Source organism: Somniosus microcephalus, chromosome 5, assembly GCF_052327205.1.
Source record: "Somniosus microcephalus isolate GS21.2 chromosome 5, FLI_Smic_1.0, whole genome shotgun sequence".
Classification (NCBI taxonomy): domain Eukaryota; kingdom Metazoa; phylum Chordata; class Chondrichthyes; order Squaliformes; family Somniosidae; genus Somniosus; species Somniosus microcephalus.
In genome coordinates, this window is record NC_140991.1 from 114,115,750 (window position 1) to 114,187,838 (window position 72,089).

Here is a 72,089-nt window from a genome sequence, read left to right on the forward strand (position 1 = left end):
CCGGGTGGCCCTTAATTGGCCTGCTGAGCCCGATGGGTGGGCTCAACAAGGTCAATCAAGTTAAAATCGTGTGGATTGGCCGCATCTCGATGGAGGCGGGACTACAGCCCCAAAAGTTGTAGTCCCGCCTCCTACCCGACTCCTGAGTTAAAATCCTGCCCATAGTGCCTGTAGTCTAGTGAAACCTCCTGCACTGGATCTAGACTCTTCAGTCCTGGGAGGACATATTTGACAGGAAGCTAGCAGTTGTTTAAATGTATTTGATAAACATTCATGGTGGCACCTTTAACTTGATAATCCTTTCAATGTTAGTTCACCTCAAACGGCTCACAGTTTTCCACATGCAGCATCACCAATTTTCGCAACTATCTGGAAAACCATTCCAGCTACTGTTCATTGTTTCTGTGAAGAAGTACAGTCTCCACCGCTTGTAGCGAACGCATTGGTATTAATGCAATTTGTCCGCTATATGCATTGGCCCATGTAACCTGATGGCTCAAATCCTGGAGGTGGCGAGCAAAGTGGTGTGGGACAACAAGAAGTTTAGCTGTACTGAAAGCACGGAGGGAATCTTCATCCTTCGTCTCTCCATTTACTGTCTAAATGCCCCAGTGCCGTTACTCAAGGCCTCGTGTACCCAGACTCTACATTCTCTATAAGACTTGGGAACATTTAAGAGGCGGTCAGACTTTTCTGGGGATGGATGGAAGGTGAGTTGAGCGGGCCGGGCTCACTCTTTCACTCTCTCACTTTGTCACTAGTAACAGAAAATGTAGTAATACGTTCATTTTAAACCGTAGCCAGAATATGTCCCAGTAAAGAATGCTGTGAATGGGACTAAAGAAAGAGAGGAGTGAACAGCTGCTTGAACTGCCCAAAATATTTGGTGTGCTTAATAGGGATTATGGGGCATGTATAGTAATGGCAAATGGTTAACACCATTTGCCTAATAGAGGAGGCTGTCCGTGATAAGTGGGAATGGTATAGGTGATGGGGGACTGCAGTTCCTGATATCAGCCCTGCCATTGCCTTTTACCAGTTTATAATTACGTCCCCTTGTCCTGCAATCATGGTTTAACATTAACTCCAGGTGGATTCCCCGCTCAGGCATGAGTTAAAATTACAGTCGGGTCTCAATGATGTCATTGGGCCGCAACATGCTTATGTAAAGAAGGACCCTGTTGGCTCCGGGCGCGTGTCCTTGCTGCCTGCTCAGGAGAGCAGGTTAAAATTACAGATGTTGTGATCATGACGAATTTCGGACAAGTAAGAGGCAGGGCAATTTTAACTGCCTGCCCGTTAGGTTTCTGCTGAGTGAGTAGGATTAAAATCGTCCCAGTCTGTACAATCCCCTCTGCTTTGTTTTCTTTCAAGGTTTTAGAGTCTGAGGGCTAGATTTTGTCAATGGGGAGCTTTTGGAGGCGGGACTCCCACTTGTCGGGTTTTAGTCCCGCCTCCATCAACTTCTGGCCAACCCAAGCTATTTTCCCTTGATTGACCTTGTCAAGCCCGCCCAGCGGGCTTAGCAGGCCAATTAAGGGAAAGCCGGCTACTGGTGACATCAGCGATTGACATTTCATCTGTCAAGAGCTTTTTACAGATGAAATGTCAATGTTTGACAGTTCTGAATTAGAAAGTCTTCCTGAGCAGAAAGCAAAAGGCTGCAGCTTTTGACAGTTCAGCGGCCATTCTGCTTACTGTGCCGGTGAGCTGAGAGACTCCCGAGACCTGAAGGGAGGAAGCCTGCAGGAAGAAGTAAAGGTAAGTATAAGTTATTAAAACACTTTACACACACCTCACACACTTACCTCTGCACACATACACCCATCACTCACCTGAACACCGGACATCTCGGCCCCTCCGACCCCTGCAGATCGACGGCCTGCCTCGCTGACCCAGGCGAGGTTCGGAGCCATCGGGAAGCCCACACTTCAGGGCTCAAAATAGGGATTAATCAAAAAACTGCCTGTTAACTACCTGTTAATAGGCAGTTAATTGGCACTAACCCCTTTCCCACCTCGAGGAGACGGGACCTGGTGCGGGTCGGGTGCCCGCCTCCTGGGAAGATGGCATGGAGGTGGGTTGGGGGCCCACATTCTGCCATTTTCCCAGCAGTCCCACCTCCAAACCCATCTCCCCAGAGCTGGCAAAATCGCCCCCTGAGGTTTTCTAACCTCATAATTCAGTCCTCTGACACTAGGCATCAGTTCCGAGGACTGTCTCTAAACTTCTTCCAGGGCTTGTTTGTTCCCTTTTCACCTCAGAAATGAACAGTTTTCAAAGTGGTACCTGACCAGCGGACTCTACAGCTTCAGCATGATGCCCTTTGACTTTACTTCACCCATTTGACAATCGAGCTCAGCATCACTTTGGGTTATTTGCTTCTCTACAATAATTGGACATGGCCTATGTAGAATCTCCTATTACTGCTAGCTGCTATTTAATTTTCTGACATGCACCCTGTGATCTTCCACAGGTTTTAGATTCTGCTGGATGAGATCAGCTCCAGGGAGTCTTTGTTATACTAAAGTCACTATCAGATTTGTGTTGACATTCATCCCAAAATTGTGCAGAAATTTATGTTTGCTATCAATTTATGAAAGCAATGGTAACTCATTATTTTTGTAATTTGTAACAAGTCTGTATTGAGCGTATCGTCTAATTTCTGGCTCTAGCTGGTAGCGTATTATATATTTTCTAGATGTATCATACCTGACCTTTTATGTTTCAGAACATTTAGAATCACGCCACTTTTTTGAATGTTTTTATGGTAAGATATTGGAGGATAGGTCAACATAATGACGATTTGGCTATATCCTTGAATCAGAAATGTTAGCATTACTTTTGAGTATACTATCTCTCCAGATTTCTGTCAGCCTCTTCCTTAGCCACTTCAACCCCATTTGTTGAGCATGTGTGGCCCATTTTATCTTCCAATGTGCATCATCTTGTACTTATCTGCCATAATTCTGTCAATTTTGTCTAGGTGCATCTGTTGTTCCTTGTTCTACCAAAAGTTAGAATAATTTGTCTTGTTGATAAATTCCACATTTAATGCAGAATTGACAGTTGGCCTGATAGTTATTACATGCTTTGCTAAATGTTGCACATTTAATTATTTAACTGCTTTTAGGGTGGATTCCAGGAGACCATAGTCCATGATCCAGGATCCAGCCTTTATATTACTAATTCCAGCTTCCTTGTCGGGCAGGAGTGCGGGAAAGGCGGAGCGAGGCGAGAGCAGACCCCATTGTGATGGCGCCGATGAAGATGGCTGCCGTTCTTGCGGGCTCCGTGCGTACCAGGCAGCTAAGTGACCTTTGCTGATTGGTGCGCTCGGCTCGTTAAGGAAAAAGCATTTCACTGACTGGATTTCACTTGTTGTATTTGGTTATGTGACAAATAAAATTGAAATTGAAAATTACTCCAGTGGCAGAATTGTAGTCCCAGCTCTTCCCAAAATCTGATTTAAGCAAGCACCTCCATAAGAGTGGCTTTAGATTGCTGGCAGGTCCAGGGAAATGACTGTTTACTTTGACCAGCTAGATCTGTAAGCTTTTAGCTCATGAACTGTAGCACTGAAAGAAACTAATAAAGCTGTTCAGTATCAGGATTAATTTCTTAATTGTGATATTAACTGCAAAAATAAACACTTTGGGGGAAAAATTCGTGGCCGCGGTGAGAGTTGCTGGTGTCACTGGCAACTTGTGATAACGGCCACTGAAAATGGACGAAGTGTTACCAGGGAAAAATTCATGCTGGGGGCTAAAGATTTTTCGCCCAAGGCTAACTTACTGTGTAATGCCCTCCTGGTGGCGTTAGTGCAGGCATGGAAGTCAAAGTTCTCATCCTGAAGTGGCGTTCCAGATTCTAACAGTCTCAGGGAGCGAGGCTATGGATTTTGCAAGGAATTGTGGGTAATTAAAAGGGCTATAAATTAAACAGGCAATGCCTTCAGAAGTAATAAAAATTAAAATGAAGTGAAAAAATGCAGTTTTCAGCCCTTACTGCCTTTTAAAAAATTTAACATTAAAAAGATGTCCCAAATGGGAGTCTTCAGCTCTTGAAGCGGAATTCCCTTCTGAACCTCAAAACATGGGAAAAGTGCCTCAGCACTAAAACAAATGGCTAAGCAAGCCAGGGAAGGAACACCCAGAGTCTCTCACGCAGCGCTCCTGCTTTGTGCAAGGGGTCAACACTGCAGGAGCGGTCATCTACCTACAGGGGCCAAGAGGCCCTCCAGAAAGAACAATGTGCGACCACATCACTGAGGCCGTCACTGCCAGCAGTGTCACCGCCACCACCTGGCTCCAGTGCCCAAAGACGCTTCATGACCTCTAACCACGGGTCAAGGTCAGTGAATGCATCTTCAAAAGTCTTCTCCTAGTAACTGCACCACTAGCCTCACACACTGCTTAATGCATGACTCCCCCCCTTCCAGTCTTTCACCTACCAACCATCTGTACCAATCACGAGGCATATCTCCCATTCCTAGCTTCACTTCACCCCCTTGGAGGAGACGGTGCAGGCCATTGTCGGCAGGGGCATGGCTGTGCCCTTGGCCAGCAATGGAGCAGAAAGGATACAAGATGCTGGTATCCTCATATGTTATCCCCCGTCTGACATGTACCTCTTGCTTTCCTGCCCTCCCCTCACCACAACTCCTAACTTGTGCCTTCCTCAATTCACACACCCAAAAAATGTAGCCTGCCCAGCCAGTGGTTGGCCAAGAAGAGGGAGAGGAGAGTGAAGAAGAAGAAGAAAAAACACCATCAGTCGATTTGACACTCCCAGCCACCAGCTCCTCGAGGTTGTCCAGCAAGACCATCTGCAATGTCCCCCATTGAAAGTCAGCAGCCTTCCACCAGCCATGCTGCAGACACTGGGGTAGCACTGCGTCGCATCAGTAGCCAAGGCAAAGGCACACACAAGGCATTCACTAAGAGAATACATAAGGGTGATGAATTGAATTCTTGATATCATATTGGATATATAGATGTATAACATTGGATTTGAAAATTTGCTCTTTGGTGGCTTTTATTTCAGCATCGTGGTTAAGAGGACACTGTGATGGTCAGTAACAGAGGGAAGGTAAGGTATGGGACTAATGTTGAAAGGGGAATTGGGGTTGTGGTCACTGGGACTGCAGGCGGATGATTCCATCCTGGATATCCCGGCCAGAAGGGGCTGTCTGGGATGCATCCTTCCTTCTGCTTCTTCCTCTTCTGCGTCTTCCTCTTCCCTCTGCGAGCGGATGCTGTAAATCTGAAATGACAGCATAAAATGCTGGAAATAATCAGCAGGTCAGGCAGCATCTTGAACTGAGACGTGAACTCTGTTTCTCTCTCCACAGATATTGCCTGACCTGCAGCTTTTTCTGTCTTCTCAGAGGCCTTCCTTTACCATCCGAGGCCTTGCAAGCATCCGGCAGAAACCCCTACACACTTAAAAATCTTTTAACTTCCTTTGGAGAAATAAGGTATGAAAAATGTGGAAAAGGTAGCAAAAAACGAAGGGGGAAAAATTGCATCGCGCCCCCTCTGGGGTGCTAACTTCACCGGGGCGCTACTTCCCAAAAATGTTAGCCCCCCTGTGCCATAAATTGAGTGGTAGCACCCCAAGCAGGAGGCGAGGTGCTGCTGGATGCGCTCCCCCTCCCTCTTGGGGCGTTACCATTCAATATCGCGCTGCCATGTGCAACAACGCCACGCGCATCGGCACATAGTACTGCGGTATTACAGGCCTCCCTCCCCTGATTAAAGGGGAAGGGCCTAGCACAGCGCGCACCGGAGCCCTGCTGGACCACCAGGGAGCGGGTGCCGGGATAAGAGCCCGGCACTCAAAAGGAGTGCCGGGCTGACCAATCGCAACTGGCGCCCCGCATGAGGAGACGAAAGGGAGCAGGTGCTGGCAGGCAGCCAAAACAAAATGGCCACCCGGCACCTGAACTTTAATTAGCACCGCCGCGGCCGCAAAAACTGCAGCCTGACCCTGTCGGACATATTGTCTGGTGGTAGGTCAGGAGCGCAACCAAAGTTTGTGGCGGGGCACAGCGCATGGCGATGAAGTCATCGCTGGAGGCGCAGTGCTGTGGGATGCTACCGGCTACTGCTGCTGCTAACCTCCCGCTGAATTTCACAGAGCTTTTTGCACCGTTAGCAGCAAAGCAACCCAATTTTTCCCCCTAAAGCTTAAAAGTAAGACCAATAAAGAAAGGAAAAGAAATTGGCGAAAAATGGCAACAGGACGAACAGAATTTTAAGGGCTAAAAATTCTTTTAACTTCTATCACAGCAAACACTGCTTCAGAATTTTTTTTTAAAACAGTCCAAAAGCTTAAATGCAAATTTACCTGAAAGATGTGTGTGTCTCTTTAAGAGGTACTGACAGCGCCTCTGTCTGTCTGCTGCATGCTGGGTTTACAAAGTGTGCTTAGGACCCAGCGCAAAAAAGTTTTTACTTACTTCCTTCTTCCCGAATGCCACCACCCATTTTGTAAGTGGAAACAACTTTTTTTTTAAGAAGAGGGCCAGGAATTCATTATAGCCCAGGAATGGTTGGTATAATAAGAATTTTTATAGGCGCTAATGCTTTAGACTACATGCAAAATTCGTGCTCACTGCTCAAAGAAATAATTGGAGTCCTAATTCAAGTGGCCCTAGAAATAGTAGATGCATTGCTGGTCATCTTCCAGAACTCGATAGACTCTGGAACAGTACCCATGGATTGGAGGGTAGCTAATGTTACCCCACTATTCAAAAAAGGTGGTGGAGAAAAAGCGGGGAATTATAGACCGGTAAGCCTGACATCGGTAGTGGGGAAAATGCTAGAATCTATTATAAAAGATGTTGTAGCGGTTCGTGTAGATCGCCACGAAATAAGAGAGTTTGACTTCGACGAACTATAAATAAGTTGTTTATTTACAGGAACAGGCTAATTACAGCAGGTAAGATGGCTGACTGTAGGAGCACCGTGGTGTAGGTCTTGTCCCAGCGGGGACACCACGAGGACTGAGTTCGCAGTCCTGTGGGGAGCGTGATGACGTCATCGCGTTTGTGTTGTGACGTCATCACGTTGCTCGCGTTTCCCGCGCTTAGGGCGTCACATGATGCGCGTCGTTGCGTCGCTGGCCGTTGAGGCCGAGGTCGCGAGGCTGGGCTGTGCCGGTGCTTGCCGCGGGAGCGGAAGACCGCGTCGCTCCCATCAGCTGGCCGTTGAGGCCGAAGACGCTAGGCCGGGCTGTGCCGGTGCTTGCCGCGGGAGCGGAAGATCGCGTCGTTCCCGTCGGCTGGCCGTTGAGGCCGAAGACGCTAGGCTGGGCTGTGCCGGCGCACGCACATCACGTTGTACGTGACGTGACGTCAGCGCGCTAGGGCGCGTCTTAAAGGGGCAATGGCCCCAACAGGTAAGTTAAAAGGGCAACGGCCCCAAAAGGTAAGTCAAACATACAGTAAGGTAAGTTAAAGGGAATTATGTGTCTCAATGTAAGGGACAACCAGTGGTACCGCCACAATGTAATAGCAGAGCACTTGGTAAGCAGTGACAGGATCGGACAAAGTCAACATGGATTTACAAAAGGTAAATCATGCTTGACTAATCTACTGGAATTTTTTGAGGATGTAACTGGTAAAATAGATAAGGGAGAACCAGTGGATGTGGTGTATTTGGACTTTCAGAAGGCTTTCGATAAGGTCCCACATAAGAGATTAGCGTGCAAAATTAAGGCACATGGGATTGGGGCCAAGGTATTGACTTGGATAGAGAACTGGTTGGCGGACAGAAAGCAAAGAGTTGGAATAAACGGGTCATTTTCCGAGTGGCAGGCAGTGACTAGTGGGGTACCGCAAGGATCGGTCCTAGGACCCCAGCTGTTCACAATATATATTAATGATCTGGACGAGGGAATTGGATGTAACACCTCCAAACTTGCAGATGACACAAAGCTGGGTGGGAGGGTAAGCTGTGAGGAGGATGTCGTGAAACTCCAGTACGATTTGGACAGGTTGGGTGATTGGGCAGAAACATGGCAAATGCACGATAATGTGGATAAATGTGAGGTTATCCACTTTGGTGGCAAAAACAGGAAGGCAGATTATTATTTGAATGGCAATAGATTGGGAGAAGGGGAAGTGCAAAGAGACCTGGGTGTCCTTGTGCACCAGTCGCTGAAGGTAAGCATGCAGGTGCAGCAGGCGGTTAAGAAGGCAAATGGTATGTTGGCCTTTGTAGCAAGAGGGTTTGAGTACAGGAACAAGGATGTCTTGCTACAGTTGTACAGGGCCTTGGTGAGACCGCACCTTGAGAATTGTGTGCAGTTTTGGTCGCCTTACCTGAGGAAGGACGTTCTTGCCATGGAAGGAGTGCAGCAAAGATTCACCAGGCTGATACCTGGGATGGCAGGAATGACGTATGAGGAGAGATTGTGTCGATTGGGCTTATGCTCACTGGAGTTTAGAAGATTGAGAGGGGATCTCATCGAAACCTATAAAATTCTGTCAGGCCTGGACAGACTAGATGCAGGAAGGATGTTTATGATGGCCGGGGAGTCCAGAACCAGGGGTCATAGTCTAAGGATAAGGGGTAAGCCATTTAGGACTGAAATGAGGAGGAATTTCTTCACCCAGTGAGTGGTGAACCTGTGGAATTCTCTGCCACAGAGGGCGGTGGAGGCCAGTTCATTAAGTATATTCAAGAAGGAGTTGGATATATTTCTTAAGGCTAAAGGGATCAAGGGATATGGGGAGAAGGCAGGGACAGGGTACTGAATTTGGATGATCAGCCATGATCTCATTGAATGGCGGAGCAGGCTCGAAGGGCCGAATGGCCTGCTCCTGCTCCTATCTTCTATGTTTCTATGTTTCTTTAAGCCCAAGCTCATTAGCGTTATACTCAAAGGGTGGACCAATATCAGGTGCATTCTAATCTCAAGTCATGATCGCCACAGGCTTTTTCCAGTTCTTAAAGGGGAGGTTCATTGATGCTGCAGAACCTCATTCTCAGCATTGCTGGCTGTGCAGTTGCCTCAGCAAGTAGCAACAGGTCAAGGAGAAGGAGCCGGAGGACTGAAGCAGCTGTACTCATGACAGAGCCACGCCCCATGGAGAGAGCCCGCAGAATCTGCGATCAAGTATTGGAGGCATTGGTGTTTGCTGTGGAGAGATGGAGGGCGGTGCTCTACCCGGCAAATGGCAGGAGGCCCTCGCCGCAAGTCTTCAGCACCACATGGAGAGAAGTAGCACAGCATGTCTTGGGCAGCACTGTGGTCCTCAGGATCCACACACAGTGCAGGAAGAAACTTAACGACCTCACTCGGGTGGTCAGGGTGAGTGAATGCTTCAACAAATGCTACATACCACCATCTGAACCACAGTCTCCACACACTGCCCAAAGCACCATAGCCCCAACACTCACCCACCAACAATCTATATCTACCAACACTCACACCCACATCTCACACCTTGCACACAATGACAGCTATTCAACTATGGCAGGCACACCAATCAAACACATTGCTCCACACTCACTCACACACTTTCTTTTCTCTTGCAGGCCAATGTGGCTTACAACAGGAGGTAGCAGGAGCGCACAGGCAGGGAACAAGCTGACACCCAATCACTGTCTGCGCTGGAGAATAGAGTGCTGCAAATCACTGGGCGCCAGGTGGTGGACGCCGTGGCCACCGGCGATGTTGAGCCCCTTGGGGACAACAATGGTATGTTCATCCCCACTCCTTCTTCTCACATCCCACTTCCCCCTCACACCACAAGTGTTTTGCATTTTCCAGCTAATCATGCTGTATGCATGCATTTCTTCCTTCCTGCCCGCACCACCACCACCCCCCGCCCCCCCCTCCACACCTTAAACTGACTCTTGTGCCTTTATGCTTTCAGATAATGAGCAAGCAGCTGAGCAGCTTGTCCCTGAGGGTACAATGGAGAGTGAGGCGGGAGAAGAGGAGTAGGAAGAACATATCGCGTCACTGCATGTCTCACCCACGGGCATCAGCTCAGACACTGGAATTACGCGTTCTTTAGAGGCTAGTATAGTAGTGGGATCTGCACAGGTTGATGCTCTGGGAATGAGCGGGCTAAAGCAAGGCTAGTGGGAAAGGGTAGCTCAGGGGCCAGCTCTGAAGAGGGTGAGTTCATACTTGAGTTCTGCTGCACAGGACTCAGATGAGGACCTCAATGGGGAGGCATTTAGAAGAAGGGTGATGGGCATGCACACAGAGAATATCGATGCAATGGCAAGGGTGCCCGAGAGCCTCTCTGCAATGATAAGGAGCGTGGAGGAGTCTGGCTCCAACATTGCACAAGGCTCTGCGCACACCATGGAGCCATAATTCCCAGTCTGCAAAGGAAGGTAGCCTCTCTGAGAGACCGTGGCAACCCGGACCTAATGCCACGTGTGATGGGCAATCTGGCAGCTTCCATTGCAGCACAGGCGGAAGCGACGCAACGTCTTAGTGCTGTAATGCAATCTATGCTTGGTGGCATCCAATCTCAGACTGCTCTCCTGCAATCTAAGCTTGATGCCACGCAAGTTTTGACTGCTGCCATCATGGCTGGGTCTACCACCATCGACCGCGGCTTTCACGGTTTCACAGCAGGCCAGCAATCTGTGCTCCAACAGATTGCTAGGGATGCTGAGGTGCTGCCCCAGGGGAGTGGCAGTGGGTCAATGGAGCAGGAACCTGCTGTCCTCTCTCAGGATGACAGCATTCCTGCTCCCACCACTGCCATTTCGCCATTGCCTTTGTCGCTGCCTGTCATCCAGCCAGCCCAGACTGCTGCCGCCCATGCTGAGGTGGAGCAGTCTACAGCCCAGCCTTCCAAGCCCAGAGCTGGTCGAGGGAGTACTGCAAGGCCATCTGAAGTCTCCCGCATGGGCACTCAACAGCCTTCCACCAGCCGTGCTGCAAAGTCTGGGCCAACACTTCGTAGGAGCACTAGAGTAGGCAAAGGCACAGTAATGAGAGGCACTAAGGGATTGTACAAGGATGAATAGTTAATATTTTTGTTGTAAATATACTTTCACTGATTATTGATAAATTTATTAATTCAGTTTGGATTCTTTTGTGGTGTCTCTCATTTCAGCTTTGCACTGTAATATGGCCTGCGACAGGGATGGAATGATGGGGATGTGGTGAGCAATGGGGATCTGGGGTTTAATTTATTCGAGCCACAGTCTGATTAGGCGGTCATGGACCACCCTTCTGAAAGGCCAATTGAGTGGCGGCCTCCTCCCTCGCTCCTGTTCCTCCTTCTCCTCCTCGTCCTCCTCATTATAGGGTTATAAAAATTCCCACATCCCCCAAAAGTCATGGATTAAGGGACCCTGTATGGACAAGTTGTTAAAAAGGGTATCCAAAATGGCTTCTGCAACCTCGTGACCAAAAGCACAGGATTTTAAAAGCAAGGCCCTGCAAACAGGCAGGCACTTTTTCAAAGCCTGAAATGAAACCTAAAATGCATAAATCTGTGAAGAGACTTTGTGGAGCCAGACAGCTAAAGAAAACACAGAATATGCATTCATTCACCTTGAAACAGATCAGGTTAGAATGGGCCTAAATTGAGGCCATTAGGTTTCTGCATATTTAATCGGTAACAGCTCACAGTAGCCATCAAGCCAGGATGAGGACAATTAAGTTTCATAAATGACAAACAGCCAGGACATCAAAGCCATTAAACACGGAGACAACCACTCCAGAAGTCGTTAAAGTAAATGGCTGTAATCATTTTAAACGAGCCCGCCAAAAGTTAGACAAAGGACTGACCTGATTTGGCGCGCAGATAAGGAATAAAGAATCGGGTATAATTGTAGGCCCATCGGTAGTGATTGCTCTCTCTTGCTCTTGCCTCTTATCGTTTGGCCTTTGGCCTGCTGCCTCTCGTTCTCGTGCCCTGGCCTTGTGGCGGGCTCTCTTCTCGCTCCCCGCACCGCTCAACACCAAGGACGCTCATTACTTCACTGAGGGCCCAACACAGGAGGGGAACGAGACCCGAATTCGAAAACACACAGGCCACAAACGGGCAGACGAGACGAAGAATACGGTAAACCGATAAAGGCAGAGAAGGGCAGCGGAAAGACACATTGGGGGCCAAATGCCTAGTTATAAACTGGCGTTTGAAGAATAGACTGGCGTTTCAAGCATGGATAGCAGCGTCCATGACGAATAAACTGGTGTTCAAAGAATGGGTAGTAAAATCAGTTTAACAATATTAACCGCCAACTGAGCCCCAACCGTTTTAAAAACTCGCCAGCAACTAAACCGCCCGAGGAAGAAGAAGAAGACGAAGGCGCGACTCGACGACGACATTAGCTGAGGAAAAGGAGGGTGATTTGCATAAACAGCTCCACCGCCGCGCTCTGTGACCACGTGGCGACGAGACACCCCAAAGGACAGCAAGAACAGACCCCAAAGTCACAACCGCTAAAAGTCAACAGGTTTTGAATTGGTGAGCATAAATCCCTGGCCACTCATAGCTTAATCTAGTTAGGTATAGGGGGTGGGATAAGGATAAGGGGATTTTAATGTATTTGTTTCCCTCGATGTGCCGTGTGTTCCCCATTCCCATATAAGTGTATTATTATTATATGCCTGTAATCAGCTTAGTAATTCTCAGTATTGTGTTTTATTCTGTCTTTAATAAAAATTACAGTTTTCTTGCACCGAACCACTTGTCTACACGTTTTTCTGTATCGCTGCCTGTACCTAAGTCCGGTGTCTAGAACCCAGGGGTGTGGGAGCGATTCGAACCGCTCAGAGACAGTCAGAGGCGAAGCTGACTGGGCACACGCCACCCCCTACATCATCTACCTCTTCCTCCTCATCCTCCTCCTCTACCTATTCCTCCTCCTGAGGTGGTCCCACAATCCCAGGTGGCAAGGGCTGGGCACTCAAGATGGCCAAGTTGTGGAGCATGCAGCAGACCACCACGAAATGGGACACCCGCTCAGCCGACTACTGGGGGGTTCCTCCTGAGCAGTCAAAAAAAAAGTCTTACATTTATATAGCGCCTTTCATGACCACCGGACGTCTCAAAGCACTTTACAACCAATGAAGTACTTTTTTGGAGTGTAGTCACTGCTGTAAGGCACTGTCAAGGCACCGGAACTGTTGCTTAAGCACTCCGATGGTCTGCTTGATGATGTTCCTATTGGCAGCATGGCTCTCATTGTATGAGTGCTGGCCACGAGTGTTGGGGTTGCAGAGGGGAGTCATGAGCCAGGTGCAGAGTGGATAGCTCCTGGCATACAGGTCTGGCGCAGGATGAAGGATAGCGGGCATTGACATTGAGGATTTGCTGTCTATTGTCGCACACCAACTGCATATTAAGTGACTGGCAGCCTTTGCAGTTACGGAATACCTCAGGATTGTTATGTGGTGCCGGCAGAGCGATGTGGGTGCAGTCAAAGGCGCCTGCACCATGGGGAATCCCGCTATCCTGGCAAAGCCACATGCACGCTCGTCCTGCTTCTCTCTGGTGATGGGAAAGGAAATGTAGTCCCTTCTTCTGTAGAGAGCCTCTGTGACCTCGCGGATGCAGCATGGATGGCCAACTGCGAGATGTTTGCGTAGAAATTGAGGGCAACGGTGACCTTGACTGCCACTGAGAGAGCCGTGGTGCTCCTGATGTGAGGCTCAAGGTCTGGCTGCAGGAGGTGGCAGAGCTCTGTGACCATGTTCTTGGTGAAGCAGAGCTTTCTAAGACACTGTTCCTCAGTGAAATTGATGTAGGAGAAATGCTGCCGGAATACCCTGTGAGGTTATGGCCTTCTGTCGAGAGCCCCGTTGGCCCTCTTCCCTCTGGCCACATTTTGCAATCTCTCTGCCTTCGCTGCCTCTGACGTTGATGCTGGAGGGCGAGGTCCAGTGCCGGTACAGCCCCCATTGAAGTATGGAAATGTTGCACTTTCAAATCTCACCTAAATGAATGTGAATAATTTTTCTGAGCCAGAAGACTCCTTCAACTGAAAAATGCTGAAATCGCTCAAAACGTCTGTTTGCCTACGTGAAACTGACAAGGCAGCAGTCTTTGCTGACTAAAAATAAACCGTATGTTGATGCCGTTATATGGCGCTCCTCCAGCGCTCATCCAACCGCATACCACCTTTTCAACCTGTTGTTGCTAACGGCAGGTGCTCAGGCAGGGGGCAAGAGTAAATTTCTGAGCCGGGGCGCTACCAGGGCGCTACGCAGCCGGATGACGTCGCAATCCCTGGCCGCAGGAGAGCATGGCGCTAGTGGGTACCGCCGTCGCAAACCAGCACTTTAATTTTGCAGGCATTGGTACTATCGCCGTGCCCAGTCACTAAGCCGCTAGCACCCCATTATGTAAGGTTCGCAAAATTCTACAGATTCCCCCAAACGAAGAAAAGAAGAGATATTGGACTGTTTTAAAGAATATTGGGCCAAAAGGGACTTAAAATCAAAACCCCAGGATTTTTGGCTATTTTAAAAGGCATGCCCAGGCCTGTGGAAAAGCTAACCAAAGGAACTGGGTTGGGCACTATGGGACAGACAGTTTGAGTATTGGAAAAGGCCAAATTGTCTGAGAATGTTCTGGGCCGTCCCAGTCATTCTACATAAAGACAATAGGCCCACGGAAGGACAGTTCCCGCCGAAACCTACAGGGCCATCAAGAACATGAATAATAGAATACTAACCAACAAAAGAGACCCTGGCCCCAGCAGGAGAAGACAATCAAACAACAGTTTAAAACCACTCAGAAAGATTTCCAAAACCGTTTTGCACACTTAAACTGATTTTGAAGCAATCCCGAAACTAATTAAAAGTCAATTAAAAATAGATGGGAACAGCCCCGAAACTTGATAAGAGTTTTAATGAGCTAACCAAAATTAACAATGGACTGGAGGAGATTTGGTGGTCAGATAAGCCAGGCCTCAAAACAGTATAATTGAGGACTGCTTTTACATGGTTTTTACACTCTCGAAGTTGAGGAGTTGAGAAGTTCAGAGCAGGAGATCAGTTCAGAAAGTACGGTTCAGATGGATCATCATCATCACCACACACAGTCGGAGAATCGGAGACTTGAGGAAAGAAGAACGAAATGAAAGGAGAAAGGAATCGTGGCAACAAAAGGCCTCAAGAAACCAACAACTAACAATATTACCACCAACTAGGTAATATTGGGCCACCGCGATCAACAAGAAACCAACCTGGAAGAAATTGAAAATTTGCAAACTTGTTTCCACTCTACAAGCTAGCCTGACTTACCCCTGGGTAAGATTTAACACAAAAGACTCTAAAAACTATACCTAACCAAAGGAAATTGGGTATTTACCTGATAAATCCAAATACGCACCCGACGGCATCAGCGGACTTGCGAAGGCTGAAAACCCAACACAGGTGCAGTCTTCCACCACGTCCGGGGTATGGCAGGCCCCAACCGCCACAACTAAAGAGAACTCCAAAATCGCGTGCCTCTACAACTGTCAAGAAAGTCGTTTGGTGAGCATTTTCTGGTCCTCTGGAATTCAACCTAATTAGTATAGTGGGATTGGGAGGGGTAAGGTATTTTGTCTATTGTCATTCTCCCTCGCATAGTCTGAAGTGTTCCCCCTTTTAGAGTATAAGATTATTGTATTGTATATTTTCCTGTCTCAAAAATAAAATCTCAATTCTTTTGACCAACTCAGTTGTCTGTTGCAATTTCAATACAACCCCCAAATAAGTTCAAAGTCTAGAACCAAGGGAGTGAGAGCAATTCAAACAGCTCAGAGAGTCAGTGGCAAAGCTGACCACGCACACCACCCCTTTCAGAAAATGGCGACCGCAGCAGGACTTTGGCAAAAGGGATGTAATGCAATAGACACTGGCCTAGAAATTCAGTGGGCTTTGCGCCCAGTTACCGCCCAAATAGGGTTTCTGCGCCAGTGTAAGAGGGTGCGCTGATATTCAGCGCTGCGGTAATGGCGGCGGTAGCCGGTAGCGCTGCGCCGACACCGATGACGTCATCGGTGTGCGCAGTGCCCCGGTTCCGCCCCGCTTCCGGCCCAAACCCCATATTTAGTTGCGGCCACCTCTTCTGCAGCGGCCGCAAACAGCGCTGGAAAAACGGGGCCGAACTGCTGCGCTACTGGGGCGCTTTAAGGTGGAGGTGCGGCCGGCCGCTTTTTTGGCGGCCGCCTGCCCGCACCTCCTTCCACGGCCTCCTCCACCCCCCCCCGCGGCATTGCCGGCTGCTTTCCGCGAGCCCGGCACTTCTCCGTGGTGCCGGGCTCATTTGCCGGCACAATCCAGCGGCGATCTCGCTGTTGCAGGCACCTCCCCCTTAAGAGAAGGAGGAGGCCTGCAGTACCGAAGCCTGCCGCTCTGCAGCGGGTGGCGCTGCGGCACCTAGCGCGCCGATATTCAGTTTCAGCGCCCCAAGCGGGGGCGCCGAAACCCTTGAATAGCAGCCGCCTTCGAGTTGGGGCGCTGAAACTGAATTTCCGGCGGGCGCAAGTGGCTCCGCGCGCCGCGCTAACTTTTGGGCGTTAGCCTGCTGGCGGGCCTTAACTGAATTTCTAGGCCACTGTGTTTGATGAAAGAACGAAGATGGAAGAGAAGATTTCCTCTTACGTTTTTGAGAAGGTGAATATCACCAAGAAATGGGTGACCAGTCTGTTGCACGCTGGGCATCCCATGGACGCTGCAGCCAAATGGACTGAGACCAAGGGTCATAAGAAGTCGATGGAGAAGGCCATCTGGTTGGTCTGCGCCTTACGACAGATCCTACTTTTAGATCAGCACATTAAAGCGTTGACAGCAGAGCTGCAGGAGGCAGCCAAGCTGTCCCAAGCAAGAGCTATAGTAGGGGAAGTATTATTGCAGGAATTACAGGCCCAAAGTCAGGAAAAGTTACAGCTAGTGGAGAAACACTGGAACAGGCATGAGTATTTTCGGTGTCAAGTCACTGAGGCAAAAGGCAATGAGTTAGTACTGAAAGAGGAGAACGCTCGCCTAACCAGACAGTTAAAAGAACAGGAGGAAAAGTTCAGAGACGTGTAGGCAGCTTATAAAGTAACAAGTACTAGGGACTTTGAAGCGGGAGATCACGGCTCCTGTCAAAAGCAGATTGACAGTTTAAAACTTGCTCTGCCCAGAGCAAAAGGCATGGTATGCCTAGTGAGCCCAGGTGCAGCCCGGGTAGACCTGGAAGCAGGAGGGACAAGCAATCTGTAGGGAGGACAGGGAGGAGTGCACACCACCACCACCTGTGGCGCCGGGTTTTGACTCGTTTTGGCAGCAGGCAGAAGTGGGCAAACAAATGCAGGAAAGGTCGGAGCCGGGGCCGATGTGCCCGGCTCAGCAGCAGAAGTTTGGCCCACCCGGGGGTGGTGTGGGCTAGGGGCCCCTTGAAAGCCAATTAGTGATTCCCCATGCAACCGAACAGCTTAGGGCTATGGTAAGCCACCTGAGCAAGCTCACCCACAAGGGAGACCCCTCAGTCCAATTTATGGAAGTGGAACAAGCAGCAGGCATTAATGAGTGCGACGACTCAGAAATGGCCAAGAGGCTTCTGTTCGCCTTAGATGGCAAGCTGTACCAGTCCCTCTCTGCTAAGTGCGAGAAGGGACAGGGCGGGTACGCTGCCATCCGGGATCAAGTTCTGGAGGCAATGGGGATGAACGATGGTAGTCCTTTCTCCCGGGTGGAGAAGACTAACCAGTTAGCAGGAGAGACCCCACAGGCTTTCGCAGACAGGCTGTGGCCTGTGTACAGGAGTGCCTGCAATGGGGATCTCGACTGGACTAACTTGAACCAGGACAAGCTGGATCACTGCCTCCGAAGTCTGGTGGCAAACAGCTTGCCACGGATCAGAGCCACGGCCGAGCTGTGGTTCGACCCAAAGGGCCCCCAAGTCACCGAGGAGGCAGTGGTCAGACAACTGACTCTGGCTTACTGCAATGGTAGAGGGGTGGAAGAACTGTAGAATTCGCAAAATTGAACATTGTCCTATAAGGGTCTATTGGCAGAAAAGGCCTTAATTCTAAAGACTGTTTTAAAAGATGCCCAGTAAAAGGGACACACAAAATGGCCACCAGACCCTGTGACCAGCTTTTGGGACATTTTTAAATGGTTCCTGCAGTCCCCAAACAGCTTTTGTAGATTCAGCCCACAGTAAGTTCTGGAAGGCAGTTTCAGGGAAAATGAAACCAGACAGAGCCCCATACATACAGATTGGATGCAGATCCGATCAGATCGGCCTGTAGATAAAGGCCATCTAAATGTTTACCCAGACAAAGGGGAACAGATTCAAGTTCGAAGAGGGACATTAAAGACAATACAAGGTCATTCCAGACCAGAGATGGCAGTTACCGGCCATCCCGAAGATACTTTAAAAACAAAGACTACCCCGCTGTGCTACAAGCCCGCCAAAAGTTAAACAAAGACTAACCTTGATTTGGCGGGAAATAAGGGCCTCCATGGAAAAGTATAACTGGAGTCCTGGGGTAGCGTTGGAAAAAGATTTGGATCGGAGACCATCGGGTTTCAGTAGCCATTGAGGAGCATCAGCATCGGGAGAGACAAGTACAGATCATTTTCGAGAGATTGCTCGGGGGTCTGAAGAAGGCCTTTTCGGACTCGGAAGAAGAAGACGAGACCCGGGGTAGTTATCGGGCGATCATCGACAAAACCCCCGGGCCGTTGACAAGACGAGAAGACAGTCGGTGAAGAGGAAGAAAACAAAACGCCTTACAGAACGGATAGCCACCAGCGTCGTGTGCAGGAGCACGGAGAAATCGAGACTTTGACCACCATCATTGTATGCAGGAGCACCGAGAAGACTGCCGGTGGGTGAAAGGAGGGACGGCGAGTCCTGCTGAATTAAGGTGGCCGAGACGCCATTAGCCTGGGCAGCCCGCCGCGCCTACAGCCCAATGATCACATGATGATGGCAGGCCTGAGAGAGAGAGCACCAAGTAAAGAACCCCAACCCAACCGCAATTTTGGATTGGTGAGCATGTTTCTGGCCACTCATAATCTAATCTAGCTAGGTTTACGGGGTGGGCATTTTAGGGGATAATTAACAATGAGTTGTTGCCCCTCGATGTTCCGTGTGCTTCCCTATTTCATGATGAACCTTGTAAAGCGTAATATGCCTGTAGATATGTTGGTTAGTACTGTATTATGATTTGTTTTCCCCTCCCATGTACCTTATTGGCTTACATTCAATTTTTCCTTTGTGCAATAAAATTTCATTTTGTTTCATTAAACTTGGTCTATAGAGTATTCTCTGCATTGTAGTTCCTGCCTCAAAGTCCAGTGTATAGAACCTAAGGGGTGAGTGGGTCGAACCACTCGGTGAATTACTGTGCAAGAGAGAGAGGCCTCTAGAGAGAGAGAGAGAGACCTCGTCGATCGAAAACCCCTTACAGAAAATAGCGACCGCGTCAGGACACTGGCAGCAGGATTGCAATGTATTAGACCCAGGTTTAAATGGACAAAATGTTATGGATGAGAGGATAGCGGATTATGTTTTTGGTAAGGTAAATCTCACTAGGCAGTGGATTTCCGATCTCTTACTGGATGGGCGTCCGTTAGATGCAGCCGTCAGGTGGACAGAGAGTAAAGAACATAAAAAGTCAGTAGAGAAGGCAGTGTGGCTGATGTGCTACAAAAGACAAGTCCAGATTTTGGACAGAGTCGTTGCAGCGCAGGCAGCCAAGATCAAAACCCAGGCTTCAGAAATAGAGGAAAAGGCCATGGGTGGGGAAAAGCTGATCGCAGCGCTTCACGCGCTGAATTAGGAACGCCAAACTGTAGCCAGCCAACATCAGGCTAAGGTAGAGTACCTGGAATGCCAGGTTACTGAGGCAAAGATTCACGAAGCGAGAGTACAGGATAAAAGCGCCCGCCTCGCACAATAGCTAAAAGCGCAGGAAGAGAGAGTAGTAGAGGTCAAGGCAGCTTACAAGCTGGCCATTGAGAACGGGTTTGAGGGCGCAGACCACAGCCCCTGCCAGAAGGTGTTAGAAGATCTAAGAATGGCCCTGACGAAGGCAAAAGGCATGGTATGCCTCGTAAGCCCAAAAGCGAGTCAAATAGACTTCCTGAAGGAATCCAAAAGACCAATTCCACACGAAGTAGTTGTGGCACCAGCCACTGAACCCTCAGCACCGCCGAGCTCTAGTGAGGTTTGGCCCAAAGGGGGGTGGTAGAAGGGGAGGAAGCCAAGGTAGAACCGGAGGAAGAACAACCCCCGGTAGTGAAGCAGGGGCCGGCACCAATGTGTCCTACTCGGCACCAGAGGTACGGTCCCGTCAACGCAAATGGCGCTGACGGACCCCTCCTGAACCAGATCGTGTTGCCCCATGGTGCCCAACAACTCAGAGCGATGGTGAGCCACCTTCCAAAACTCTCTGAGAAAGGAGATCCCTCAGTCCATTTCAGGGAGATAGAGCAGACAGCCGCCGTCGATGACTGTGACGGTCCAGAACAGGCTAAGATGTTGCTATTGTCCCTGGATAGTACAATCCTTCAGTGCCTCTCAGACGGGAGTAAGAGGGGGCAGAGAGGGTATGAGGAGCTCCGGGACGAGGTCCTGGAGGTTATGGGAGTGGATGATGGCAACCCGTTCCTCAGTGTGGAAGGGACTGTGCAGCTAACTGGAGAACCCCCACGGGTTTTCGCAGAAAGGCTGTGGCCAGTGTATCGGCGCAGCTGTCCGGGCATGCCTGAACGGGCCACAATGAACAATGTCCAGCAGGTTCATTGGCTCCACTGCCTGGTTGCCAACAGCTCACCGCAGATACAGGCCCAAGCAAAATCTTGGTTTGACGCCCAAGGTCCCGGGATCACGGAGGAGACAGTGCTCCGAAAGCTCACCATTGCATATAAGAATTGCAGGAGTCAGGAGACACCTACCTCAAAGGGAAAAGTGCATGAGGCAAAACCCACAGCCCCAAGTAAAAAGGAGTGGCATCAGGAGGGGAATCGCCGTCCCCAAGCCAAGCTCAATTGCTACGGGTGTGGGAAGGATGGACATTGGCGCAGGGACTGTAAAAATCTGTGGAAGGATAATAAGGGAAGATCTCCCGCAGCCCAAGCCCAGACCGCCGCCCCAGCACGAGTCCAGGTCCAAGCCGCAGCCCCTGTCCCAGAAAAGGGAACCGGTGCAGCTATGGATCCCGCTGCGATAGAATCAATTTTAGAGACAATGCGGTCTCTTATGATCTCACAGGGGAAGATAGCAGTCACCACCGGTCCCGTCGTTCCCGCGGCCCCGACCGCTTCACCCCAATGACTAGAGCCAGCGCAGCCCATTGACAAGGCTAGACGGGAACCAGTGCAAGACCCACCGGTCCCCACCACCTACGCAGTGAAGTTGCCCCGACGCACTAAATGGTTTCACGTAAATCAGTGCAAACTATTTAAGCCGGGTGCAAAAGAGACAACCGTAGCCAGGTCTGAGGGTAAAAATCCTCAGCCTGAGGCGTGCAAAAGGTTACAGACCACACAGGCTGGAACCGCAGCCTGCTTGAGGGGCGGAGCTATCCCGCTTAACTGGGAGGTTTCCACATTGGCCTGGGACTCGGACGGGGAAGAGCCCAAACAGCTAGGCCCCGCCCTTGACACGATTCTGGAGGAGGTGGAGTCGGAGGACAGAGGTCCCGCCCTCGGCTCAAGCTTAGGGGAGGTAGAACTTGGGGGCGGAGATTCTCCACCTGTAGGGACAGATAGGGAGGAGTCGTCCGCCACAGACCCAAATCCCAAAGGGGCGGAGTCTGAGGAAAGGGAGCCGAAGCCGACAGTTGTGGAGAAGCCACGGGCTGTGAGGGCTAAAGTCCCAACCAAAGGTCCACTCGCAAAGGGAGCCTCGCCCGAAGTACCCCCTCGCAGGTCGTCTGACCCGAGCACAGTTAGGGGGGAGACCAAACAGTTAGGCCCCGCCCTTGACACGATTCTGGAGGAAGTGGAGTCGGAGGATGGAGGTCCCGCCCTCGGCTCAAGCTTAGGGGAGGTAGAACTTGGGGGCGGAGTTTCTCCACCTGTAGGGACAGGTAGGGAGGAGTCGTCCGCCACAGGCCCAAATCCCAAAGGGGCGGAGCCTGAGGGAAGGGAGCCGAAGCCAGCAGTCGTGGTGGAGCCATGGGCTGTGAGGGCTAAAGTCCCAACCAAAGGTCCACTCACTAAGGGAGCCTCGCCCAAGGCACCCCCTCGCAGGTCATCTCGAACGCCTCAGCCAGTAAAGCCCTGGCCTGATTCCCCCTGGTGTGGAGATGCCGGAGTTGGACTGGGGTGGACAAATGTAAGAAGTCACACAACACCAGGTTATAGTCCAATAGCAAATAAAGCTGTTGGACTATAACCTGGTGTTGTGTGACTTCTTACATGATTCCCCCTACTTCAGCAGACACCGATTTGGGAAATCCCTAGAAAGACGCAGTCCCCAATTGGCAGCAAAAGGCTGCGGGGGACTCAAGCTACAGGTCAGTGCGGCCCCGCCACAGGGAGCGGTGAGCTGGAGTCCGAACAGGGATTAGGTAGGCCGCCCGGGGACGGGCGGCGCTGTACATAAGTTTAGTTAAGTTTAAGTTTGGTTAAGTATAAGGTGTGTAAATTTTTAAGGTGATGGGTGTTATAAGGAATAGTTTTAGAATCTGCCCAGCATGTGTGTTTGTTTTGGATCGAGGTCGAAAGACCCGATCATGCCTTCACCTAGGCCAGAATCTCTCGGGAGCCTGGCTGTATCATGCAATCTGTTGCAGGAACCAAAGGCACTATGGAAAGGATTCTCATCGTGTTCGCGGTGATCGGGTGTAGCTTGGCCTATCGGGGCTACACCAAGGACTCCATCGTGTATGGATGCTCCGGGGACACAGCCCCCATCGCGACTGATGGGACAGGAGAACGGGACATTGAGGAAACAGCTACCTACTTCCACGAAGGGAGGTGGCCAGGATGGCTGGGGCCGAACTCTACAGAATACTCCAGCCAGTCCGGGTTTGCATACAGAGAGACTTCTCTAATGTGTCCCAGGGTGAGGATCATCGCGCCCAGAGTCAGCGTCACCGTCGGAAGGAAGATTTGTTTGATATGTAATGGACATGTTCCTTTGGACAGATGGTGGTGGCTTCGGAAGCTGTGTAAGACCATGAAGAACTCCACGGTCGAGTGGGAGCGACTGGGTAACAATACCCATCGGACTATTACGGGGACTCATGGGGGATTGAGTGTCTGTTGGGACAAATGGTGGGAACCAGATGAGGGGATTTACATCTGTATGTGGGTTCAGAACGCGTCTGCCCCACAGGCGTCTCCATCTTTTTCCAAAGACAGTGGCAAGATGCTGGGAAAGGGATGAGGTGGGACGTCAGCACACGGGCGTGCGGAGTCCCATACTCTCAGATCCCGGTGAATGCCACTGAGCTCAACACCCACCCCCGCAAGCCCCTGCCCACGATTCCGGTAGCCAAAGCCTGCAAGGAAGGGTGCCCCACCACTACCAAGGGACCCGGGAACGGACTGGTATTGGTACCCACAGGTCAGGTGCTGTACCAAGGGGTGCACTATGCGGTGGCCTCGGTGATTTTAAACCTCACCGAGGTGTGATTGCCAGAGTGGTGCCCCAAGGAAATGGAGCAATTGTACCAGGTCCTGTTAACAAATATGTTCAGACAATTTTATGAGTTCGACTTTGCCGATGTCAAAAGAGCCGGATTGTACACCACACCACATGAGGTCTTGGACAGGGTAGGGAGACAAAGAAAGGGTACAGTCAATAATATTTTTACCGCCTTTAACACAGGGACTTCCGTCATCAACACTCTGGATGACGTGGAGCTGCAGACCCAGATCAATGGTTTAAAAGCGCGGTTAAGAAAGATACTAACGGACGGGAATACGGTCGTGGGTTCTGAGTTACATGAGGACCAGGCCATGACACTACACTTAAAAGAAATCATAGCTGAGCTGGAGAATCACGCTAAAACGGTAAATGCTCTCATCAGAGAGGATCGGAATGCGTCAGATCAGGCTGCGCAGAACGAAGCGTGCGTGCTGTACGGGGCGTGGTTACTGGGCGAGGGCCGCAGTAATCTGGAGGACTTAAAACAAGGTTTGGTCCCCTCCTGGATCAGCAATAAGCACCTCGCAGCCCTCCACCCTTTTGAGAATGCATTAAGTCCGTGCCAGCTCTGACTAGCTTCAGAAGCCTACCCAGTCCCAGTGGACTGTGGGCGGTCTAATCACACCATTATGGGTATAGTGGTAAGAATGCTGGTTATGGGAAAGACAGCTAAACCCGCCCCGGTATACAGGGTGGAGAACATTGGAGTCATTCAAGGGGGTGCACACATTCGCTATACAGCGGTCCCACCGTATGTCATTCGATGGGAGCATGCAATGATGGGTACCGACCTCTCGGGGAGCCGGAGCCAGGGAGCACACATCATCCTGTGTCCCCAGCACTTGAATGCCTATTCGAAACCACAGTGCGGGTTCAGAACTGCTGGCGCGAAGCCTATAAATTGCACCATGGAGGCAATGGCACAAGGCCATGTGCCCCCGCAGGTGGCATATATAGGAGGTGGGACATACTGTGTCACCACTGCAGCGCCCCGCTACCAACATGGACAGCACGGCTGGTGTCCGGTCAGTGACAGCAGTTTCTGCTGCAAACCCAAGGCAGAAGTTCAAATGGCCCAAGAGCGAATTGTCCCTATTCCTAAACCTTCCACTGTTCACCTCACTATCAAGGAAAATTTCACCGATCTGCAATGATTCGTTGCACATTTTGCCTATATCATTCCCCCTCTCCCTGAACACCTCACCAAGATACTAAAAGCCGTTGCCGTTTCACAGAAACATTTTTACATGCTAGAGCAGAAGACATTAGAAATAGGGGCAGACATATTAGATATAGTGACCCCACAGTGGTGGGACCTGTTCACTAATATAGAAGTCCCTTCTTGGATTAGGATAGCCTCCCACATCCTCGTAGTATGTCAGATTTTTATTGTGATTTATTTACTTTTTGTCCATTGTAAGAGGGACAAACGTTTCCAGAAGTATGAGAAAAGGGGAGAGTGGAGGGAATATTATGTGTGAGTAGACAAGGAGACACCCGTTCGAATTTTTGCTGCTATGTATAGAGTTAAAGTTTCCCTCCCTCCTCTATTTTTGATAGTATTCACATGTGATTTTTTGTGTATTTTCTTTCTTTATTATTTTTATTGAAGTTTATTATGTGTGTTGTTATTAATAAAAATAATATGTATGAACCAGGTGGTGTAGGGGTATTAGGCCCCCTCCATGCCTGGAAATGTGTGTGTCAGATTTTTATTCCAATGTATTGCCATCTATAGATGCTTAATGTACACTGTGGGTTTTTCTGAAATGGGAAATGCATGTGTCGTGGGGTCATAGATAGGTAAATACAGGGGATGGTTTGAATATGGAGAGTCAGAAAATTTTGCTCACCCAGAATTATGATACTTCAAGCAAGTTATAGTATCATCAGGGGGGACTGTAGAATTTGCAAAATTGAACATTGTCCTATAAGGGTCTATTGGCAGAAAAGGCCTTAATTTTAAAGACTGTTTTAAAAGAAGCCCAGAAAAAGGGACACACAAAATGGCCACCAGACCCCGTGACCAGCTTTTGGGACATTTTAAAATGGTTCCTGCAGTCCCCAGACAGCTTTTGTGGATTCAGCCCACAGTAAGTTCTGGAAGGCAGTTTCAGGGAAAACGAAACCAGACAGAGCCCCATACATACAGATTGGATGCAGATCCGATCAGATCGGCCTGTAGATAAAGGCCATCTAAATGTTTACCCAGACAAAGGGGAACAGATTCAAGTTTGAAGAGGGACATTAAAGACAATACAAGGTCATTCCAGACCAGAGATGGCAGTTACCGGCCATCCCGAAGATACTTTAAAAACAAAGACTACCCCGCTGTGCTACAAGCTCGCCAAAAGTTAAACAAAGACTAACCTTGATTTGGCGGGAGATAAGGGCCTCCATGGAAAAGTATAACTGGAGTCCTGGGGTAGCGTTGGAAAAAGATTTCAATCAGAGACCATCGGGTTTCAGTAGCCATTGAGGAGCATCAGCATCGGGAGAGATCAGTGCAAATCATTTTCGAGAGATTGTTCGGGGGTCCGAAGAAGGCCTTTTCAGTCTCGGAAGAAGAAGATGAGACCCAGGGTAGTTATCGGGAGATCATCAACAAAACCCCCGGGCCATTGACAAGACGAGAAGACAGTCGGTGAAGAGGAAGAAAATGAAATGCCTTACAGAACGAGTAGCCACCAGCGTCGTGTGCAGGAGCACGGAGAAATCGAGACTTTGACCACCATCGTTGTATGCAGGAGCACCGAGAAGACTGCCGGTGGGTGAAAGGAGGGACGGCGAGTCCTGCTGAATTAAGGTGGCCGAGACGCCATTAGCCTGGGCAGCCCGCCGCGCTTACAGCCCAACGATCACGTGACGATGGCAGGCCCGAGAGAGAGAGCACCAAGTAAAGAACCCCAACCCAACCGCAGTTTTGGATTGGTGTGCATGTTTCTGGCCCCTCAAAACCCAATCTAGCTAGGTTTAGGGGGTGGGCATTTTAGGGGATAATTAACAATGAGTTGTTGCCCCTCGATGTTCCGTGTGCTTCCCTATTTCATGATGAACCTTGTAAAGCGTAATATGCCTGTAGATATGTTGGTTAGTACTGTATTATGATTTGTTTTCCCCTCCCATGTACCTTATTGGCTTACATTCAATTTTTCCTTTGTGCAATAAAATTTCATTTTGTTTCATTAAACTTGGTCTATAGAGCATTCTCTGTATTGTAGTTCCTGCCTCAAAGTCTAGTGTATAGAACCTAAGGGGTGAGTGGGTCCAACCACTCAGTGAATTACTGTGCAAGAGAGAGAGGCCTCTAGAGAGAGAGAGAGAGACCTCGTCGATCGAAAACCCCTTACAGAACCACACACTAAGGGAAAGGTTCACGAGTTGAAACCCAGCCAGGGTAAGAAGGAATGGCACCAGGAAGGGGGTAACCCTTCCGATATGAGGCGTAACTGCATCGGGTGTGGGAAAAGTGGGCATTGGAGAAGGGACTGTAGAAATCCTTGGAAGGTTAGTGCAGGAAAGAATTCCCCAGCTCCTGCCCCAAAGACAGAAACACCAATCTCCCCCCCGACATTTGATTCATTAGTAGCTGCACTTCGAGTTTTGTTGGCTGGCCCAGGGAGGGTAGCCACAGCCATGGGTGTTTTAACTCCATCTGCCCCCCCAGTTAACACAGACTTATGACTAGAGCCAGTGCAGCCTGTCTATCTGTGTCACGTTGAGTATGATGTATAGAAAAAACCGCTTGTTAAGATGGAGGTTGAAAAGGTGAAAGGGACCTATCTGTTGGACACGGGAGCTTCGAGCACCATAGTCTATTCAGATAACCTCGCCACCTCGCCTCTGTCTAATGGGGTCCCGTACAGCTTAGTGGGGTTCACAGGTAACGAGCAGGTTGGCTCGTTCTCTATCCCGCTGTCCATTCATTTAGGAGCACTCCACACCAAGTGGACTTGTGTTTTAATGAAGTGGGAGCAGGAAGGGAAACGGATCCTGGGGGCTGATTTTATTATAGGCCACAGGATTCTAGTGGATCTTAGGAACCACTGTCTGTGGGGAGCATGCACCTGTTGTGTCTGTGTGTTGATAGAGACACTGATGACTGGAGATTGGTTCATAGGTGTTTACTAAACAAAGTCTGGAGGGGAACTAACGGATACAACACAATATCCAGGCTTATATAGCCTGAGTGGCCATTACCGGCATTACAGTACACATGGGGCTCTTAAAGGCACATACACTACAATTCCTCCCCTTTTAGCTAACCAGTACATAATATTTTAAGTAATTATTAATTACATGTTATAAGAAAAATAATATACACATTGCTGCAGTTAATTAATTATAAGTCAGTCGCTCTGGAGGCTTCCTGGCTCGGTCCGGATAACGCCTCGGTGGTGTAGTAGCTTCTGGTGGTGTAGTAGGTTCTTTTGGCAAGGCTGATTCGGCTTGAATGCCAGTGTCGGGTTCATCGGGTTCCAGTATCACCGGATCGGAGGTAGATATGGGTATCTCTACTTCATCGTTAGACGTATAGAGTTGTGGTGTAGGTTGTCCCTTTTCGGATGACTCTATGATTTGGTCAGCATGGCGCCTTATTATGCTTTCTCCGATGTCCACGGTATACATCAGCGGTCCTAGTCGTGTGCAGATAGTTCCAGGCTGCCATTTCTCGGTACGGTAGTCCCGGGCCAAAACGTGTTGACCTATCTGGAAGGTTCTAGTTGGCCTTTCATTCATGCCTTGAAATTGCCGGTTCTCCACGTCCCTTCTGATGTTGGGCTTGATCAAATCCAGCCGGCATCTTAGGCTTCTATTGAAGAACATCATGGCGGGAGTTTGGTTTGTAACCATATGTGTTGCATTCCTGTATGCGAACAAGAAGTTATCCACTTTGTGCTGAAGTTTTATGTCTTCATTACCCATGGCCTTTATGGCCTTCTTGAAGGTCTGGACAAACCTTTCAGCCAATCCATTGGTGGCGGGATGGTATGGGGCGGACGTGTACTGCTTAACCCCATTGTTTTTTAAGAACTTCCTGAATTCTTCGGACACAAATTGCGGTCCATTATCAGAACAGATCTGTTCAGGCAGCCCATTCCTGGCAAATATGGTCCTTAATACTGTGATGGTTTTTTCCGTGGTGGTGGAGGACATCTTTAATACCTCCGGCCACTTGGAGTGTGCATCAACCGCGATTAAGAACATTGAGTCCATAAATGGACCAGCAAAGTCAATGTCTACCCTTTGCCAGGGAGATGAGGGCCACTCCCATGGATGTAGAGGGGCTTGGGGTGGAGTGTTTTGGACCTTCTGGCATCCTAGGCAGCTCTTGGTCATTTCTTCTATGTCTCCATCGATACCTGGCCACCATACAAACGCTCTGGCTAGGTACTTCATTTTCACTCCACCCAGATGCCCCTTGTGAAGCTCCTTTAGCACTTTATCCTGGAGTTTGGGTGGAATCACCACTCTGGATCCACACATCAAGGTTCCTCGGCATACTGACAGCTGTTCTCTTCTTTGCGAGAATGCTGGCAACAGTGGTTCGCCATGTGCTGGCCATCCCTTCGCCGTTAAGTCGTAGACTCGTGAGAGAGTCGGGTCATTTCTCGTTTCCTTTTCAATGGCAGAATTTGTAACTGGTAGACATTCCACGATGGTTGAGTGGAACATCTCCACTGGGTCTACTGTAGGTGCCTCTTCTACCGTTGGCAATGGTAGGCGCGATAACGCGTCAGCATTCCCATGCTGTTTTGATCCTTTGTATTCTATGTTTTATTGGTGTGCCCCTAGAAAAAGGGACCACCTCTGTAGCCTTTGCGCTGTCATAATGGGAACACCCTTTTTAGGGTTGAATATGGAGATGAGGGGTTGATGGTCAGTCAACAAGGTACATTGTTGTCCGTGTAGGTAATGGTTGAATTTCTTCACTCCCAATATCAGGCTGAGTGCTTCCCTGTCGATTTGGGCATAGTTACGCTCAGCTGAGTTCAATGAGCGTGACGCAAAAGCTATTGGCCATTCCGAGCCATCAGGGAATTTATGCGATAATACTGCTCCTATGCCATAAGGGGATGCATCGCATGCCAGTCTGATTGGCAGTGATGCGTTGTAATGAGCCAAAACTTCTTTGGACGTGATTAAGTCTTTGCATTTATGGAAGGCACGTTTACAGTCTTCGCTCCATTTCCAAATTATTCCTGTTTGTAGCAGTTCATTAAGAGGGTGTAGAAGAGTTGATAAGTTCGGTAAAAATTTATGATAGTAATTTATTAATCCCAGGAACGACCTTAATTGTGAAACATTTTCAGGTGCTGGGGCTTTTATGACCGCTTCAATTTTTTCAGGTGACTTATGCAACCCTTCCTTATTAATTATGTGGCCACAATATGATATTTGATTTTGGAAAAATTCGCACTTGGGGCGATTTGCTTGTAGGCCCCGTTCTCTCAGCCTAGTGAGCACCTGCTCCAAATTGACAAGGTGCTCGTTTTCGTTTTCTCCTGTTACAAGGATGTCGTCGAGGTAGCATTGAGTCCCCGGAATCCCTTGGAGGACTTGCTCCATAGCTCTTTGCCAGATAGCTGGAGCGGATGCTACTCCGAAAACCAGTCGATTGTACTGGTACAGACCTTTGTGTGTATTTATCGTGAGATATTTTTAGAGGCCTCTTCAACCTCCATCTGTAGATATGCCTGTGCCAAGTCAATTTTGGTGAAACGTTTCCCTCCGGATAGTGAGGCGAAAATATCTTCTATCCTCGGAAGAGGATATTGTACCGTGTGAAGGACCGGGTTTACCGTCACCTTGAAGTCTCCACAGATGCGAATTTTTCGCTGTTCTTCAGATTTATCATTATTCAATGCTTTCTTCATGACTGGAATGATGGGTGTTGCCCACTCGCTCCAATCTATTTTGGATAATACGCCTGCATTTTCCAAATTCTCTAGCTCTGCCTCGACTGCTGGACGAATTGCGTATGGTACCGGTCTTGCTTTAAAAAACTTGGGAATTGCTGCATCTTCCACTTTTATTGAGGCGGTGATGCCTTTCAAGGTTCCTAGTTTCTCTTGAAACACTTCTTTGGCGTTGGCCAAGATGTCTTTTAATCGTTCAGGTATGACGTCATCATCGTTTTTTTTCTTACTGGTCACCGTCAGTGCCTGAATGGAGTGCCAGTCTAAACGTATTTTCCTGATCCATTCACGCCCCAACAGCGGTGGGCCACCATCTTGTAGAATGTATAAATACAACTTTTGTATTTCCTTGCCGTTGTATACAACAGGCACCCTTATTTTTCCTTTGGGGTATACTTTCTGCCCCGTATATGTTTTCAAGACAATGGATGTGTCTTTTAAAGGTATATGCGGAAATAGTCGCTCGTAATCCCATCGATTTATGACGGTCAGAGGTGATCCTGTATCTAGCTCCATTTTAACTGGGGACCCTGCTATCGTGAGGGTAAACCAAATGGTCTGGTAATCATCTTTGGCAAGTACATTATGTATTTTGAGACAGCTTAGTCTCTTGTTTTCGGGGTCGCTATCGCTCTTCTGGTCTTCGGAGCTACTGTCCGTCATCATTTGTACCTTTCTGTACTTTTCTTTATTGATTTTTTTTTTCCTGTCTGTGGATTTATTTTGTCCAGATCGGCATACCCGTGCAATGTGTCCAATCTTTCCGCATTGCCTGCATGCTTTGTCCTTGAACCAGCAGTCCCTCTGGTTATGGGTGGAGCTGCCGCAGCGATAACATCTCTCAAAACCCTGTGTCATCTCATGGGTGTCGAAGTCCTGTGTCTTTTGTTGTATCTCTGCAGCTCCTTTTGCGGCTGCTTCGTATGATACAGCCACACTGAAAGCCTTGTCCAGTGTTAAATCTTTTTCAGAAAGCAGCCTTTTCTGTGTTCCTTCACTTAAGAGACCGCAGACGAATTTGTCTCGAAGATAATCTGCTAGTCCTGCCCCGAATTGGCAGTGTTTTGATAGCTTTCTTAATTCGGTGAGGTAATCAGCGTTACTTTCATTCTTGTGTTGATTTCTCTTGAAGAATTTGAATTGTTCCGCTATCAGCAGCGGTGTTGGGTTTCAGTGCTCCTGTAGGGTATCAACAATTTCTTTAAAATTCTTGTCCTTTGGTTTGGTTGAAGTAATTAAATTTCGTAACAGCCCGTATGTCTTTGCGCCCATTAGATTTAGCAGTACTGAAGCTTTTTTTTCATCTTCTATTCCATTTGCAGTGCAATATACCTCCACTCTTTCCACATATGTGGTCCAATCCTCTATCTCGTTATCAAAAGCATCAATATTGCCAGACTTAGGTATCTTAGAAAAGATATGGCACTTCCCGCGCTTTTCTTTCTTTTCTGCAGAAAAGATATGGCACTTCCCGCGCTTTCCCGCCGCTGCTGCCGATGGCAATACTGTTTCCCGCGGTTTCCGTTCTTTTTATTTATTTATTTATTTACAGTTGGAGATTCGTTCCTGCCGGACTTTCTCTCTAGGTCTGAATGCCGACCTGCTTGCAGCGCCGGCCGTCTCCCGAGTGCTCCCTGCTCCCGAGTCTGTTACTGCTTGCCTCCGATTTCGCTGCTTGTCCCAGCTGTAGAGCCAGCCGCTGGAGCCCCAGTTTGAAGCCCAGGAAGGATTAGCGCAGTACGTACCACCAGCTTGGCCAGCTGGTGAAACCACAGCTTATTTCACTTTCTTGATTCTTCTGGACGGCAGAGGAATCGATGTACTTGAGGTGCTGCCGAATTGCAGGTAAGTCCGTTTCCACTTCGTCGCCACTGTTGTGTCTGTGTGTTGATAGAGACTCTGAAAACAGGAGTTTGGTTCATAGGTGTTTACTAAACAAAGTCTGGAGGGGAACTAACGGATACAACACAATATACAGGCTTATATAGCCCGAGTGGCCATTACCGGCATTACAGTACACATGGGGCTCTTAAAGGCACATACACTATGTAATGATATCAGCAAATAGTGATGGTATTTGCCTGTTTGATTAGTTATGCCTTACCAGCATATTTGCCTGATTGATTATTTATGCCTGACCAGCAGAGGGCATGTGAGAGACAAGCAGTTTAGTTTTAGTTTCGTTTTAGATGGATCTCTAAGATGGTGTCTCCTGTAATGCTGTTAACAGAGTTGAACATACTTTAGATAAAAAGTCATTCTCTTTCATGAATGTGTCGTCATTGAACCCACATACAAATCGATACATGGTGTCAGAAGTGATTGAAAGAGATGAAGAGGAAAAATCTGAAGTTAAATCAGCTCTCCACATATTAGCAAGCCAAAAGAGAACATCGTTACTTACCATTGGAGAATAGCTAACGAAGTGAAAAATGGAAGGTTTACACCCACCAGCGAAGCTTCAGTTGACAGGTAATGTGGCTGAAAATTGGAGGAGGTTCAAACAACGCTTGGAGTTGTATTTAGCGGCAATCGGAGCTGACGAGAAAAGTGATAAAATGAAAGCGTCAGTGTTCTTACATGTCGTGGGTGATGAAGCGCTGGAGGTGTATAATAACTTCACATTCGCTGCTGATGGAGACAAAATGAAGTTGGATAAAATAATGGAACAGTTTGAGGCCTACTGCATACCTAAACATAACGTGACGTTTGAGAGGCACAGATTTTTCACATGTGTACAGAAAACGGGAGAGACTATTGATCAGTATGTGACTGAACTGAGAAACAGAAGCAAAACATGTGAATTTGGGGGACTGACAGACTCGCTGATAAAAGACAGACTGGTGTGTGGTATTCCAGATAATGGTCTAAGGGAAAGACTGTTAAGAGAGCAAGATCTAGACCTGGGAAAAGCCATAGCACTGTGTAGGGCTACAGAGACTGTGAAGTCGCAGGCAAAGGAGCTGTTCAGTGACAGTAGCTGCAACGTGGATGCAGTGAGAAAGAACGGACACAAACCGTTTAACAAAAAGAGCGCCAATGTGAAAAAAGAGGCGTGGCCAGCAAACAAAAATGAAAGGGGCAATCGAAAGTCATGTAGTCGATGTGGTACACAGCATCCACCAAAAAAGTGTCCAGCATATGGTAAAACATGCAATAGTTGCAACAAAAACAACCATTATGGCCGTTGCTGTAAGAACCAAGCGCAACATAGCAAGGTCCATGCAGTAGATGAAAGCGAGATAGAGGAGTTCTATGTGGATGTCGTGTCTGAAAACAAAAAAGAAAAAAGAGACTGGATGTTGACACTAAAAGTGAATGACATACACATTCCATTTAAATTGGATACTGGAGCACAAGTTAATGTGATATCAGAGACTGATTTTAAGAAAATTAGACCCAGACCAAAGATACATGGAATAAAAGTGAAAGTGACAGGATACTCAGATACTGATATACCAGTGAAAGGAAGATGCATTGTCAAAGTGACACACAAGGACAGAGAGCACACGCTAGCATTAATCGTGGTGCCAAAGGATGTGCAAGCCATACTAGGTTTAAAAGCCTGTGAGAGACTGAACCTGGTAAAGAGAGTCCTCGTTGTGGAAAGCAAAGGAGAGACAGTCTATGATGAACTCATGAAAGAGTACAACGACCTATTTAAGGGTCTAGGCTGCCTTTCAGGAGAACACACGATCAGAGTAGATAAAAGTATGCCAACGGTCATACATCCATGCAGAAAAGTTCCGTTTGCTCTTCAAAAGCAACTGAAGGCAGAGTTGGACAGGATGGAAAGCCTGAACATGATTCAGAAGATAGATGAGCCAACTGAGTGGGTGAGTTCCCTCGTCATTGTGGACAAAAAGAATGGAAAGCTCAGAATTTGCCTGGATCCAAGAGATCTAAACAGAGCAATAAAGAGAGAGCACTTCAAGCTTCCTACACGTGAGGAAATCATGTCACAGTTTGCAAATGCAAAGTATTTCAGCAAGTTAGATGCATCATCAGGATTTTGGCAGATGAAATTGGACGAGGCAAGTTCAAGACTGTGCACGTTCAACAGTCCATTTGGCAGATACAGATTCCTAAGGTTACCATTTGACATTGCCTCAGCTCCTGAAGTGTATCACAAAACTATCCACATGATCTATGAGCACCTGGAGGGAGTTGATACATCAATGGATGACATCATGGTATGGGGAACCATGAGAACTGAGCATGACGGGAAACTGAAAAAAGTGCTGGAAGCAACAAGGAAAACAAACCTGAAGCTGAATAGAGAGAAATGCCAGCTCGGGGTGACAGAACTGACATTCGTGGGAGATATCCTTAGCGGTGAGGGCATCAGACCAGATCCCAGAAAGGTGTCCGCCATTGAGACTATGCCAAAGCCACAATGCAAAAAGGACATGCAGAGGTTTAATGGAATGATCAACTACATGGGTAAATTCATATCCAACCTCTCAGAAAAGATGGCGCCACTGAGAAGACTAACTGAAAAGAACATAGAATGGGAATGGAATCATGAGCATGAGAAGTCATGGAGCGATCTAAAGAAACTGCTCACAGAGGAACCAGTTCTGAGGTTTTATGACCCAGCGAGACCCATCAAGATATCATCAGATGCATCACAGAGTGGGCTCGGTGCCGTTCTTCTGCAAAAATATGACTACTGGCAACCTATTGCATATGCATCGCGCTCAATGACAGACACGGAGACGCAATATGCTCAAATAGAAAAGGAGCTGCTCAGCATCACATACGCCTGTGAAAGATTTCACCAGCTTGTGGCAGGACAAGCAATCAGTGTAGAGACTGACCATAAGCCCTTGATTGCATTGTTCCAAAAGCCACTAAATAGCTGTCCGCTTAGAATACAAAGAATGATGATCAGGCTGCAACGCTATACACTGAATGTTGCGTACACACCGGGTAAGCTGATGTATACAGCAGACATGTTGTCCAGAGCTGTTGACCCAAGTGAGCCCGCAAACACCAAAATGGATGAAAAAGTGAACGTCTACGTGGACATGATCACAAGTGCACTGCCCATAGCAGATGCAAAAATGGAGCTCATAAAGACGGAGACAAACAAAGATGAAACAATGAGATGACTGAGGAAAAGCATCTTGGATGGATGGCCCAATATGAAGCAAGACGGCTCACCTGACATGGCAGAGTACTGGAACTGCAGGGTGGAACTATCAGTGGTCGAAGACATCATCTACAAAGGAAGTAAAATAGTTATCCCAAAGAGTCTCAGAAAAGAGATGCTAAAAAGGATCCATGGAGGACATCTGGGAATCGAAAAGTGTAAGAAAAGGGCATGAGAGGTGATGTACTGGCCACGAATCAACCAAGATGTGACAAATGAGGTGTCAAACTGCACAATATGCCTGAAATATCGAGCAAGCAATCCAGTAGAACCACTAAAGCCACACCCAGCGCCAGACAGACCTTACCAGAAGGTAGGCGCTGACCTATTCGTATGTCAAGGGAAGGACTATCTTGTAGTCACAGACTATTACTCCCTGTATCCAGAGGTTTGTAGACTGTACATCACCACTGCAGATGCTGTGATAACATGTATGAAAGCCATATTCTCCAGACATGGCATGGCAAGCGAGGTCTTCACAGACAATGGACCCCAGTTTTACAATGCAAGTTTCCGACACTTTGCCAAAGAGTGGGACTTTGTCCACACAATGTCAAGTCCTCACTTTCCACAGTCCAATGGACTAGTGGAAAAATCGGTCCAGACAGTGAAAAGACTGATGTACAAGGCAAAATTCAGTGGAACTGACTTCTACCAGAGCATGCTTGTATACCGCACAACGCCACTCGAGTGTGGTATGTCACCAGCCCAACTCGTTATGGGATGTCTGCTAAGGTCAAACCTGATATACCTTTCAATTCATTCCATGAAAAGCGACGAGTTAAGATAGTAACTATAGGTTTTTATTGGCTAAATAACAGAGCCCACCCTCGTGGGCGATCGGTTCCAACAAGGGAGAATACTAGCCAAGCGGTCACCTTTATACCTGGGCAAGCAGGCGGAGCCATGGGCGGAGTCAGCTGAGGTAAGCCCAGGTATAGCAGTGTGCGTGGCAAGAGGTAACCTTGTGTAGCGATAACAACAGTGTAACAATAGTGAACGGTTGTGAACGGTAACAGTGGTTTACCACATTCACCCCTTGTTTAAAATTGAGTCCGGCGGGGTGAAGTGTACTACCAGTGTGTGTATGTCAGTCTCTCAGGAGGCCTCGTAAGCCTTTCTGATCGGCGCAGCAGCGGCGGCAGTGGTGCAGTATCCGATGGTAATGCTGGTGTCTGCGTGGTCGACGAAGGCTCCTGGGGTTCCGGCATGCCGTCTACAGGAGCTGGATTTGGGGGAGTGGTGGGGGGTAACGGTGGTATCTCGGGGGTGCCCGAGGGTGCGAGGTCTCACAAGGAGACAGTGTCCTCCCGCCCGTCTGGGTATGCCACATCGGCGTACTGGGGGTTGGCGTGCAGGAGGTCCACCCTCTCGACCAGGGGGTCCATTTTATGGGCCCTCATGTACTTCCGCAGCAAGACGGGCCCCGGAGAAGTCAGCCATGTTGGTAGCGAGGTTCCCGTAGTCGACTTCCTGGGGAAAACAAACATTCGTTCATGGGGGGTGGCATTAATGGCAGTGCAAAGCAGTGACCGGATGGAATGGAGTGCTGCCGGGAGGACCTCCTGCCAGCGAGAGATTCCCCTCGCACTGCCGCCCCTGGGACCCACCACGGCGTCGGTGTCCCGGAATCGATCGGGACCGCCACCCCCAGGACCCGCTGTGGCAGCAGACCTCCGCGATCGGGCCGCCAGCTGCTTCTTCTGTGGCCAGGCGAAACATCAAAGGGCGCGCTGCCCTGCAAGGAACGCGACCTGCTCCGGCTGCAAAAAGAAAGGCCACTTTGTAAACGCCTGCAGGGTGAAAGCCACAGACGCCAGCATTGCCTCATGTGAGTTGTGGGGGCGGCCATCTTTGATCAAGGCCACAGACGCCAGCATTGCCTCAGGTGGGTCGTGAGGGCAGCCATCTTTGATCAAGGTCCCACAGACGCCAGCAGTGCCTCATGTGAGTTGTGGGGGCGGCCATCTTCTCTGCCATTTTGTCCAACTTCGTGGGGACCCGCGTCATGGGCGCCGCCATTTTGTTCGCCGCACTCGGCCGCCGTTTTGTCTCCAGACCCGACCACCGCCTCGCCTGCAGACTACAGCAGCTCGCTCAGCCATACACTGGCCTCCGTCACGCTTGACCAAGCTCTCCCTCACTGTCCGGCCAGCGCGCCATCGGATCTCGATGGCGGCGAAGTCCCATTCAACAGACATTAGCGGCTACTGTGTAGTGGCCCTGTTGGTTAGGGGCACGGAATATAAAAATTTTAAACTTCTCGTCCTGCCCCAGCTCTGCGCTGCCGTCCTACTAGGGCTGGATTTCCAATGCCACCTTCAAAGTGTCACTTTGGCTTACGGTGGACCCCTCCCCCCACTCACAGTCTACAACCAGCAAATTTTAAACCGCCCACCGCGTACCACCTGCGGCCTCTCCACCCTCAAAGTCCCGCCCCCCTCCTTGTTCGCTAACCTCACCCGTGACTGTAAACCCGTCGCCACCAAGAGCAGGCGGTACAGCGCCGGGGACAGAGCTTTTATTAGCTCTGAGGTGCAGCGACTCCTGAAGGAGGGCATCATCGAGGGGAGCACCAGCCCCTGGCGTGCCCAGGTCGTAGTCGTTAAGACCGGCGATAAACACCGCCTGGTCATCGACTACAGCCAAACCATAAACCGGTACACCCAGCTGGACGCATACCCCCTTCCCCGCATATCTGATATGGTCAACCAGATTGCACAGTACCGGGTATTCTCCACCATCGACCTCAAGTCAGCCTATCACCAACTCCCTATCCACCCTGAGGACCGCCAGTATACCGCCTTCGAGGCGAACGGCCGCCTCTACCACTTCCTTAGGGTTCCCTTCGGCGTCACCAACGGAGTCTCGGCCTTCCAAAGGGAGATGGGACTCGGGCCCGACTCCGGCCGCAATACCCCTCGCACTGCCGCCCCTGGGGCCTACAACAGCGTCGGTGTCCCGGAACCGATCGGGACCGCCACCCCCGGTACCGGCTGCGACATCGGAGCCCCGCGATCGGGCCGCCGGCTGCTTCTTCTGTGGCCAGGCGAAACACCCGAGGGCGCGCTGCCCTGCAAGAAACGCGACCTGCTCCGACTGCCACAAGAAAGGCCACTTCGCGAAGGCCTGCAGGGGGAAAGCCACAGACGCCAGCAGTGCCTCATGCGAGTTGTGGGGGCGGCCATCTTTCATCAAGGCCACAGATGCCAGCATCACCTCGTGTGAGTCGTGGGGGTGGCCATCTTTGATCAAGGCCACCAACGCCGGCAGTGCCTCATGTGAGTTGTGGGGGCGGCCATCTTCTCCGCCATTTTGTTCAACGTCGCGCGCGCCGCCATTTTGTTCACCACACTCGACCGCCACCTTGTCTCCAGACCCGACCACCGCCTCACCCGCAGACTACAGAAGCTCGCTCAGCCATACACTAGCCTCCGTCACACTTGACCAAGCTCGCCCGCATCACCTGTCCAAGTCCATGATGGACATCAAAGTAAACGGCCACGCCACGACCTGCCTGTTCGAGAGCGGAAGCACGGAGAGTTTCATCCATCCAGACACGGTGAGCCGCTACTCCCTCACTGTCCGGTCAACGCGCAATCGGATCTCGATGGCGTCGAGGTCCCATTCAACAGACATCAGCGGCTACTGTGTTGTGACCCTGTCGGTTAGGGCCACGGAGTATAAAAATTTTAAACTTCTCGTCCTGCCCCAGCTCTGCGCTGCCGTCCTACTAGGGCTGGATTTCCAATGCCACCTCCAAGGTGAAAGCCATATTCTCCAGACATGGCGTGGCAAGCGAGGTCTTCACAGACAACGGACCCCAGTTTTACAATGCAAGTTTCCGACACTTTGCCAAAGAGTGGGACTTTGTCCACACAACGTCAAGTCCTCACTTTCCACAGTCCAATGGACTAGTGGAAAAATCGGTCCAGACAGTGAAAAGACTGATGTACAAGGCAAAAGTCAGTGGAACTGACTTCTACCAGAGCATGCTTGTATACCGCACAACGCCGCTCGAGTGTGGTATGTCACCAGCCCAACTCCTTATGGGACGTCTGCTAAGGTCAAACCTACCCATCCCGGAGAACCTCCTGAAAACAAAAGAGGGGGAGAAAGTGAGGAAGTTCAAAGAACAACAGAAAGAAAAGCAAAAGTACTACTATGACAGAGGAACACAAAACCTACCTGAACTCCACACTGGTGACCAAGTAAGGTTCAAAGACAAAACAAACATATGGGCCTAGAAATTCATTATAGCCACTTTTGGAGCGGTAAAGTTGGGCGGCCACTAAAGTTTGCGCCCGGCGCAAATTCGAGGCCACTTCGCCGATATTCATTAGCTTCGCCTTAAGAGTTTGCTCGAGCGCTAAAACTGGTGATGCACGGCTCTCTTTAGGTGCTAAGCCGGAGGTGCTGAGCGATACCGCCGAGGCCGGGCTCAGCGCAGGTGCGGCCATTTCTTGATTGACAGCAGACACCCTGGCGCCGGCCAGCTCTTAAGGGGGAAGGGTCGACTTGGTCTGCTGCCACGCCCTGCACACTGGAGCCCTCCAGCTAGGCCTGAACACTGCTGCTGGACCCATATAGCGCCTCAAAGTATGGAGAAGGCCCGTGAACGAGCGCAGCGCTTCTCAGAGCTTGATCTGAGGGTGCTGGTTAGCGCTGTGGAGAAGAGACGCCATATTTTGTTCCCAGACAATGGGAGGAAGCCGCCGGCCCGCGTCTACCGGAGAGCCTGGAGGCATGTCGCCACCAGGGTGACATCGAACAGTGAGGTCCCCAGGAGCGCGGTACAATGCCGCAAGAAACTAAATGACCTCGCCAGGATTGTCAGGGTGAGTACCCTTTCCAGTGTCCTCCTCATCCTTGCATGTGCACCTCACATTATGGGCAAAGGGACCTGAAAGCCCTAATGGCCAGCCCTCATGCAGCAGCTATGGGTCAGTCATGAACATCAATTGCACATTGTACACTTAACATACTGGCCAGGCTATTCGACCATGGGAGGCAGTGCACACAAGATCAGGGCTACACACTGGCCAGGCTATTCGACCATGGGAGGCAGTGCACACAAGATCAGGGCTACACACTGTGCTTAGAGGCCGTCCTTTCTCTTGCAGGCCAAGCTGGCCAATAATAAGAGGAGCCGGACTGTGACCGGGGGAGGCAGACCCCAGATCCAGCCGCTCACCGAGCTGCAACAGCGCGTGGAGCGCATCATGGGTGCCCGGGTGATTAGCCCCGTTGCATCTGGAGATGCCGACCCTGTTCTGGGCACCAATGGTAAGGACATCATTTTTTGGACCTCTCTCGTCCCACTTGCGCATCAGATCTACATCCTTTGCCACTGTCCGAACAATGCGCTGAATGCCACCACTCATGCATCCCCCGCTGACGTCCTCTCCTCACTCTAAAGCTACTCTTGTGCCTTCCTGCTTTCAGATGGTGAGGAGGAGGTCCCTGAAGTTGCCAGTGACAGAAGAGGAGGAGGAGGAGGAGCAAGAGGAAGGCGGCCCATCAGGGGAACCCTCAGCCGTGGCAAGCCATGCCACTGTACGGGAGACGTCTTCCCTGGAGGGGAGCGTGGGGGAAGGGTTGGAGGGGAGTCCAATTGCTGGGCCCAGCGGCGTCCAGCAATGCAGGAAGGGTCGGCCAGTTCGGCGGTCTTCTCCCCAGAGGGAGAGTCCGGCCTCCAGTCCGGGGACGGTCAACGCCGAGGAGATGCGCCGCCTCGAGGACATGTCCGCGGACTCGGAGCGCCGGCACACGGAGCTCATGGGGGTAGTGGGACGGATGCCTGAGGCCATGCAGTCCCTGTCTCGGAGTGTCACCGAATTCGGGGCCTCTGTGGCAGCGACTGGCCAGGTGATCAGTGGTGCCGTGCAGTCACTGGCTGCTCTGATGCGGTCACAGAACAGGGCAACACGGGCACTCACTGCTGCCACACTCACTGTGTCAGCCCGGCATCGCCAGGGCACCCGGCGCGCTGCAGCAGCACAGCGGTCTGTCCCTCGGCAGATTGCTGCGCATGCTGCAGTGCTGGCCCGGCTGAGTGCCAGTGTCTCAGGCGACCAGCGAGCGCCTGCCATCCGCCAGCTTGCCCCCATTGCTCCAGCCGCCACTGCCACTCCCCCAGTGGAGCTGCCACGAGCTGCTGCAGTGACTGATGCTGGCCAGCTACAGCTGAAGCATTCACCAGCCGGCCCCTCGAGGGCCAGACCTCGTCTAGGCCGACCCCCAAGGGCATCTGCCATCATGACATGTGCCCCTCAGGAGCCGTCCCCCAGCCTTGCAGCAGCCATTGGCCTCACTTTGAGGAGGAGCAGCAGGGCGTCCAGGGGCCGGCAAAGTTTGCAGAAGGCATCGCCCTCGCGGGACACAAAGTAGAGGGTGTGTCCAAATGTTGTGTTTTTTGGTATGTTTGTTTTTTGAAGGCCGAGGATGAGGCCATTTTTGTTGACATCTTTTGTTAATCCTCCCCAGGTTGTGGGAGTGAGTCATGTGTGTGAGTGTTTTTTGGGGGTTTCGTGTGTTCTTGGTTTTCATGTGGGAAGGGCCCTGAGTTTGTACAATAAACCATTTTATTTATTCACATTGTCCATGTTTGATCTTTGAAGTGTTTGTTGCCTTAACCGGCTGAGGGCTTGCGGAGCGGCTGCAATCATGTTCTTTCATTGGCACAAGCCATTCCCTGACAGGGGGCCTAGAAGTGACGTTCAATAAGCCGCCGACGGGCGACCCTTGGACCTTCTGCCTCCCTCCTGGGCTGGTACTCCTCGTCCTCCTCCTCCTCATGCTCCTCCTGCTCCTCCTCCTGAGGTGGTGGTCCAACATGAGGTGGCAGTGCCTGAGTCCTGCGGATAGCCAGGTTGTGCAGCATGCAGCAAACGATGACAAATTGGGAGACTCACTCCTGCGAATACTGGAGGGCTCCCCCGGAGCGATCCAGACAGCGGAACCGTTGCTTCAGGACGCCGATTGTTTGTTCGATGAGGTTCCTGGTCGCTTGATGGCTCTCGTTGTATGCCTCTTCAGCAGGGGTCGTGGGCGCGCGGAGCGGGGTCATGAACCAGGTACACAAAGGATAGCCTTTGTCCCCGATAAGCCATCCTCTTGGGTGAGGCTGTGCCTGGAACATGTCAGCCACAGTTGTCTGTCGCAGGATAAAGGCATCGTGGCTGCTGCCTGGAAAGCGGGCATTGACAGCTAGGATGTGCTGCCTGTGGTCGCACACCAGCTGTACGTTGAGGGAATGGTAGCCCTTCCGGTTGCGGTAATCCTCGGCATGCTCCAGAGGTGCCCGCAAAGCCACATGCGTGCAGTCAATGGCGCCCTGCACCATGGGGAAGCCCGCTATTCTTGCAAATCCCACTGCACGCTGCTGCTGCTTGTCCAGGGTCATGGGGAAGGAGATGAATTGACGTCTCCTTCTGAAAAGGGCATTGGTCACCTGGCGGATGCAGCAATGCACGGCGAACTGGGAGATGTTAGCGATGTCCCCAGCAGCGGATTGGAAGGAGCCGGTGGCATAGAAGTTGAGAGCCACCGTCACCTTCACTGCCACCGACAGAGACGTCTGTGAAGCAGCTGGCAGATGTCTGCAACCACCTCCCTTCTGAATCGCAGCCTCCTAACACACTGCGCGGCAGACATGTTGAGATAGGAGAACTGCTGGCGGTATACCCTGGGTGGGTAAGGCCTCACTTGGCGACGCCTGTTGCCCCCTCTGCGTCTAGCCAGGGCTGCCACTCTCTCACGGCGTCTGTAAGCCCTTCCGACATAAGGCTGAAACTCAGCGTTGGCACTCAATGCAGCCCCCATAATATGCTGGCAAACACTGAGATCTCAATGAAGGCAAAGAGAATTGCACAGCTCTGGCCTGAAGCCAAAAAGACCTGTCCTAGTGTTGGGCCAAAGCAGTAAGCTCTCTTCCTTGATCTCTCTCCAAAAATCCGTTGCACAAGAGTGAATGCTGCAAAATGGCTGCCCTTGATAGTGCAGGGTAAGTGCCCTTTAATTTGCGCTCCCCGCGGCCCACCTCGGCTGTGTACCGTTCCACTTCACAGTCGTTAGGGCCGCCCGGCGCACAATGGGGCGGCGCGAGTGAAGTTCCGGTTCCGGGCGCACAAAGGGCGTTGCACGACGAAATGACGTCATGATCTGCGCGCGCAGCTGAGCGCGCGCAAAGACTTTGCGCCGGCGCTAATTGTCTACTGAAGTTGGGGCAAGGCGCACATCGCGCTGCGCCCGGGCGGTAAGCGCCTAGCGCTCGAGATCTGCTCCTCCTAAGGCGCTAACACCTGGCGCAGCCAACTGAATTTCTAGGCCCTGGACTCAGAAGGGAACTGTCCTGAGTGAAGTTCAACCAAGATCATACACCATTCAGACAGATGAGGGTGCTGTTCTGCGAAGAAATCGTCAAGATCTTCTCATGGGACCAGCCACAGCAGGTCAAAAGACTGATACTGTTGAACAACCTGATCACACAGCAGGTCAAAAGACTGATACTGTTGAACAACCTGATCACACAGCAGGTCAAAAGACTGATACTGTTGAACAACCTGATCACACAGCTGAGAAACCATCATCGGAGGCAACAACTCAGATTCAAGGACAATCAATCAGAAAATCCTCAAGACACGTGAAGCCTCCTGAGAGACTCATTGAGCAAATTTAAGGACTCTTGTTATAGAAGGAAGTAATGTTATCTTATGCTTTCTTCAAGTTCTGGTGTATTTACATATTTCATGTGAACACGCAAAACAAGGTTAAAAAACTTTGATAATGATAATGATAATGTAAGTTCATTAAGTGTTACAGTTAAAATGCAGAGTAATACAAAGAAAACATGTTGTTAGATAAAAGTAAAATACTTTTGTTTTAAGAAAGGGAGATGTAATGATATCAGCAAATAGTGATGGTATTTGCCTGTTTGATTAGTTATGCCTTACCAGCACATTTGCCTGATTGATTATTTATACCTGACCAGCAGAGGGCATGTGAGAGACAAGCAGTTTAGTTTTAGTTTCATTTTAGATGGATCTCTAAGATGGTGTCTCCTGTAATGCTGTTAACAGAGTTGAACATACTTTAGATAAAAAGTCATTCTCTTTCATGAATGTGTCATCATTGAACCCACATACAAATCGATACACACTACAGCACCGACAAAGAGAGTGAAGTGGCATTTATCCCAGAGAAACAGGGCAAGGGGACCTTGTGTTCCCTAAAACCCAAGGAGGGTTACGAGCTCGAGCAGATGGTCAGTAACACTCCAGTGGAGTACCAGGCATTTGTGCTAGCACACCTCGGCGCATTTGCCACTCACAAGCAAGATTGTGGGAGGGTGAATGCGGTCGAAGTAAGTGTAGATGGGGACCCCATGACCCGACCACAAAAGCAGTATAATTTCCCCAAGGAGGCGGAGGCAGACATGGAAACGGCCATGACCTCTCTGGTCAAACAGGGGGTATTGAGAGTGAGAGCCACCCACGAAAACTCTCCACTGTGGCCGGTTAGGAAACTAGACAACTCCTGGAGAGCCACAGTGGACTATCGGGTACTCAATAGAAACATCCCCGCCTGATCACCCATGGTCGCAGCCGTCGCCGACCTCATTGGAAGTATTCCAGCCTCCGCGACCACCTTCACGGTGCTGGATATTTCCAACGGGTTTTGGTCCATCCGTCTATGGAGAGAGGACCAGTACAAGTTTGCCTTCACTTTAAAAGGCCAACAATACACCTGGAACTGCCTACTACAGGGGTTCCACAATAGCCCCAGCATCTTCCACCAGTGTATGGCAGATTGCTTAAAAGGCTTCAGCCGGCCCTGACAGTTAGTCCAGTATGTGGATGACCTGTTCCTATTCACCGATGAAGGAGAGGAACACGGTCCACTACTGGCTGAACTGCTGGAGTTGCTCAGGCAGGAAGGTTTTAAGGTAAACCCCAAGAAGGTACAGATCGGCCAACAGGAAGTAAAATTCCTAGGGCTGGCTGTACGAGCAGGGGAAAGGGCCATAGATAAAGCCAGAAGGGAAGCAGTGCAGGAGTTACCAGCCCCCAATACAGTGACAGGAGTGAGATCTTTTCTACGGCTAACAGGGTACTGCAGGGATTTTATTGAGGATTACGCGGCCACAGCAGCCCCTCTGCTCCGACTCCTACATAAGGGAGTGGAGTGGGTTTGGGATGAGGGTTGCGAGGCAGCATTTGTAAAACTCAAGCAAAATCTGCAGACTGCACCAGCTCCATTGGCCATTGATGGGGAGAAAGAGTTTTTCTTGGAGGTAGCAGCCAGCAGGGACAGCCTGAGTGCAGTGCTGCTCCAGGAGCGGCACAGTCAGCTGAGACCGGTGGTTTACTCCTCCAGGATACTCACAGATGTGGAAAAGGGCTATTCTAACTGTGAGAGGCACCTCCTCGCCATTCACTGGGCTGTGAAAAGATCATTGATCGTCACAGACACCTCGCCCATCACCCTCCTCACCCATCACACGCCCACCCAAATGCTCCTAGATGGGAGAATTAAAGACGGGAAAGTGAGCAGTGCCCGCATTGCTCGCTGGACCCTGCTTCTCTCCCAGATGGACCTAAGGGTGAAAGGTCTCTGCGAGCCGAAGCTCGCAGCTAACATGATTTATCCAGGGACGGCCCACCAGTGTTCCATTAATGGAGTATGGGAAGTCAACATAGGTTTTCGGGCCGGGATACACCCCACAGGCTGCGAAATCTATGTGGACAGTTCAAGCACAGTATCTGCTGGGAAACGACTCACAGGATGTGGAGTTTATGACCCAGGGGCAGATATTGCCCTGGCAATCAAACTCCCCAGCACCATGAGCGCCCAGCAGGCTGAACGGTCTGCGGTAGTATACGTGGTTACATACCCAGAGAAATTCCCTACCCCATACACGATTTGCTCGGACAGCATGTTCGCGTGCAATTCGTGTACGGAATACCTGGCCACCTGGTCCCATCGCGGATACACCTCCACTGACTGGAGACCTCTGGCCATCAAGCCTCTGCTGGAGAAAATCATGACAGCCGTAGGGGAGGAAGGGAAGGTCTATATCCATAAGGTTAAGGCCCATTCAAAGACAGAACCCATGAGGGAGGGCAACCAAAGGGCAGATGAATTGGACAAGCAGGGAGCTAGGGAAGGAGAGTTTTGGGACCCCTATCAGACAGGTTCAGTAGCCGCAATCCGGGACAAGGAGGTACACAAGGGGTAGCCTTGGTCCCGGACCTAAATCAGGCCCAGGTACGGGATCCCATCCTCAGAGCTGTCCTGAACGTGCTCACAAAAGGGGAGAAAGTAGAGGGCCCGTACAGTACAGCAACCATCACCGTCAAGGAAGGCATGCTGTTCAGGGGGGAGCAACGGGTAGTGCCGCAGCAGCACCAAAGGGAATTCCTCCAACTGGCCCATGAGGGTCCAGGAGCGGGGCATCCCGGGCCTGAGGCCACCTGGCAGCGGGTGGAACAGGCAGGATGGTGGCCAGGACTGAGGGAACAGGTCTGCGAGTTCTGTGCCGACTGTCTGGTGTGTGCTGCCAATAACCCTGACCCCCAGAAAAGGAAGGTATCTTTGGGACACACCAGGAGGGTAGAGGGACCATGGCAGTCGATCCAGATCGATTACATCGGGCCCCTACCCGCCGCCCAGGGAGGCTACAAGTATTGCCTAGTCCTGGTGGATGTGTTCTCAAAGTGGGTAGAAGCTTTTCCCTGCCGTACAGCTACCGCATTGGGTACAGCCAAGATCCTGGTCAGGGAAGTGTTCTCATGATGGGGACTACCACATTATGTGGAGTCTGACCAAGGGAGTCACTTTACCAGACAGGTCATGCAAGAGACCCTCATGGTACTCGGCATTGAAGGGAAATGGCACGTCGCCTACAACCCACAGTCATCGGGTCCTGTAGAGTGTTTAAACCGCACTATAAAAGAAAGGCTGCGCAAGGAGACGGGAGACTCACCCAAAAAGTGGGTGGAAGTCTTACCGTTGGTCCTAATGGGGATCCGAGCCAGCCAGTCAAAAAGAACGGTGTATTCCACACACGAGCTGATGACTGGTATGGTTATGTGGACCCCCACCCATGTGCTAGTCCCGGTGCTCACGGAAGGTCAGCTCAGAGAGGTGAACCGGGACAGTTTTGTCAGGAATCTGTTTAAACACCTTAAACAGATTCATTGGCAGGCTGCTAGCAACATGGGAAAACAGCATCGGAGTAACCGAATGCTGTTAGAACCCAACAGGCACCATGAGTGGGAGATAGGGGATCAGGTCATGGTACGGAACTTTGCCCGGTTGGGAAGTTTCGAACCATTGTATATGGGGCCGTACAGCATTGTGGACAAGGCAAGCCCCATGGTGTATGCCATAAAGATGCCCCGCCGCACAAAGTGGTTCCACATTAATCAATGCAAGCTGTTCAAGACAGAGAGTGGAGAACGGCCAGCAAGGGCGAACCGTGTTAAAGTTAGAGATCATCAGCCTGCAGCTGTGACAGACTCACAGACCGCAAAGGTGGGGGCAGTGATGTGTGTGACTGGAGAGGCCCTCCCACCAATTAAGTGGGACTCAGGTACACCCCCAGTAACCGGAGTCTTATGAAGGTCTCCTCGCATACCACAGCCTAAACTACCGTGATCACCCGAGTAGCACTTTAAACGGTCCAGCTCCAGGAGAGCCCTTAACAGAAAGGGAAAAACCAAGGTCAGGGATCAGTCTAAGGACAGGGATCCCCAGCCTACAGCCTCCAAAGGTGAGGGACTCACAGGAGAGGTAGCGTTGGGCAGAGAGAGAGAGAAGGGTCCCCAGATGCGGCATCAGGCTGTGGGGAACCTACAGGACAGGATAGGGACTCGGCAGCCACACAGAAAGAGGTAGTGTGCTGCAGCACAGGAAGGCACACTCCCCTGGTTAACTGGGAGTCAGGGAAACCCCCAGGTGTTTTAAAGAGGACTCTCCGAGTCCAGTGGCACAGGTCACCTTACGCCCAGGCGTACAAGCTGCCCAGATTCCACAAAAGGCAGAGGCCTAACAGGAATTAGCCTGGCCGCCCGGGGACGGGCGGTGGATGTATATAGCTTTTAGTTTAAGGGTGTTTTATTTTTCTTAGGTTTTGGAATTTTTAACCGTTATTTAGTTTATGATAAGTTTAAGTTTTGTAAATTTTGATAACTGTGTCAAGCCAGGGAACCTTCTCGGGACATGGCTATTTTGTTTGTGTGTCCCTACAGAAAGGAAGTCGGCATGAGAAAGGTTCTGCTCCTGCTCGCCCTTGTAGGGGTGAGCATCGGTGACTGAGGAGACGTGGAGGACTCCCACATCTATGGGTGCTCGGGAGAGAGAGCACCGATAGTTACCGCAGGGGGTGGTGAATGGGGTGTGGAGGAGCTCACCATTTACTTCCACGAGGGAAGGTGGCCAGGGTGGTCAGGGTCTAACTCGACCCAGTACTCCAGCCAGACCGAGTTCACGTATGGGGAGGCCTCCATCCCGTGCCCCAGGGTACAGATCATTGCCACAAGGGTCAGCATCACTGAGGGGAAATGTGTGTGTTTGACATGCAAGGGACGGATTCCCTTGGATAGGTGGTGGTGGCTCAGAAAGCTGAGCAAAGATATAGGAAACCCCGCACTCGATTGGGAACGATTGGGGAACAATACCCATCGGACGATTACAGGGATCCGAGGGGGATTGAGTGTGTGCTGGGACAAGTGGTGGGAGCCGGATCAGGGGATTTATGTTTGTATGTGGGGGTCAGACAAAGTCTGCCCCACAGGCCTATCCATCATCTTCCACAGACAATGGCAAGATGCCAGGGAGGGGATGGAGTGAGATTCTAGCCTGCATGCGTGCATGCTCCCCCACTCCCCGATTCCAGTCAATGCCACTGAACTCGTAACCCGCCCCTGAAAGCCTCTGCCCACGACCACGAAATCACAGACTATAGTCCAGAGGTGTCCTACAGCCACCAAGGGACCAGGGAATGGTTTAGTCCTAGTGCCAATTGATAAGTTGCTGTACCAGGGGATACACTATGCAGTGGCCTCAGTGATCCTGAACCTGACCGAGGTGCACTTACCTGAGTGGTGTCCTAAGGAGACAGAACAGTTGTACCAAGCCCTGCTGAAGGAAATGTTTAAGAAATTTTATGAATTCGACTTTGCCAGTGTGGACAAAGTGAAACTGTACAGTTTACACCCTGAGCATACTATGGGCGCAGGGAGACAAAGAAGGGGGACCTGGAATGATAGTTTCACTGCCTATAGTACAGGATCCTCAGTAATAAACAACCTAGATGATATAGAGCTACAAACTCAGATAAATGGTTTATAGATCCAGTTAAGAAAAATCTTAACAGAGGAGAACACAGTGGTAGGCTCCGAGCTACATGAAGAACAAGCCATGACGGTCCAGTTAAAAGAGCTGAGCTGGAAAGACATGCCAAAACAATAAATGCACTTATACGGGAGGACAGGAATGCTTCGGATCAAGCTGCACAGAATAAGGTGTGCGTGCTATACGGGGCATGGTTGCTGGGCGAGGGCCGCAGCAACCTGGAGGATTTAAAACAAGGTTTAGTCCCCTCCTGGAATAGCAACAAGCACCTTGCACCCCTCCACCCATTTAGTAATTCGCTGAGCCCGTGTCAGCTCCGCCTAGCCTCTGAAGCCTACCCTGTCCCAGTGGATTGTGGACGTTCCAATCACACTATCATGGGGATAGTAGTGAGGATGCCGGTCATGGGTGGGACAGCCCGACCCACACCGGTATACAGGGTGGGAGAACATTGGGATAATTCAAGGGGGTGCACATGTCCATTTCGCAGAGGTCCCACCTTATGCCATAAAGTGGGAGCACACTATGACAGGTACAGACCTCTCTGGGTGCCGGAGCCGGGGAGCACACATAATACTGTGTCCCCAGCACTTGAATGCCTATTCGAGACCACAGTGTGGGTTTAAAGCTGCTGGTGCACAACCTGTGAACTGTACCATGGAGGCAATGGCACAAGGCCATGTTTCCCCACAGGTAGCATTCATAGGGGGTGGGACATATTGAGTCACCACAAGTGCGCCCCACTACCAGTTTGGACAGCATAACTGGTGTCCGGTGAGTGACAGCAGTTTCTGTTTTAAACCCGAGGCAGAAGTTCAAGTGGCCCAGGAATGGATTGTACCCCTCCCTGAACCCTCAGCTGTTCACCTCACTGTCAGGAAAACATTACCAACCTGCAAAATGATGTAACACATTTTGGCTATGAAATTCCCCCTCTACCCGAACACCTTACCGCCCTATTAAAAGCAGTGGTCATCTCACAGAAACATTTCTATACATTAGAACAGAAGACAGTCGAGCTAGGGGCCAAGATCTTGGATATTGTAGTTCCAACCTGGTGGGATATTTTTGAAAATATAGAGGTCCCTTCACACATTTTAGTGGTTTGCCAGCTCGGCATAGTTTTCTACTTGTGTACAAAGTGCAAGGGAAGGGACAGGATGATCCGCTCTCAACATGAGGGAGCATGGGACAACAATAAAAATAAAGTCTATGACCAGGTATAAAACAAACCTTGACCGTTATTAAAAATAAAGTTTGATGAGTGTGTGTGTCATTATTTTTACTATGTGTGTGTAATTTTTCCAAGTGGTGCAGGGGCGTTGGACCCCCTCCGTGCTTGGATGTGAATGTAATTGAATTTTTCGTACCTTGTATATCTGTTAAACACTACACCTAAAGGGGAACGGGAGAGTGTTTTGTATTTGGGTTTTTAGTTTAGATAATACAGGGGAAGGTTGGCTCCTAGGGATCAGAAACTTTTGCTCACCCAGGATGATACTATTGTGTTTAAAGTATCACACAGGGAGTGTAACGTTTGCTAAATTCTACAGAATCCCCCAAACCAAGAAAAGAAGAGATATTGGACTGATTTAAAGAATATTGGGCCGAAAGGGACTTTAAATCAAAACCCTAGGATTTTTGGCTATTTTAAAAGGCATGTCCAGGCCTGTGGAAAAGCTAACCAAAGGAACTGGGTTGGGCACTATGGGACAGACAGTTTGAGTATTGGAAAAGGCCAAATTGTCTGAGAATGTTCTGGGCCGTCCCAGTCATTCTACATAAAGACAATAGGCCCACGGAAGGACAGTTCCTGCCAAAATCTACAGAGCCATCAAGAACATGAATAATACAATACATGCCACTAATCAACAAAAGAGACCCTGGCCCCAGCAGGAGAAGACAATCAAACAACAGTTTAAAACCACTCAGAAAGATTTCCAAAACTGTTTTGCACACTTAAACTGATTTCGAAGCAATCCCGAAACTAGTTAAAAGTCAATTAAAAATAGATGGGACCAGCCCCAAAACTCGATAAGAGTTTTAAAACTATTAAATTTAACGAGCCCGCCAAAATTAACAATGGACCAGAGGAGATTTGGTGGTCAGATAAGCCAGGCCTCAAAACAGTATAATTGAGGACTGCTTTTACATGGTTTTTACACTCTTGAAGTTGAGGAGTTGAGAAGTTCAGAGCAGGAGAGCAGTTCAGAAAGTACGGTTCAGAAGGAGTGGAGTTCAGCTCAGTTCAGCTCAGTCGGAGAATCGGAGACTTGAGGAAAGAAGAACGAAACGAAAGGAGAAAGGAATCGTGGCAACCAAAGGCCTCAAGAAACCAACAACTAACAATATTACCACCAACTAGGTAATATTGGGCCACCGCGACCAACAAGAAACCAACCTGGAAGAAACTGAAAATTCGCAAACTTGTTTCCACTCTACAAGCTAGCCTGACTTACCCCTGGGTAAGATTTAACACAAAAGACTCTAAAAACTATACCTAACCAAAGGAAATTGGGTACTTACCCGATAAATCCAAATACGCACCCGACCGCATCAGGGGACAGGCGAAGACTGGAAACCCAACGCAGGTGCAGTCTTCCACCACGTCTGGGGTACGGCAGGCCCCAACCGCCACAACTAAAGAGAACCCCAAAATCGCGAACCTCTACAACTGTCAAGAAAGTCATTTGGTGAGCATTTCCTGGTCCTCTGGAATTCAACCTAGTTAGTATAGTGGGATTGGGAGGGGTAAGGTATTTTGTCAATTGTCATTCTCCCTTGCATATTCTGAAGTGTTCCCCCATTTAGAGTATAAGATTATTGTATTGTATATTTTCCTGTCTCAAAAATAAAATCTCAATTCTTTTGACCAACTCAGTTGTCTGTTGCAATTTCATTACAACCCCCAAATAAGTCCAAAGTCTAGAACCAAGGGAGTGGGAGTGATTCGAACCGCTCAGGGAGTCAGAGGCAAAGCTGACCATGCACACCACCCCTAACAATTAGCGACCCCCGGAGGCGCTAATGTGAGGCACAAAGATACCCAATTTCTCCCCCACAATCATAAATGGCAAATGTCATTCATTAGCAAGTATAGTTGTTAGAAAATTAAAGTCAAAGGTATTAAACTTTGGGTAGGATTTGCACAGGTTATGCTGATCTCCGATTTATGCCATTTCTACAAGGTTTCCATCGATCTTTTGTAGAAGTCATGGCAGCAGATTGGGAGAATCCCTGTGGAAATTCCAGGCTGCTAAATGACCACTCTGTATGAGCAGCAGTTCAACTGTCATTTAAGATGGCCTGTGCAGTATTGAGGAGCAGCAGCCTTCACTATTACTTAGTTTCTGCTATAATTTACAGATATCTAGCCCAGCAATTTGTCACACTTGTGACCTGACACTATTTAACAGTTCTGCCTTAATAATCTATTTGAATAAAACAAAATAATAAGTCTTAAAAACTGTAGCACAGAAAGTAGAACATAACCACAGCTAAGGAGTGCATGTACCACCTTCATGTTCATTGTGTAGGAATTGCTCTACCTAAAAAGCAATGGGTTATAGTGTAATGTTTCCATTATGCTAATACAGGTAGACTATCCTTTATCCGAAAACCTCGGGACCAGCCGAGTTTCGGATAAAGGAGAATTTCGGATTTCGGAAGGTGGGTCGGCGGTTGTCGAGGCTGGCGGGGCCGGCGGTTGTCGGGGTCGGCGGTTGTCGGGGCTGGCGGGGTCCGCGGGGGGGTCGGCGGTTGTCGGGGCCGGCGGGGTCCGCGGGGGGGTCGGCGGTTGTCGGGGCCGGCGGGGTCCGCGGGGGGGTCGGCGGTTGTCGGGGCCGGCGGGGTAGGCGGGGGGTCGTGCGCACGACTTACCCTTTATCCGAACTTCCGAAACCGGAACCCTCTAAAAACCGAAGGTTTTTTCGTTCGTACGCGCGACTTACGCTGAACGAAAAAACCTTCGGTTTTTAGAGGGTTTCGGTTTTCGGAAGTCCGGATAAAGGGTAGTCTACCTGTAGTGTGTTTACAGTTGATTAAGTTTTCCTTTGATCATCAAAACTCACTTCCCTCCCACGTCTAACCGAAGCTGATTAAAGCCTGTTCTTTCATTACAAGAGAATATTTCATTTAAATGGCTGACATTCTAGCACCAACATCCACTCCAACTTAAGCATTCCATCCCATCCTGGCAGATGATAATGTTCTGTACCTTCTGCCAATCCAAACAAAACATTCCACCCTAATGTTCCAATGAGTATGTTATGTAGCAGCCAGCAACCTGCTTTGAACAGTAACATATGGAGCAATTTAAGCTGGAAAATAGTAAATTGAATAACAACGTTACTATGTATATATATAATCTTTACTTGACAATGCTTGTGTCAAAATGTCCACAGGCATGAGATATATTGCAGACTCAACCTACTTGTACTTTACTGCAAAAAATATTATAAGTTTAAATTTTCTGAACACACGTTTGTATTCCAGTCTTTAATCAGACACATCAACAACCTGAATGCTATGAAATATTTCAGATCTCTGAATATAATGACTTTTGTGGAACTCAAGAGATGTGATGTTGTTCAGCGGTATTGCTTTCATTTCGATTAGACTAGGCCCGCCTGAATGTTTGAAACATTCTGACAAGGTTGGGATGAGGGTCTAATTATTAACAGTTTTTCAATCTAAATTTGAAGACTGTTAAATCCCGCAGCATTACAAACCTATTACATTGTGTTCAAAAGTTAGTTTTCTATCCAAAAAATGTATCCACTTGATCTTTGATCTAAGCCTTAAGGACCAAGAATAGCAGGTCAGGTTTAAAGAAGTATTACTTCTGTAAGGGTGGCAACTATTTTTACTGGCATTTGACTGGAACATACTAAAATAGTACAGTATTTCAGGAAGTGCCTCACTGTGGTTGCATGTATGACTGCCTCACATCTTCACAGACATATGTTCAATTCTTGCTGGTTGCCAGAACACATGATAATTTTGCATCTAACTTGCAAAGTAGAAGGTCACTTTTGTTTTTTGAAGTGGGCTGCAGGGGTGTGGGGGAGAGCTGCCTCGCTTGATCAAATGTTACACTTCTCCAGAGAACAACAATGATGTCAGGTGTCATGGGTGTGCCACTTACTCCCTCAACTGGCTGGAGGATCAGCATTTGAGTGGGATAGCTGCCACTTGTAACATCTGCATATTGATTTATCATTGGCCCGCAGGCATCTGTAAGGAATACCTATTATATTCACATGTGATCACATGCTGAGTTGTCATTGGCCTGCAGGCATCTGTAAGGACTGCTATTGTTTAGAAGACCCAGGGGTCCTGACTCCATTTTGTACACACGGTGCTGTACTGATATGAGTAAGCACAGACCTGATGCTTCATTAAAGAGTTTAAACTGTAATACTCTGTTGTCCTGCAATTTATTATTTTTGTACAAATTGTGCAAAACAAGACATGGTGTCAGAACAGGGATTTGAAATGGACATCGTTGGAGCTCCCTTACCCCGAATGAATTGAGAATCTTTGAACTTACCTAGAGAATGGAGCAGGTTCAAGCAACACGTGGAGTTGATGTTTTCGGGTCCACTGAAAAGCAAAGGGGAGGAAGAAAGATGCAGCTACCTACTCCTATGGATTGGAGAAAAAGGGAGAAACATTTTTAACACATGGTCTCTCACCGCAGATGAAGCAAAGGTACTGAAAAGTTATTTTGACCGTTTTGAAGCATATGTGATGCCCAAGACAAATACGATATTCGCTAGGTACAAGTTTCAGGGGAAAGTACAAGGAGCTAATGAGTCATTTGAACAGTTCGTGACTGAGTTAAGACTGCTGGTAAAAGTCTGTGAATATGCAGATAAAGATGAGATGGTCAGAGACTGCATCATGTTTGGAATACATTCAGCTAAAGTGAGAGAAAAACTTTTGAATGTTGGGTCCGGGCTAACGCTGGACAAAGCTATAGACATAGCTAGATCGCACGAGATAGCCCAAGCACAGTTGAAAACCATAACCGGCGCCACGAGCAGCTCGAGTGAACAGACAGTGCACGCAGTTAATCACGGGATTGGGGGCAATATACTGGCATGGGTGGAAGATTGGCTATCTAACAGAAAACAGAGAGTTGGGATAAATGGTTCATTCTCAGGTTGGCAATCAGTAACTAGTGGTGTTCCGCAGGGGTCAGTGCTGGGACCCCAACTCTTTACAATCTATATTAACGATTTGGAGGAGGGGACCAAGTGCAACATATCCAAGTTTGCCGATGATACAAAGATGGGAGGGAAAGCAGTGAGTGAGGAGGACATAAATAACCTGCAAAAGGACATAGACAGTCTAAGTGAGTGGGCAGAAATTTGGCAGATGGAATATAATGTTGGAAAGTGTGAGGTTATGCACTTTGGCAGAAAAAAATCAAAGAGCAAGTTATTATCTAAATGGAAAGAAACTGCAAAGTGCTACAGTACAAAGGGATCTGGGGGTCCTGGTGCATGAAACACAGAAGGTTAGTATGCAGGTACAGCAGGTGATCAGGAAGGCGAATGGAATCTTGGCTTTTATTGCAAGGGGGATGGAGTATAAAAGCAGGGAAGTCTTGCTTCGGTTATACAGGGTACTGGTGAGGCCACACCTGGAATACTGCGTACAGTTTTGGTTTCCATATTTAAGAAAAGATATACTTGCTCTCAAGGCAGTTCAGAGAAGGTTCGCTCGGTTGATTCCGGAGATGAGGGGGTTGACTTATGAGGAAAGGTTGAGTAGGTTGGGCCTCTACTCATTGGAATTCAGAAGAATGAGAGGCGATCTTATCGAAACATATAAGATTGTGAGGGGGCTTGGTCGGGTGGATGCGGGGAGGATGTTTCCACTGATGGGTGAGACTAGAACTAGGGGGCATAATCTTAGAATAAGGGGCTGCTGTTTCAAAACTGAGATGAGGAGAAACTTCTTCACTCAGAGGGTAGTAAATCTATGGAATTTGCTACCTCAGAGAGCTGTGGAAGCTGCGACATTAAATAAATTTAAAACGGAGATAGACAGTTTCCTAGTTGATAAGGGAATTAAGGTTTATGGGGAGCGGGCAGGGATGTGGACGTGAGTCTAGGTTCAGATCAGCCATGATCCTACTGAATGGCAGAGCAGGCCCGAGGGGCCGTAAGCCCTACTCCTGCTCCTACTTCTTATGTTCTTATGTTCTTATACACACCAAAGAACTCTGCCCAGAGAGTGTGTTTCAGAACAGAAAGAACAGCGAGAGTCCTCAAAATGGGCGACACAGACATAAAAAGCTTCAAAAGCTGTGGATATTGTGGAAACAACTGGCATGGAGAAAAGGAGTACTGCCCTGCCAAAGGAAGGCAATGTACCAAATGTGGTAAACGGAACCACTTTGCTAAAGTTTGCAAGACTGTTTTTGGAATAGCAGTACACACAGTGAGTGACAGCCAAATGCCAGATAGAGAGCCAAATGCAGAGGAACTGTTTATTGATTCTGTGTCACAGAAAAAACAGATTTCAGGGACTGAGCAAGCCTATGCCAATATTGAGATAGGAAAACAGGGCAAAGAGCTTAAGTTTAAACTAGACACTGGATCTCAGGTTAATGTAATTCCTCTGAGTGAGTATCACAGCTTGAAGGATGAGTGTGAGCTACAGACCACCTCACGCTGACTGACTGGCTATGGGGGTGAGCAGCTCATTGTAAAAAGCACATGCGTGATGAAATGCAAGTACAAAGAAAGCAACATGATGCTGGACTTTTACATTATTGACACTCGAGCACCGCCAGTGCTAGGCCTAAAGGCATGTTTAGACATGGACCTCATCAAGCTAGTGCTATCATTGATAGCACCAGTTGAGAAGCAGACAGTCATGGAGGAGTTTGCTGACATTTTCAAAGGAATCAGACTATTCCCAGGTGAATGCACTATTCACCTTGACCCAGCAGCAACCCCTGTGGTTTGCCCACTGAGAAGGATACCCCTTGCTCTACATAGTCGCCTGAAGGAGGAGCTGCAGAGCATGGAGAATACAGAAATCATCGTCCGGGAAACAGAACCGACAGAGTGGGTCAACGCGTTAGTAGTGGTTGAGAAAACACGTACAGGCAAGCTCAGAGTCTGTCTCGACCCCAGAGATTTGAACAAGGCTATCAAGCGCCCTCACTACCCTCTACGAACACTAGATGACATCACACCCAAGCTAGTGGGAGCACGTTACTTTAGTGTAATGGACGCACGATCAGGATACTGGACTATCAAGCTCACGGAAGAGTCATCTAAGCTAACAACGTTCAACACACCATTTGGACGCTACCGATTTCTGTGTTTACCATTTGTTCTTATCTCAGCTCAGGATGAATTCCAGCGGAAGATCGACGAAACCTATGAAGGCCTCGACAGAGTAGTCGCAATCGTAGATGACATCCTCATCTATGGCAGGAATAGAGAGGAACATGACAGGAACCTCCGTGCAATGCTACAAAGATCACGGGAGAAAGGTATCCGGCTCAACCCCGAGAAAAGGATAATCAGATCCACCGAGATCAGTTATTTCAGGCATCGCCTCTCAACTGATGGCATTAAGCCGGATCCAGAGAAAATCTCCGCCATCAAGAAGATGGAGCCGCCGAAGAACCGCGCAGAGCTAGAGACAGTACTAGGCATGGTTAACTACTTAGCCAAGTTTGCCCCGAGCCTCTCCGAAATCAACGCACCCATGCGTCAGTTGCTCAAGCAATTCAATGAGTTCCTGTGGGTCAAACAACATGACACAGCATTTCAGAAAATGAAAGACCTAATCACCAGAGAACCAGGACCAGTTCTTGCCTACTTCGACCCCAACAAAGAGCTCAGACTACAAGTGGATGCGTCAAAATACGGACTAGGCGCAGTATTACTGCATGAAGGAAAGCCCATCGGCTACGCTTCCAGATTTCTCTCAGACAGTGAAGTCAACTATGCTCAAATCGAGAAAGAGCTATATGCAATTCTGTTTGGATGTAAGCGTTTCCACCAGTATGTCTATGGCCGACAAGTCATTGTGGAATCCGACCACAAGCCCCTCGAGTCAATCATGAGGAAACCACTAGCCGCAGCCCCACCAAGGCTACAGAGAATGATCCTTCAGCTACAGAAGTATGACTTCACAATCATTCACCGTCCAGGCAAAGACATTCCTGTCGCAGACACACTCTCCAGAAAGTCTCTTAGCTACCAGGACAGCAGCCTCAGTGAAGGCATGGATGTGCAGGTGCACATGGTGTACAACAGCTTACCTGTGAGTGACTTAAAACTGAAGGAGATCCGAGCAGGAACAGAGAAAGATGCACAACTCACACTGCTGAGCAAAGTCATACATGAAGGATGGCCTGAGGAAAGGAGGAAATGCCCTCAGAGCATATCTGAATTCTGGAACCACAGAGACGAATTGTCACAAATCAACGGAATTGTCTTCAAAGGGGAAAAAAATCATCATTCCTACCAGTCTCAGAGAAGAGATGTTGACAAAAATTCATGCTGGACATATGGGCATGGAAAAATACAAACAAAGAGCACGTGACATTATGTTTTGGCCCGGAATGTGCAAACACATTAAGGACATTGTCGGAAAATGTTCCATTTGTCTAGAAAACCGCCCATCAAATGTCAAAGAGCCCATGCTACCTCACCGTATCCCAGATAGGCCCTGGCAGGTCATCAGCTGCAAGCGAGTGCATGCAAAACGTGTACAGAGGCAGCAACACCAAAAGACATATTATGACAGGTCAGCTAGACTACTGCCGCCGCTGCACAATGGAGAATCCGTCAGAATCCAGGAGCATGACTACTGGAAGCCAGCAGTTGTCATCCAGCCAGCTGACACTGAACGATTGTATCATGTCTGCACCCCAGAAGGACAGGTGTAACGCTGCAATCGCAGGCACCTCCTGAACACCAAGGAACAACACCGTCATTCCGACGAGAGGTCAAGCCTAGCGTTATCCTTGACTTGTGAACTGCCAAAGGGTGTAGGCGGATCACTGCCCTAAAAATAAACTGTACATCGTTATTGAAACATTGAGATGTTTTCAGTGCTAGTTAAATGTTGAGCTTACTTATATGTTGATGCTACTGAGAACATTATGTAGAAGAAAGGTTCAGAAGTAATGCATAACATTTTACTTTTAAAAGAAAGGGGATGTAACATTTGCATATTGATTTATCATTGGCCCGCAGGCATCTGTAAGGAATACCTATTATATTCACATGTGATTACATGCTGAGGTGTCATTGGCCTGCAGGCATCTGTAAGGACTACTATTGCTTAGAAGACCCAGGGGTCCTGACTCCATTTTGTACACACGGTGCTGTACTGATATGAGTAAGCACAGACCTGATGCTTCATTAAAAGAGTTTAAACTGTAATACTCTGTTGTCCTGCAATTTATTATTTTTGTACAAAGTGTGCAAAACAAGACACCACTCAAAAGGAAAAACAGAAGATAAACTGATTTTGTTTTAGTTAATTCAGTTCCAACTAAATAACTTATGTTCTATAATCAAAGAAAATGAACTTTACTTTTTTCCCCTAAACAACCAAGTGGTTTAAATAACAACAGAAAATGCTGGAAAAACTCAGCAGGCCAGGCAACATCTGTGGAGAGAGAAACAGAGTCAACGTTTCAGGTCGAAGACCCTTCGTCAGGACTCAGAAAAAAGCAGGAAATGAAACAGATTAAGAAGCAAGTTTGGGGGCTGGGAAATGGGGGAGGGAATGAAAGAACAAAAGGGAAGGTATGGGAGCGGTGAAGAGACATTAAGAGATATTCAAGGTGAGACAAGATGGTAATAGGACAAGTGAAGAGGCAAAGGATGGCGCTAGATGAAGTATGAAATGCGCTGGCAGAAGGAAAGACAGCTGCCATGTGGGAGAGAAAAAAAAAGAAAAGGCACAAACCAAAAGTGTAGATAAAAAATATATAAAAATGTAATGGGGGCCGAGGTTATGATCTGAAATTGTTGAACTCGATATTGAGTCCAGAAGGCCGTGAAGTGCCTAATCGGAAGATGAGGTGCTGTTCCTCGAGCTTACGCTGAGCTTCCGCGGAACAATGCAAGAGGCCAAGGACGGTGAGGTCTGAGTGGGAATGGAGCGGTGAATTGAAATGACAGGCGACCGAAAGCTCGGAGTCACCCTTACGGACTGAACGGAGGTGTTCTGCAAAGCGGTCACCCAATCTGCATTTGGTCTCCCCAGTGTAGAGGAAACCACATCGTGAGCAGCGAATACAGTATACAAGATTGCAAGAAGTACAAGTAAATCACTGTTTCACCTGGAAGGGGTGTTTGAGGCCCTGGACAGGGGGAAGGGGGGAGGTATAAGGGCAGGTGTTGCATCTCCTGCGCTTGCACGGGAAGGTACCGGGCGAAGGGGAAAGAGTGCTAGGGGTGATAGAGGAGTGGACTAGGGTGTCTCAGAGGGAGCGGTCCCTACAGAATGCTGAAAGGGGAGGGGAGGGGAAGATTTGTTTGGTGGTGGGATCATGTTGGAGGTGGCGGAAATGGCAGAGGATGATCCGTTGAATGTGGAGTCTGGTGGGATGAAAGGTGAGGACAAGGGGAACCCTATCGTGGTTCCGGGAGGGAGGGGCAGGAGTGAGGGCAGAAGTGCAGGAGATAGAACGGACAAGGTTGAGGGCCGTGTCAACCACAGTAGAGGGGAATCCTCAGTTGAGAACAAAGGAAGACATGTTGGAAGCACTGGTGTGGAAGGTGGCATCGTCGGAGCAGATGCGGCGGAGACGGAGAAACTGGGAGAATGGAATAGAGTCCTTACAGGAGGCGGGTTGGGAGGAAGTGTAGTCCAGGTAGCTGTGGGAGTCAGTGGGCTTGTAGTGAATGTTGGTCAATAACCTATCCCCAGAGATGGAGACGGAGAAGTCGAGGAAGGGAAGGGAAGAGTCGGAGATGGACCAAGTGAAGGTGATGGAAAGGTGGAAATTGGAGGCAAAGTGAATAAAATTGTCTAGTTCAGAGTGAGAGCAGGAAACGGCACTGATACTGTAGTGTATGTACCTTTAAGAGCCCCTGTGTACTGTAATACCGGTAGTGACCACTCGGGCATATAAGCCTGTATAGCGTCTTGTATCTTTTAGTTCACCTCCAGACTTTGTTCAGTAAACACCTGTTAAACCAACTCCTGCATTCCGTGTCTCCATTAACACACGGATACAACAGTGGTGACGAATTGAAAACGGACTTACCTGCAATTCGGCAGCACCTCAAGGAGATCAATTCCTCAGACGAAGGTCAAAGAAAAAAAAAAAAAAAAAACTGCGAGTTCACCAGCTAGCCGGGCTGGTGGCAGGTACTGCACTAATCCTTCCTGGGTGGCGGGCTGGGGCTCGATCGGGTGGCTCTGCAGTGGGGCCGAGCAGCGAGTCGGAAGGCGGAGGCAAATAGAGACGGAGGGTGGAGCACTCGGGAGACGGCCAGCGCTGCAAAGCAGGTCGGCGTTCGGACCAAGCAGAGGGAGGGAATAGTCCCAGAGAGTCCGGCGGGAACGAGTCTCCAACTATTAAAAATATCTGTGTAAATAAAAACCGCAGAGAACAGCGTTGTCAGCAGCGGCAGCGGCGGGAAAGCGCGGGAGGTGCCATTTTTTCTCAGCAGGGAAGAAAGGAAAGTGCGGGAGGCGCCATTTTTGATTTTCAGGATGCCTAAGACTGGCAATATTACTGCTTTCGATAGTGATATAGAGGATTGGACCACATATGTGGAAAGAGTGGAGGTATATTGCACAGCGAATGAAGTAGAGGATGATATAAAGGCATCGGTACTTCTAAATCTGATGGGCGCAAGGACATACGGGCTGTTACGAAACTTAATCACTCCAGCCAAACCGATGGACAAGAATTTTAAGGAGATTGTTGATACCCTACAGGAGCACTTAAACCCAACACCGCTGCTGATAGCGGAACGATTCAAATTCTTCAGGAGGAATCAGCACAAGAATGAAAGTAACGCTGATTACCTCACCGAATTAAGAAAGCTGTCAAAGCACTGCCAATTCGGGGCAGGACTGGCAGATTCTCTATGAGACAAATTCGTCTGCGGTCTCCTAAGTGAAGGAACACAGAAAAGGCTACTTTCTGAGAAAGATTTAACACTGGACAAGGCTTTCAGTGTGGCTGTATCATACGAAGCAGCAGCAAGAGGAGCTGCAGAGATACAGCAAAAGCCACAGGACTTCGGCACCCATGAAATGACACGGGGTTTCGAGAGATGTTATCGCTGCGGCAGATCCACCCATGACCAGAGGGACTGCTGGTTCAAGGACAAAGCATGCAGGCAATGCAGAAAGATGGGACACATTGCACGTGTATGCCGATCTGGAAACAAAAAACCACTGACAGAAAGAAATCAATAAGGAAAAGTACAGAAAGGTACAAATGATGACGGACAGTAGCTCCGAAGACCAGAAGAGTGATAGCGACTTCGGAAACAAGAGACTAAGCTGCCTCAAATTACATAATGTAATTGCCAAAGAAGATTACCAGACCATTTGGGTTACCCTCATAATAGCGGGGTCCCCAGTTAAAATGGAGCTAGATACAGGATCAGCTCTGACCGTCATAAGTCGACGGGATTACGAGCGGCTATTTCCACATATACCTTTGAAAGACACATTCATTATCTTGAAGACATATACGGGGCAGAAAGTATACCCCAGAGGAAAAATAAGGGTGCCTGTTGTATACAACGGCAAGGAAATACAGAAGTTGTATTTATACGTTCTGCAAGATGGTGGTGCACCGCTGTTGGGACGTGAATGGATTAGGAAGATATGTTTAGACTGGCACTCCATTCAGGCACTGACGGTGACCAGTAAGAAAAAAAAATGAGGATGACGTCATACCTGAACGATTAAAAGACATCTTGGCCAACGCCAAAGAAGTGTTTCAACAGGAACTAGGAACCTTGAAAGGCGTCACCGCCTCAATAAAAGTAGAAGATGCGGCAATTCCCAAGTTTTTTAAGGCAAGGCCGGTGCCACACGCAATTCGTCCAGCAGTCGAGGCAGAGCTGGAGAATTTGGAAAAGGCAGACGTGTTATCCAAGGTAGATTGGAGCGAGTGGGCAACACCCATCATCCCGGTCATGAAGAAAACGTTGAATAATGATAAATCTGAAGAACAGAGAAAAATTCGCATCTGTGGGGACTTCAAGGTGACTGTAAACTCGGTCCTTCACACAGTACAGTATCCTCTTCCGAGGATAGAAGATATTTTCGCCTCACTATCCGGAGGGAAACGTTTCACCAAAATTGACTTGGCACAGGCATATCTACAGATGGAGTTTGAGGAGGCCTCTAAAAAGTATCTCACGATAAACACACACAAAGGCCTGTACCAGTACAAACGACTGGTTTTCGGAGTAGCATCAGCTCCAGCTATCTGGCAAAGAGCTATGGAACAAGTCCTGCAAGGGATTCCGGGGACTCAATGCTACCTAGACGACATCCTTTTAACAGGAGAAAACAACAACGAGCACCTTGCCAATTTGGAGCAGGTGCTCACTAGGCTGAGAGAACGGGGCCTACGAGCAAATCGCCCCAAGTGCAAATTTTTCCAGAAACAAATATCATATTGTGGCCATATAATTAACGAAGAAGGGTTGCATAAGTCACCTGAAAAAATTGAGGTGGTCATAAAAGCCCCAGCATCTGAAAATGTCTCACAATTAAGGTCGTTCCTGGGATTGATAAATTACTATCATAAATTTTTACCGAACTTGTCAACTGTTCTGCACCCTCTTAACGCACTACTACAAACGGGAGTAATTTGGGAATGGAACGAAGACTGTAAACGTGCCTTCCATAAATGCAAAGGCTTGATCACATCCAAGGAAGTGTTGGCTCATTACAACCCATCACTGCCAATCAGACTGGCGTGCGATGCATCCCCTTACGGCGTAGGAGCGGTATTATCACATAGATTCCCTGATGGCTCGGAGCGGCCGATAGCTTTTGCATCACGCTCATTTAACTCAGCTGAGCGTAACTATGCCCAGATCGACAGGGAAGCACTCAGCTTGGTGTGGGGAGTGAAGAAATTCAACCATTACCTACACGGACAAAAATGTACCTTGTTGACTGATCATCAACCCCTCGTCTCCATATTCAACCCTAAAAAGGGCGTTCCCATTGTGACAGCGCAAAAGGCTACAGAGGTGGTCCCTTTTCCTAGGGGCACACCAAAATGACATAGAATACAATGGATAAAAATAGCATGGGAATGCTGATGGTTTATCGCGCCTACCGTTGCCAACGGTAGAAGAGGCACCTGCAGTGGACCCAGTGGAGATGTTCCACTCAACCATAGTGGAATGTCTACCAGTAACAAAATGTACCATTGAAAAGGAAACGAGAAATGACCCGACTCTCTCACGAGTCTACGATTTAACGGTGAAGGGATGGCCAGCACATGGGGAACCACTGTTGCCAGCATTCTCGCAAAGAAGAGAACAGCTGTCAGTGTGCCGAGGAACCTTGATGTGTGGATCCAGAGTGGTGATTCCACCCAAACTCCAGGATAAAGTGCTAAAGGAGCTTCACGAGGGGCATCTGGGTGGAGTGAAAATGAAGAACCTAGCCAGAGCGTTTGTGTGGTGGCCAGGTATCGATGGAGACATCGAAGAAATGACCAAGAGCTGTCTAGGATGCCAGAAGGTCCAAAACGCCCCACCACGAGCCCCTCTACATCCATGGGAGTGGCCCTCATCTCCATGGCAAAGGGTACATATCGACTTTGCTGGTCCATTTATGGACTCAATATTCTTAATCACAGTTGATGCACACTCCAAGTGGCCGGAGGTAATAAAGATGTCCTCCACCACCACGGAGAAAACCATCACAGTATTAAGGACCATATTTGCCAGGAATGGGCTGCCTGAACAGATCTGTTCTGATAATGGACCGCAATTTGTGTCCGAAGAATTCAGGAAGTTCTTAAAAAACAATGGGGTTAAGCACTACACGTCCGCCCCATACCATCCCGCCACCAATGGATTAGCTGAAAGGTTTGTCCAGACCTTCAAGAAGGCAATAAAGGCCATGGGTAATGAAGACATAAATCTACAACATAAGGTAGATAACTTCTTGTTTGCGTACAGGAATGCAACACATGTGGTTACAAACCAAACTCCCGCCATGATGTTTTGCAATAGAAGACTAAGATGCCGGCTGGATTTGATCAAGCCAAACATCAGAAGGGACGTAGAGAACCGGCAATTTCAAGGCATGAATGAAAGGCCAACTAGAACCTTCCAGATAGGTCAACAAGTTTTGGCCCGGGACTACCGTACCAAGAAATGGCAGCCTGGAACTATTTGCACATGACTGGGACCGCTGATGTATACCGTGGACATTGGAGAAAGCATAATAAGGCGCCATGCTGACCAGATCATAGAGTCATCTGAAAAGGGACAACCTACACCACAACTCTATACGCCTAATGATGAAGCAGAGATACCCATAGTATCTACCTCCGATCCGGTGATACTGGAACCAGATGAACCCGACACTGGCATTCAAGCCGAATCGACCTTGCCAAAAGAACCTACTACACCATCGAAAACTACTACACCAACGAGGCGTTATCCGGACCGAGTCAGGAAGCCTCCAGAGAGACTGACTTATAATTGATTAACTGCAGCAAATGTGTAGATTATTGTTCTTGTAAACATGTTAATTAATGATTACTTAAAAATGTTATGTACTAATTATCTAAAAGGGGAGGAATTGTAGTGTATGTACCTTTAAGAGCCCCTGTGTACTGTAATACCGGTAGTGACCACTCGGGTATATAAACCTGTATAGCGTCTTGTATCTTTTAGTTCACCTCCAGACTTTGTTCAGTAAACACCTGTTAAAAAACTCCTGCATTCCGTGTCTCCATTAACACACGGATACAACAGATACAGTCATCAATGTACCGGAAAAAGAGGTGAGGGGAGGGACCCGTGTCGAACTGGAACAAAGAGTATTCCACATATCCCACGAAAAGGCAGGCATAGCTGGGACCCATGCGGGTACCCATAGCAACACCTTTAATTTGGAGGAAATGAGTGGAGTCAAAGGAGAAGTTGTTCAATGTGAGAACAAGTTAAGCCAAGTGAGGAGGGTGGTGGTTGATGGGGACTGGTTGGGCTTCTGTGCAAGGAAGAAGCGGAGCGCCCTCAGGCCATCCTGGTGGGGGATGGAGGTGTAGAGAGATTGTACATCCATGGTGACAAGGATAGAGTTGGGGCCAGGAAACTGGAAACTTATAAAGTGGCGGAGGGCGTCAGGAGAGTCGCGGATGTACGTGGGAAGAGACTGGACAAGGAGAGAAAAGATAGAGTCGAGATAGGAAGAGATAAGTTCTGTGGGGCAAGAACAGGCTGAAAGGATGGGTCTACCAGGGCAGTCCTGTTTGTGGATCTTGGGAAGGAGGTAGAAGCGGGCTGTGCGGGGTTGAGGAACTATGAGGTTGGCGGCCGTGGGGGGAAAATCTCCAGAGGAGATGAGGTCAGTGACAGTCTTGGAAATGGTGGTTTGATGTTCGGTAGTGGGGTCATGGTCCAGGTGGAGGTGGGAGGAGGTGTCGGAGAGTTGGCGTTCAGCTTTCGCTAGGTAGAGTTCGGTTCGCCAAACAACAACAGCTCCACCCTTGTCAGTAGGTTTAATGACAATGTCGGGGTTGGATCTGAGAGAATGGAGTGCTGCAAATTCAGAGGGAGGAAGGTTGGAGTGAGTGAGGGGATCAGAGAAATGGAGACGGCCAATGTCACGGTGGCAGTTAGCAAGCCATTTAAATTATGGAAATCTCAAGTCTTTTAAAAAAATTCACAAATTTTCAAAAACATTTTGAGAAAAAAGCACAATATAAGAAAAATGTTTGCTGGGATATTTGGGATAATTGGTGTAAACAAAGTATGTTTTACATTACACTAACAATGGTGAGTTCCTTTGTCATTCACCTTCAAACAAATTGGCCCAGAAATTCAGGTCGGGGGCTTCCCGTGGGTGCAAGCCCCCGACCTGCACTTACCTACCGCGCCGGCCGTTGAGCTTTGGGCCCCCGTGGAATTGCGATCCTGGGCCTCCTCCAACTACCGGCACGCAGTGCTTGCGTATCCTAGGCGCAGTTAGTTCTAAGCGTCCCCTGGGATCACGTGGGCCATGGAGAGCCAATGGTAGCAGGGAATGCTTCATTCATAAGTTTGACAGGAAGCCTATAAATACTATAAGCCCCAAAACATCACTAAATCTTCAAATAAATTTTTAAAAATCACATTTTTAAAATAAACTATAAATTACATGAAATAACTATTTTAAACAATAATATAAATTTTTGAAAAAATTAATTACATTTTCTAACAGGGCTAAAAATAAACTTACCTTTCTTTAAAGTATTTAAAAATAATAAACCTGTGGAAAAAATGTTTTAATTTTAATTAATTCACCACTTAACTTGTAAAAAGCAGGCCTTGCGACTGCTTTTTACATGTCTAACTTCTGGAGACTTACCTTCCCGGGAAAACCTGCAAAAAAAACGTAAGTTCGATGCGCACGCGCTGCCTCTCCTGCGCACACATTCAACTTCTGAACCCCTTCTTTCAGGGGAACGGAAGTGCCGGTTTCCCGCGCATGCGCAGTGCATGCACGAAACCAGCACTTCCATTGGGTTTACGGGTGAGTACTCACCCGTGGAGACCCGAATTTCTGGGCCATTATGTTCTGCATGGTCCCCCATGATTTTGCATCAGCAGCCTGATCAGTAGAAATGCAAGCTCGGTTCAGACAACCAACTGCTGAAGCTGTATTTTCATAGTTTATGGCACCAGTTGAACTCCTTAAATGGATTACTGCCTTGCAATTCACTCAATACCTACAAAAAGGGGAACGATTTCCTCTGTTCTTTAGGAAAATTTTAAAAGCTTTCTTTGTGGATGTATTTATGATATTGCTACAAATACTGAACCAAGCAAATCTTGAACTAAGGCGCTTCACAGGAGCATAATCAGACAAAAACCAAAGAAGGAGATATTAGGAGGGGTAATTAAAAGCTTGGTCAAAGAGGTAGGTTTTAAGGAGCGTCCTAAATGAGGAGACAGCTTAGGGAGGGAATTTCAGAGTTTAGGGTCCAGATGGCTGAAGGTGTAGCTGCTAATGGTGGGGCAAAGGGAGTGGGGGATGCATAAGAGGCCAGAGTTGGAGGAATGCAAAGTTCTCGGAGGGTTGCAAGGCTGAAGAAGGTTACAGAGATAGGGAGGGGCAAGGTCATGGAGAGATTTGCAAAGGAGCCAATCTAGGTAGCAAGCACAAGGGTGATGGGTGAACGGGTCTTGGTGCCGGGCAACAGAGCTTTGATTGAGCTCAACTTTATGGGGGGTGGAAAATGGGGGGCCAGCCAGGGGAGTATATTATAATAGTTGAGTTTGGATGAGGGTTTCAGCAGCAGATGGGCTGAGGCAGAGGCGGAAACAGGTGATTTTCTGGAGGATGGAAGTAGGCGGTCTTTGCGATGGAGAGGATATGGGGTTGGAAGTTCAACTCAGGGTTAAATAGGACACTGAGGTTGCGAACAGTCAGATTCAGCTTGAGATATTGGCTGGGGAGGGGGATGGATTTGGTGGTGATGGAATGGAGATCATGGCGGGGGCCAAAGGGAAGGATTTCTACTCTTCCTTTAAAAAATGTAATGGTCTGTGCCTCAACCATTCCCTGTAATGAAGCTTTCCATGCTCCAACAACCCTCTGAATACAGAAACTCCTTTGTTTTTTTTATTCATTCTTGGGTTGTGGGTATTGCTGGCAAGGCTGGTATTTATTGCTCATCCCTAGTTGCCCTGAGAAGATAGTAGTGGGACTTTGATGTAGGCCTTGTGGTGAAGGTGCCTCCACAGTGGTGTTAGGTAGGTAGTTCCAGGATTTTAACATTTGTCACCCCTCTTCATTAACTCCCTATCCAGAGGCAATAATCTTTCCTATTCATCCAGTCAAAACCCTCATAATTAAAAACAAATTGATTAAAATCTTCCCTTCGCCTTCTCTGCTGCAGTGGAAATAGTTTCAGCATTTCAAGTCTCTTCTTATAACGATAGTTTTCCATTCCTTCCATGATCCAGGTGAATCTACACCAGTGGTTGGCAAAATATGGCCCGTGGGTTGTATCGGGTCCGCCAATCAGTCTATCCAGCCCGCTGGATGAAACAGAAATAGAATGCTAGCCAGAGCTCAAGCTGCACATTAGTCTATCCACTTTCACTTCTCGTGGGTCAGAGGCGGACCCGAACTGCAGCCAGGGGGCACACAGTAATACTTAATTCAATTTATAAATTCGCAAAAGCGATTCTCCCTGGCTGATGTTAAAAGGATCTGTTCTGCAATTCTGGGCCCCAATAGCGGACTTCTGTACCCAGAATCCAGTGCATACTCGAATATGCCTATCTATTTTAGAGTCGAGTCATGGCTGCTCATCTCCATGACTCTTTTACCGAAGAGGTTGGAGCTGCGTCTTTCCTCTCCCGTTACCCAGAGTACCAGGGCAAGGGGGTTCTCATTGCCATCTTAGACACGGGAGTGAATCCTGGAGCACAAGGACTCCAAGTAATGGCACATGATTATAGATACTGCGTATGCCCTCATTGCTTATAGAGCAGCGTGTTTAGCCTACCATCATTTTTATGATCAATATTGTTTCTGTCGTAATGGAGGGCTCTTCATTTCAACTTTGCTGTAGCTGGGGGATCGTGAAGTGGGTTTATTTCTGCTTGCTGGGTCAGTGTTCATGCTAATTGGAACTTCTGTTGAGTCTGGACTGCACTGGGGCTGATAAAGGGTTTTGCGCACTGAATCATTTCAAGAATAGCCTCGTACTGAGGTAGCCTTTAAATCAGATAGCAACATAAGGAACAATGGATGCCTGCATGGGGGGACTGGAAATAACATGGCAAATGGCCAGCTGCACAGTCAAACATGGAACCCCTGTATGTTTTTAAAGACAGTGCAAATGTAGCTGGTTGGTTTCAAAAGCTCTTAATCGGGGTGGCCCATTATTTGGGCTGGAGGGCCGCTTAACAATACTGCATGCGCAGTATCTCTTCCAGTGGCAGGAGCTGGGTAGCAGCCTGCACGGGACCTCGTGATTGGTGCGCGTCTGTGCAGCAATCATTGGGAACATTGGTGTGCGGCCCTCAGCAACTCACCAAAACTTGTTAATTAGCCCTCAAGCCCGCCCCTGATATACACTATGGTTTAATGTTGTTTCTATAATGGGACACCCAAAACTACACACAGTAGTATAACCGTGGCCTAGCCAAGGTTTTGTATAAATTTATCATTACTTTTTACTCTTGCCTTCTGTGCCCATATGAAAGACTCCCACCAAAATGGCAGTGGCACAGACGTTAGTGGGAATGGGGCAGCAAGTGCTGTGCCACGATTTTCATCACACAACAGCCCTATTCCCCCCTGAAAAAGGAACAAAAATCAGCCCCCATATCTACGCTATATTATTACCTTTCTTGCAATACTCTTTTTCCTTTCCTCCACCTCTTTTGCTTTCCTTTCTGTTTCCTCATCTTGTATTCCACCACCCCCCCCCCCGCCCCCCAAACACGCACTGTCATATTAGTTTCAATTCTCCCCACAGCACTAGTTACACTGTCAGCGAGGACACTTGACCCAGCCCTGTTCAAGTGAAGCCCATCCATCCTGTACAGGCCACTCATATTGTGGAACAAGTTCCAACACCGCAAGAATCTAAATCCTTTCTTTCTACATCATCTCTCCATACACCTCCCTTATCTTGCTATTCCTATACTGACTAGCATGTGACACTAGGAGTGATTCCAAGATTACAATCCTTGAAGGTTTGTTCTTACATCTATCTTCTAATTCCTGAAACTCCCTTTGTAGGACATCAGTTCCATTCCTTCCTAAATCATTCCAAAATGAACCATGACTTCTGGCTGTTCCCCTTCCCTCTACAAAATGTTTTCCACCTGTTCCATTGAATCCTTAAACCAGG